General features: G+C 40.9%; 1 protein-coding gene across 1 annotated transcript; it reads right to left on the reverse strand.

Annotated features, from left to right (window-relative positions):
• Positions 1-11,243: 11,243 nt before the first annotated feature.
• Positions 11,244-51,874, reverse strand: CYP3A5 (cytochrome P450 family 3 subfamily A member 5). The gene is made up of 13 exons (XM_012759054.3): positions 51,702-51,874; positions 39,450-39,543; positions 37,233-37,285; positions 35,582-35,681; positions 32,728-32,841; positions 32,377-32,465; positions 30,911-31,059; positions 22,371-22,498; positions 21,306-21,372; positions 19,015-19,175; positions 17,432-17,658; positions 14,758-14,920; positions 11,244-12,154 (listed from the first exon to the last, which is right to left on the reverse strand). The coding sequence occupies exons 1-13, from the start codon at positions 51,770-51,772 to the stop codon at positions 12,059-12,061; spliced, it is 1,512 nt and encodes a 503-aa protein (XP_012614508.2). The 5' UTR covers positions 51,773-51,874; the 3' UTR covers positions 11,244-12,058.
• Between the last annotated feature and the right edge of the window lie 13,148 nt (positions 51,875-65,022).

Here is a 65,022-nt window from a genome sequence, read left to right on the forward strand (position 1 = left end):
CAAAATGCTTCACACACAGTGGGCATCCAGAAATGTTGATTGAGTTGAGGTAGGTGAGACTGCTGGCCCCTGTGTGTCCTTTCCATCTGATACTGTGGTGGCCACACCATCTTCCTGAATTATTAATCCAGCAAAAGGGTTTTGGCTGTTCCTTAGCTGCCATATCCACATGTTCAGCCTGATCTACTGTGGTTCTATAGGCAAGAGGGCTCCTACAGAAAGGACGGAGTTTGGACAAGATGGAGCTGATGGCTGTGCCAAGCAGTATCATTCCTGTTGTTTCCTGTGATCAATGAGTGTGAAAGGAGAGAGGAAGAGAACAGCAGCCTGGATGGCCAGGTGGACTCCAACCACCATAGACACCAGTGATGGGGCAGAGGTCACTACAGGCACACACAGCACCCAGGACTCCAGAAAGATGATCTGAGCCTGTTATGTGGGCAGTGGTATTCAAAGCAGATGTTTATTTTTGCTTTTTGATGAGTGGAGGATTTTCTAATGGAGAAGAGCAGGTCTCAGGACCTGGTAAGGAAGGCTGTTGCTGCTCAGGAACAATTTGGTAATAGATTCAAATTTCACAGGTGAAAATTTTGAGGATGTGAAAAAATGAAAGGAAAATTATTTGTCTGTTACTCAGCTCTTGAGTCCCCCAGTCTTCTCAGCAGGGAAAAACTTGAGTTTGCTGAATGTATAACCAGGTGGTATCTGTTTGGCGGCTGCAGGAGAGAGGAGTAGCCAGCTCTTATGGGCCTCATGGTTGGGGGTGTGGTGGGGGGTGTGGCGAGGACAGTGGCAGGTCTGTGGATGTTCTTTCTTGGCATTGGAGGACATGGGCATCTCAGGGGAATGTCATTGCATGTTGGTTGGGCTGTATGCCTGCTGTGTTGAGTGCATATGGCAAGCACTAGCTATAAAACAGAATCCTTATTCTCAGGAAGCTTATACTCTAACGGGAGAAAGGGAAACTGAAAAAAATACACAAATAAATATTGGACTACAAATTGGGATAAAATCTATGAAGTAAAAGAACCTTTTAGTTAAACTTTCAGCAGCATTAAACACAATTAACATTTCTTTCCTTAAACTTTATTCTCATTTGAAAAATATAAGACAACAGAATTAACAGGACTTAGAGGATGGGAAGTGTGAGACCTTGGGCCTGTCTGGGCCTGTTTCCTCATCTTTCCATGAGAGAAATTGACCAGACTTGACTCAGGAGTACCAAAGTCCTCCTTATCCCAGTCAGAAGACCCCTGTAGGACTTCCTGCCTCTCTTAACTCTGTGTCACGAGGATTTTCTAAGATATCCATTCCTATTTATTCTCCTTTTCTTATTTATGTCATTTATGGTCCCCCATGTCTTTCAGCCAAGCCAAAAACCAAGAATTCCTCTGGGCAGAAGGAAGAGCAAAGATGAAATAGAATGGACCTGGAAGAAGACAAGCATCCATTTAAGTTGGGAGCTCTAAATTCTGGAGTGGTTTTTCCACTGGAATTGCAGAAAGAAAGTCACACACACACACACACACACACACACCCATACACACTCGCACACACTCACACATGGACCTTACCCCAGTCAATGATAGTCAATATATATCATTTTAAGTACTTTCCATGCATTATCTTATTCAATCTAAGAACCCTATAACATTGGTATTGTTATGATCCCTATTTTATAGAGAAGCAAACTAAGGCAAAGAAAGATTAACTGAACCATCCAAGGTTACATAACTAATTACTTACAGAGCTAGGATTAAAAGTTAGATCCTCTAACTTTAGAACCCAAGATCTTACTCTTAGCCCAGGCTCAGCCTTGCCCAAGGCCACACAGAATTCCTGATAGAGCAGCTCTGCCCCCTGCACAGGGTCAAGGTGTGGCCCCCTAGGAAACTGTCAATGAAGGTTAGGGTGAGACAGGGGAAGGTCCTTTTTGCCCTCCTGGCCCTGAAGTATATGTACTTTGGTAGATTTTATGGCACAGAGAGGAGGAGGAGGACTTAATCATAGCTGTTTACTCTCTAGTCCATTCCAGAGCGTTTCTTTTTTTTTTTTTTTTTTTTTTTTGAGACAGAGTCTCGCTTTGTTGCCCAGGCTAGAGTGAGTGCCGTGGCGTCAGCCTAGCTCACAGCAACCTCAAACTCCTGGGCTTGAGTGATCCTTCTGCCTCAGCCTCCCGAGTAGCTGGGACTACAGGCATGCGCCACCATGCCCGGCTAATTTTTTTTTATATATATATCAGTTGGCCAATTAATTTCTTTCTATTTATAGTAGAGACGGGGTCTCGCTCTTGCTCAGGCTGGTTTTGAACTCCTGACCTTGAGCAATCCGCCCGCCTCGGCCTCCCAAGAGCTAGGATTACAGGCGTGAGCCACAGCGCCCGGCCCAGAGCGTTTCTTTCTTGCTAAACTAACCACTAACATCTCCATGGCACTTCACAGTTTATAGAATTCTTTCCCATCTCACTTAATTGATCTTCACGACAACTTGGTGAGATACGTAGTGCTGGGATAATTTTAATTCCCACTTTATAGATGTGGAAGCAGACAGGTGGGAAAAAGACTTGCTTAAGCATTTATTATACCACCAAGCCAAGGCATGGAGTCCAGATCTTGTGATTTCATTGTGCCAGTTACAGGCTTGCTTGGATTCCAAGGGGCTTTCTGAAACAACTTGGCAGGTTGTGTCAGCCTCACATATGATATATATTTCCTTCCATACCTCCCAGAATACTGCCAATGTAGTTAGAAGTACTGCAGAGCCAGTTGTGACTACAGGAATCACATGCACATCATCCTACCTATTACTAAATTGCATATTAATTGAACTTGTGGTTTAAGCAGAAAGGGTGATACTGCAAATAGTTCTGACATGTTGCAGTCAGCATCATTTGAGGTACAATGAAAGCAGAAAGTAAAAGGTCATGAACCCAATGAGCAAAAGAGAAATCAGAAATGCCCATCAAATTTCAGAAGACCATGTGGAAGGAAATTAATGGAACAGGAAATTAATGAAAGAAAAGATGAGGATGGAGATGAGTGTGTTGCAAAAGGACAGCAAAGTCTGTGCCATCTCTCATTCTCATTGTTGCAGTAACCTCCAAACTTGTGTTCCCTGGCCTTGGGCAGCTCTTTTCCAGGAAATCCTCTCCCCAGCCACTAGAGAGAGCTTCATAAAGCATGAACCTTGTGACATTCCTCCTTTGCTTAAGTCCCTCCCACTGCTTCCATCACTCATAGGATAATATCTTAACACCTCTGGTAGCAACACAAGACCCTTCCTCATCTGGCCACAGCTGGTTTCTTCAGTCCTGCCTCAGTCCACTTCTCCACATGTACATAAAGGAAAAGGTATGATTGGCCACTCTACAGGCATCCCAAATGTGACGTGTCCATTTCTCCATTTCTTTGCATAGACTGTTCTTTAGCCTAGAGAAGGCCCAACCTATCTTCCATCTGGTGAATTCCTGACTGTCCTTCAGAAGTCAACCAGGGCATCATCTTACCTAGTGATCCTCTTCCATGGCCTCTGCAGGCAGGTGGTTGGGGGGTCCCACTTGCGCACACTCACAGTTCCTACGGATGACTGTCACCCAGGATGCACATTACAATCCATGTGCCTGGGGAGCTGTTAAACAATATGGATGCTTGGGACTGTCAGAAAGGAGAAGGGGTTGCTCAGGGGCCTAAGGCAAGTCCCATGGTGACGTGCCTTGTGCTTTTAGTATATATTTCTGAGAATTTAAAATGCATAGCAGTAAAATTTATATAACATAAAATTAACCATTTAAAAATGAACAAATCAATGAGTTTTAGTACATTCACAGTTTTGGGCAATCATCACCTCTGTCTAGTTCCAAAACATTACCGTTATTCCAAAACAAAATCCTCTAGCCCTTAAGCAGTTTCTTCCCACTTTCCACCCTTCCCAGTCCTTGGCAACCACCATCGTGTATTCTGTCTTTGTGGGTTTACTCATTCTGGATATTCCATATAATATGCAGACTTTTGTGCTTGGCTCCTTTCTCTTAGCATGTTTCTAAGATTCACCCATTTTGTAGCATATGTCAGTACTTCATTCCTTTTATGGCTGAATAATATTGCCTTGTATTGATAGACTACAGTGTTTATCCATCCATATGTTGATGGATATTTGGCCTGTTTTCACTTATTGGCTATTGTGAATTGTGCTGTTATGAACATGTGAGCATATGTATTTGTTTAAGTAACTGTTTTCTATTCTCTTAGGTTTATAATTAGGAGTTGAATTGCTGGATCCTATGGTAATTCTATGTTTAATTTTTTGAGGAACCTGCAAACAATTTTCCATAGCAGCTGTCCCATATACATTCTCACCAGCAATCCATGAAGGTTCCAATTTCTCTAGTCCTTGCTAACACTTGTTATTTTCCTTTTTTAAAAAAAAAAAAAAAAACAAAACAGTGATCCTAGTGGGTATAGAGTGGTAAAATTTTGGGCGATTTTGACTTTGTGCAGGTACAAATGGTTCAGAATCTGTTAGAACATGGCAAAACTAGAGAGAGACAAGAAAGGTGGCCCTGGGGCTTTCACTGAACTCCAGGGACACCTCTTCTCTCTGCTCTGTGGACAGCTGGCAGGTAGGGATCCAGATGACTGATGTACAGGCCCTGTGTGAGCTACTTAAGGTCACTGAGCCTCAGTTGCCTAATATATTAAATGAGTGTTAATGATCATGTGTTTCCCTTTGGGGAGTCCCTTGGGGCTCCTTTGGGGAGCCCAGCCCAGCCCAGACCCTGGCCTGTGGCCTTCAGGAGGCTTCAGATCTAGATCTGTGAGTGTGGCTGGTTTCAGCTCTGGCTGGAGGGAACAAGGCACATGGCCAAGCCTGGTACCTGCCCCTTGGCAGTTCTACCATAAATGTTGGTTCAATATGAATAAAGTTCAACTCATGGCTGAGAGAGGACAAGAGTTATAGAGTAACCCCAAAGTACACGGTATGATTTCTTTTATCAAGAATGGGAGATGTGAGTTCAAGTTGTCCTGAAAAAATGATTAACAGGTTGGGACTTTGCTGAGGGTGGACTGTTGAACTCTTTCCTTCTCATCACGCATGTTTACACAGCTCTCATACTGACTGCTGTGTGAGAAGCCACAGATATCACAAATGTTCTGGGACTTAATTTCCTGTTTTCTAATTGGGGCTGGCTGTGTCTGCCCAGCTATGTGGGTGCAGGTTTCGAGTGAGAACAACCATCCCCTCTTACCCCACCCTCTTTGGGTCTGGAAACCCTCCCTGGTTGAAAGTCCTTCCACTCTCCTCCCCCTCATATGGTTCAGAATTTGTCTCTACACATTTCCCTAAATTGAGCACTCTGTAGGCAGGAAAAGCACAAATCCCAATGGGGCCAAAGAAAGGAGCAGGGACAGCTCAGTCCTTGCACACCCACGCAGTGTCTTTATAAAACCCAGTTGAGATTTCAGGACAGCAGAGTGAGGCATTCCACTTGAGCACTCCTTCCAATCTGGAAAACCATTCCACTAACCCTCCCTGGGAATGCAGCCTCAGGAATAATTCAGCTGGAGCAAAACACACCTTGGCCAGCATTTCCTACACTGCAGGAACTATTTGACATGCCTTCTGTGTTGAACTCATTAAATCCCCAAATAACTCTACGAGATAATAATTATTATTATCTCCATTTTATAGATGAGGAAACTAAAGCCTAGAGGGGTGAGGGAACTGCCCTATATCACACAGCTACACTGTGTTGGAGTGTGTTTCAAACCCAGTCCATCAGATTCAAGAGGAAGTGCTCCAGGCCCCAGCATCGTCTGCATAAGATGTTCCTTGGGGCAGTATTTATAGCAGTGAAAATCTGTACACTAGTCTGTTTCTTCCACTCACTTTCAACTGTTGCCAAAAAACCTCTTGAAATGAAGTCCATGGGCTTTTGACTCCTTGAACACTGCCTATCCTTCTCTTGAGTCTGTTCTCAACTCTCTTTCAGAATTCTTTTCCTTCCCCAGGTACATCAAGCCCTGCACTGTCCAATAGAATAGCCACTGGCTATTGAGCTCTCCAAATGTAGCTGCTCGAGATTGATGATTGTTGCAAAGTGTTATATGAACTTCCTGCTAGAATTAAGGTATCAGAGAGCCACAGCTATTGGGGAGAGACTTGCTTGTCATCTCAGGAAGAGCCAGTTTATTGTGAAAGAGCTAAAAAAAGAATAGGAGCAATTGTAGGTGAGGAAAATAGTATGATTCCCAAGTCATATAAGCAAAATAAGAGAAAAAGAGGGAATGGAGGTGTAGGAAATTCCCCGGGAGAGCATGAGAGGCATGAGGCATCAGAGAAGGGAAGAGATCATGCACTCAACAAGCTTTCTAAAGAAGCTACCAACTCTTGCTCACCCCTACCATGAGAACTTTCAGGTTAAATAATCGTAGGAAAAATAGTCTTTCCTTATAAGAATTCAAAATCTAGTTAGAAAAATATGAATCAATAATTCTTATTATTGAAAAGAAAATACATTATGTCATTTGGGGTTACTGTAACTCTTTTCCTCTCTCAGCCATGAGTTGAGCTTTCTTCATATTGAGCCGGCATCTCCAATGAGGCAGCTAAGTGGCAGGTACCAGGCTCAGCCAGAGCAAAAATGAGCCAGATGTACAGATCTAGATCCGAAGCCTACTGCAGCTCATAGCTCATACAACAATAAAATCACCAATTTGGGAGATAGAAAAGATATTTGAAATCAGGTCATTGTCCATATTCCTTCATTCATCAAAAAGAACGCCTTTTTTTTTTTTTTGGAAGTTCCCGTTCTTTGCATTCTCTGTTCTTGGCATTTGAGACACAAAACAATCAACACTCCCTACTGTCAAAGAGATTATATTTTAGAAAGTAGAGGTAGATAATCAAACTAGAAAATATACAGTTTTCCAAAGAGCAATGATGAAAACAAACCAAAGGACAATGACAGGAAATGATGGAGAGTAGCTACCTCAAGCTGATTGGTTGGCAAAGGACTTTCTGAGGAGATAATGATTGAACCAAGGGTGCAGCAGAGGATTAATGCAGCACTCTTGGGCTATCCTAACTTTGCACATTCCGTAGAAGTAACTGGCCCCTGACCACCTAGGAAGATAACCTTTAAGTTCTTGGAACATCCTGCCTAATAAGAATATCTTTGTATATTTAGGAGCCATGGGCCATGCCAGATAGTTTTTGGTAACAATGTGATTTAGGGTGGCTGTCTCAGGCTGTGCTATTTTCAGTATGATCTCTGTAGGGTCTGGAGTCTGAATAACTAAAGTCACCCACACGTGTGCTCCATGACTACATGACTGACCCCCAACCCCCAATAGAAACCCTGGATGTCAAGGTTCAGATGAGCTTCTCTCGTTGACAACACATGTACATATTGTCACATATAATTGCTAGGGAATTAAAGGCTCTCTGTACTACATTACATTGTGTGAGAAAAACTAGAAGCTTGTGCCCTATGTGCCTTTTACCTTTGCTAATTTTAACTTGCATCCTTTTGCTGTAATATTCCATAACCATGAATATAACAGCTTTACTGAGTTCTGTGAATTCTTCTAGAGAAGCATTAAAGCTTAGGGTAGTGTTGGGGACCCGTGATACAGAAAGAAACTGGAGGAAGAACATTCCAGGCTAAGAGAATAGCTGGTGCAAATGTTGCGAGGTAGGAATGCAAATGAGATTTAGACCGAAAACTACTAATGTCACACATGGGTGTGAAGGAAGTATTGACCCCGGGGTTAGGTCTGGGAAGCTCCACACAAGGGTTTTATCTGAAGCAGCCTGAAATGGTAGAAATAAGAGAGGTTTAGAAGCCACACAGGCATGATGTCAAATCCTCATTTGATCCTTATTTGCTGTGTGACACTGAGGAATCTGTTAAACCTCTCTGAGCATCAACATCCCCATGGCAAAAAAGATATGATGGCTTGTGTGGCTTGTGTGACAAGTAACTGACAGAATGGATGTAAGACTCCTGGACATAATAGGGCTCTTAGTTTGCTTCCCCCCACAAAGCAGACTCTGAGACAAAAATTTGGATGTAAATAGTTTTTTTTTGGGAGGTGATCCCAGGAAGCATTTTTTTTTTTTTTTTTTTTTTTTTTTTTGAGACAGAGTCTCGCTTTGTTGCCCAGGCTAGAGTGAGTGCCGTGGCGTCAGCCTAGCTCACAGCAACCTCAAACTCCTGGGCTCGAGTGATCCTTCTGCCTCAGCCTCCTGGGTAGCTGGGACTACAGGCATGTGCCACCATGCCCGGCTAATTTTTTTTTTATATATATATCAGTTGGCCAATTAATTTCTTTCTATTTATAGTAGAGACGGGGTCTCGCTCTTGCTCAGGCTGGTTTCGAACTCCTGACCTTGAGCAATCCACCCGCCTCGGCCTCCCAAGAGCTAGGATTACAGGCGTAAGCCACAGCGCCCGGCCTCCAGGAAGCATTTTTGAGAGGATGGAGATGTGACTCCAGGAGGTCAGGAAAGCAAATACAATGTATGTTAATGAGCCTGTTAGTGCTACAGGCAGCTGGAGCCTTCCTATTGGGGACCGGCTGATTGACTATGTGGAACATGCTTCGGAATTGGCTTGAAGGGGCCAATTCAGCTGTTTTCAACTAATTTTCAGTATTTATCTGTGAAGGATTGTTCCTTTGGACATTTACCACATGGCTCTTTCTGCCTGTCCCTCAATGAGCCAGGTACATGCCAGTGGGCAGACAGTGGCCAAAACATGGAAACCATCTGCAGGGATGTGTGTAGGGCACCACAAACACATGCTACAATAGATGCATAACTGGATGTTAGTTTTCCATGACTTGACCCATTTTGCTTAGAGCATATACCCCCGTGCTCTCAGGAGAATAAACTTACCGATAAGGGTTATAAACTGTGATAGGAGTAAGATCGTTTTTATTTCTTTACCACAAAGCACCATGCCTGGCAAGAGAGTTTAGGAATATGTGCTTCTCCAACTGGATGGCACTGACAGTCTTTCTAAGAACAGCCTTTCTATTCTGTCAGCTGTAATGCTGCCTTCATTGCCTGTTCCAGAGTTTTCTATAAGGTACCCTCAAGAAACTTCAGGTCTCTCTGTGGTGTTCAGCACACTCCTGGGGGCAAAGTCTCTGCAGGGAGATGACGTGTAGGATTATTGGGCTGGAACAGAGAGACATGTCTGGAGGTATGACCAAAGGAGATGGAGGGAGCAGGCAGCAGCTTGAGTGGGCTCTCCAAGGTCAGCTTAGGATCTAATCTGACCTTCTTCTTCAGTTCTTTTAAAGCAGGGTCACCATCAGAAGTGGACAATGGATGTCGGAAGAAGGTGATACCAAGTGTACAAGGCCCAGGCCCTGTTAGCTTCTTCCAGAACAGCTTTGTAAATGGAGACTAAGCATTCATTTAAAGAATGCAGTCAAAGGTCACAGAAGGTCTCTGAGCCACAGTGTGTCCTAAGGAAGGATTCATTGGAGTAGGCAGACAGAGAAGACCAAGCATGAGGTTAGGTGGAAATGAAGGGACAACTAGAACGGTATTGTTGGAATGAAGTCATCACAGGAGCTCAGACCCCTGAGTCCTACACCAAATCTGTCATTCACTCTCTTGATCATGGGCAAGACCCTTTTACTCTTAGCTTCCCCATCTGGCTGTTGAATTACATGTTCTTAGTATGCAGGATTCTATGAGCTAAGTTGAAAACTTCCAAGATTGCAGACTTTGAAGACAGATAAAATGCAGACATGATGGCTGAGATCATTAGCCAGCTATTAATAGAATATGTTGCAATTCAAAAAACTCCACTAATGAGGGCACATATCTGATGTTTTTCTACAGCACCACCTTGCTGGCATAATCCTGTTGAATATTAAACAATGCCCTCAACTGAGCACATGAACCTTAGGAAGTTCAGATTATGACCAGGCTACTTTAGGCAGGTTGAGAATATGTGAAATCAGCTCATCCCAGGGACACAGTGGTAAGGTCAACTCTAGTGCCTGCCACTAAATGTCAAGATTTCTTTGACAGCTTCAACTCTATCAGAATATGTACATTGAATAAGAACCTAAAAGGCAGATAGTTGCATGCCCAGGAATTATATTTGCCAAAGAAAAGTCCTGTGGAAGATGGCTGAAACATAATAGGTCCATACCCATTAAATTATCTGTGGGACTTTACTCAACAAAATCTAATGCTGGTAAACTTACTTTAGCAAAGAGAACAGCTATGATTTTTCAAATATTTTTAGAAAGTTAGCAGGGCCTGTAGCATTCTATTATTATGGTATTCTGAGGGGCTGGAACAGGTGGAATCTTTTTTGTTGTTGTTGTTAGACAGTGGCCAGAAATCATATGAAAATATAGAATTCTTAGGTAATATTAAGTACATAAATGAATCTAAAAACCTGTATTTTTGCTTTTAGGCCCACTTTTTATTCTTTTCTAGGATGTAAAAGACAAAGCACAAAAATAATGATGTCTGTGTTAATGGGTGCATAATATATAAAAATGTAATTTGTGAGATCAATAACAAATGGGGGAAGTGCGGAGCTGTAAAAGAGCAGAGGTTTTTAATGTAATTGATGTTAAGTTGTAATCCATTTATAACAGATTAATTATTATAACTTTAGGATGTTTTATGCAATCCCCAGGCAACCACAGAGAAAATTTCTACAGAATATATGCAATAGAAAATGAGAAGAGAATCAAAACATATTACTATGAAATATCAACCAGACACAGTAGAGATAGAAATTAGGGACAAATAAAATCACAATAGTATGTCCTTTCCTATACTTTAAAAATATATCAATTAACGCCCCCAATCAAAAGACACAGATTGCCAGAATGGGTAAAAAAAACATTTGGTATCTGCGGGGGCAACTCCCATCTGTCTGTAATCACCCTCCAGAGCTGATGTCTTTCCTGGGTAAACCAGGCAGAGGCACTGGCTGAGCCGTCCCAGTCAGCAGACCCTTCTGTCCAGGCTGCCCTGACCTACTCCATCCCCAGCATCAGCACAGGACCAAGGTAGCTAGAGTTGGTGATGAGAGGAAGGGAATCACCTGAGGGCCTCCAAGTTCATCCTCCTAGGGTTCTCCAGCTAGCCAGAGAGGAGGTAGGAGCAGAAAGGAAAAGTAAGAACACTGTGCACTGTCTGATACCAGCTGAAACAGATGAGTGCTTTTAGTCTTGCTGCCAAACCGATCAACCAACTGACAATTTCTTATTCAGTGTTTATTGTGCTTAGACATTTGGAAGTGGAAGATGGACAGGAACATCAGGGGAGATGGGATTAAGATATTAAATCACAACTAATAGTATAATAATCAGTAGCTCCTATGAGTGTTACAAAAATTTGTGCTTTAAAAGGTAAAATTAAACCATGAATATTCATTCTAAGCAATGGACAGAGTCACAATGGCTTAACTCTCACCTATGTTAATAATCAAATTGGAGTTTTGAAATAGGCCCACGGAATCAGTAATTATGATTACAAAAAAATTCTTAGTTGCTGGTTCTCAATCACTCAGTCCTATAGATTCTACCTTAATGTGCATGAAGGAATCATATAATAATTTTGTAAAGAAATGTTTATTGATTTTCTCAGTATAATACTTATTATAGAATAGTAGAAATAGAACAGGCGGTACAAATGCCATGATTATAGCCACCACAATATTTCTTACTTACATCAAACATTTCTTGATAAAATTGTTGAGAAATATTTATTTTCTTTTGAGAGTGGAGAGGGAGTCAATGGTACTAAGTGGGGGTGGCTGGAGATTGTCCTATGAAGACCAGAGAATTGGAATTCATGTATGTGGCTTTGGTTTAGTCACCTCCTTTCTATCACACAAGATACATTCTTCCAAAGACACTGAGAGACCACAATGAATGTACAGAATTCCTAGTCATTCATCAAGTGCCCTACGTTAAGCTCTTCTTCATTTCTGCATTTTATTTACAATGTAAATTGGGATCTCTACTGTTCTTGGATGTTTCTAGAAGAACGAAGCAGAAGTCCTTAGGGAAAGTCAGGCTCCACTCATGGTCCCATCTCTTGGCTCAACCTTGAGAACAATAGGTTTTTCTGGTTGAAGAAGTGGCTTTGGGCTTAATTTCAAGGGGATCTGCAACAGTTAAACAAGCATATTGAGAGGCAATAAATGAAGCAAATGAAGAAATGATAGAAGTAAAGTAGAAAAGATATATTAAGGACAATAATGCTTTGCAAATTTATAAAACCTTCTTTTAGCATCATATATCTTGGATTCTGTATACTTATTCTATAAGGTGTGTGAAGATTGGATAGTGAAAGCATTCTTGCATCCATCGTTTAATACAATATTTATTGGGCACCTATTTTGTGCCAGGTCTGAGACAAACTCGTATTGGCTTGAGTTTTTTAAATTAAATTTTATGTAAAATGAATCTTAAAAATTTATTCCAAATTCTTAGGCATTACAGCAAACTATTTTTGAATAGCCATATAAAGGTCATTTTGTATATGTTGAATCTTGCAATGTTCTTGTGAGTAGGTATACACTTTAATCACATAGGCAGTCTTTGAATTCTAGTCAATCCAGTAACCCCTCTCAAGTGAACCCATGCAGTATAATGATGGGAAATTGCCTTTAGAAAGTTTATGCTTTTGTTTTCTAATATCTACTCCAGTTTTTTCAAATGTAATGCAAATGGGGAACTTCTCATGTTCTACAGTGTTTTGATTAATACTTTGGGCACAATTCTCACTGAGTTACTCCTTCTGTAATCGGGGAGCCACCAACAGAGTAACCTCCTTATCCTAGTTAACTGCAGGGCTAACAAATTGTCATGAGGATTGAGAAATGCCAGCCTGTAGATGGCTGGGACCTTGCCTGGGAGTATCTTGCCATCCCAGGCATGCCAGCAGCCAGCTTTCTCTCGGACCTGAGCCGCCTATCTGCACACACTTATTGGACAGCTACACAGCTGCCCTAAAGCCACAAATAAGGCAGAACTGTTTCCATCCTCATCCTCTCCCATGCTAAAAGCCCACATTAGAGGAGGAGTTGCATATGGAATGCATGAGTCTGGAAGTAAGACTTATAGTGCCTTGGTTCATATGAATTAATGACAGTTGTTCTTAAAGGTCTTCAGATGAAACAACCAAGTATTTCTATAACTGCAACACCTTATTCTTTTTAATTTCAAATGGAATAGATATATTTTCCTTGCAGAAAGACACATGGACACACACAGACACAAATGTCATTTGTTAAATTTTAAAATTGAAAAGCTTAAAGTTTGTATCCATGGGATCTAAATAAATTGCAAATCACTCCTTAACAATTTACTGAATATTCACAATGGATAACGTTTTCATCAAGACACCATTCTTATTTTAAGAAAGCAATAAAGTAAGGTGATATAGTTAAGGGATTGGCAAAGGTATTTTTAGATACAGAGAAAATATAGAGAACAAAACTACATGATTAATGACAAGGTATAAAATTAAGTGGTGATAACATCCTGCTGTAACCAAAAAGAGAGCAAAGAGTGGACCCTGGACTAGGTAGGGAAGATTCTTTGGAGGGACTTGGAGTTTGAACTAATACTTAAAATATGAGTAGAAAGAGGAGGACAGTGGGAAGAATATTTATGGAGTTATTAATTGGTTGAAAAGGAGCCAGCCTGGTATGGAGGAGGGCACCTAAAGGGTGAATTCAAACATTCAGGATGGCTGTAGTGTGTGGGACCCTTCATATCTGGCAGAAGTGCCTTAAATCAGTGATTTTCCAACTTGGCTTCAAATGAGAACCAATGGGGGAACTTTTGAAGCCACATTCTGGGTCAGTTATTTTATAATTTCTGAGATGACCCAAGGCAGATTGATTTTTAAAGCTCCCTGGTGATTCCAATGTGGTGCCAGGGGTTGAGACGCAGTGTCACAAGGGAGCTTCTTTAAGTTCGGGAGTAGGAAAGCAACCCTTGAAAGTCATTGTGAGATAATCACTGTGTTGTGAAAAATACTTCCTTATCTTTCTAGTTGATTTTTTTTTTTTTTAGACAGAGTCTCACTCTGTTGCCTGGGCTAGAGTGCTGTGGCATCAGCCTAGCTCACAGCAACCTCAAACTCCTGGGATCAAACGATCCTCCTGCCTCAGCCTCCCAAGTAGCTGGGACTACAGGCATGCACCACCATGCCCAGCTAATTTTTTCTATATATTTTTTAGTTGGCCAATTAATTTCTTTCTGTTTATAGTAGAGAACAGTTTCTCGCTCTTGCTCAGGCTGGTTTCAAACTCCTGACCTTGAGTGATCCTCCCGCCTTGGCCTCCCAGGTTGCTAGAATTACAAGCATGAGCCACCATGCCCGGCCTTTCCAGTTGATTTGAAACTGAATTTAACTCTTGCTGAAGGTGAAAAAGACTGGATATAATTCTTTTTAAAAATTTTTTAAATTGTATTTTTCTTGCCATTGCTAACTGACTATCTTATAGAGACTGGACATACTTATGACATGCTAATCTGCATTGACTTTAGATGATCTTTATAGTTTGGTCTTTATAAAGCCATGTTTTGAACTGCAGAACTGAAGCACCCTTAAAGATCATGGATGGCTCCAAATACAGTATTTGCCCCATAAATAAATTACTAAAAAGATGAACAAGCATATTCTTTTTTAAAAATATTCACTCCACAGTAAAGAAAACTCCCAATAGAACTTTACTTATACAGAAAGTTTACTGACCTGTGTTTCTTTGCAAGGTTTGAAGGAGAAGTTCTGGAGTATTTTGACGAGAGCAAGTTTCATGTTCATGAGAGCAAACCTCATGCCAATGCAGTTTCGGGGCCCATTTCCAAAGGGCAGGTATATGTAAGGATCTATGTTTTCCTTGTTCTTCTTGCTGAACCTGGATCCACAATAGTAGATAAAAAAGTTAATGAGAGAAAAACCGCAAAGGCTATATGTTATGAATTGTGACTTAGACCTTCTGTCCCCACAAAGGGTAGTATACAAAATTCTCCAGTGGGTTAGTCATGGCAATCCTGCTATTGTTATTTTGCTCTGAAAATTGTAAGCTATAGATCCTTTCCATTCTCCTTATCCTACAGGAGCTGTCCATTTTGTTGAGATGAGAAGAGTACTGTTTTAAAAACTTACCTCTAAGTACTAAAATTATATTCCTGGTTGTGGTGTGCTTACACTCTAAAAGGCACATAAGTAATGAGAATTATTAATGGAAAAGTAGTTTCCTGCCTCAAATCGTATTTATGTTGGTCATATTGGTACATTGAGGAAAGAGCAGGAGAAAATATCTAGCACTATTTAAATTGGGCTTCTTTTTCTTTCTCCTCTCCTTTCCTCTGCTTTCTTTTCTTTGTAAATCTCCTTCTCTTCCCTGTCTTCTTTTTCTTCTTTGTTGTCGTCTTCATAGTCCTCCTCCTCCTCTTCACCCTCCTGCTCCTTCTCCTCTTCCTCCTCCTCCTTCTCCACCTCCTCCTCCTCCTCTTGTTTTCCCCCTTATTACCTCTTAATCTTCCCCTCTCTCTCTTTCCACCAAAACAGAATAATATAAGTCAGGTAATTTACATGGGCTTTGATGCTACTCTCCTGTAATATAATCACAGCTTTCCTTGTCTGTCTGTTCCACTAGGCTATAAATTCTTTGAAGGTTAGTCTTGTGTTTTGTTCAAATTGATTCCCCACTTTATGATTATATGAAGAAAAGATGTTGTGGGTTAAGTCATAATGACATTGTGGTGTTGTGTTTCAAAAGGTGTCTTTATATTTTGGAGAGCATTCTGAAAGACTTAAAGGCAATTGCTTTAAAATACCAGGAGTTTGGCAGATGGTTGTGGTGCTGTGTGGATGGGGCAGCTGACACACGTTGATCATTCTTACGTCAGGAGATATGTACATGCAGATGCATTAAAAGCCCTCTATACCCTTGTTTCTATAGAATATACATGCGTATGTGTGCAATGTCCTCCATAATAGATATTGGATATCTCACATCCTGGTCCAGTTCCTCACACTAAGTAAGCACTCACTCTCTATTTGGTGACAGAATGAATCCACGGGGAGTACAGTGAGTGGTCTCCGATTTTTGTGTTTGTGCAGCTAGAGGAGGTTGAATTGTCTGGGGGAAGGTCATGCTGGAGACTCAGACTTGTGGGGGGAGGGGGGAAAGGGCATTTATTGAAACCTTAAAATCTGTACCCCCATCATATGCCGCAATAAAAATAAACAAACAACAACAAAACAACAACAACAACAACAAAGAAACAGAGAATTCTGTAGCTCCAGAAAACAGAGGACTTGGTCAGTTCTGATTACTCTTCCAACACATATGTGCAGACTCCATGCTAGCCCAAGGGATACCACGGCCAACAAGACAAGCTCCCTGCCATCATCAGACTTGTAGTGATGGGTCAATAAAAGTCTAGTTCCCAGGCCTCCTGACTCACTAGCCAGTGCCCTGAAAACTGTATTCCTAAGTTTGCTTACCAATAGAATAGTGAAAAGGCATCAACTGTTTGCCGAGTTCCCAAGCGCAGTCTTGGCGCGGTATTCCCTGAGCAGCCTGCTGGAATGTCTGAGATGTCTAGAGAGCTATGACTGTGCTTTGGAAGAGTCACTGACCACTGACAGTACAAGGGACCTGGCACAGGACTGCAGCCACAGACAGGACCAGGAAGACCTGTGCTGTCCTCTGTCCTCAATGGAGTGGCTCACACCAACATAGGTGAGGACTTCTTAGGTCCTCAGCCTGCACTTTTACAATTACCCTTGAAGAAACAGCAACCAATGTTGGACACAAAGGAATGTAGAAACATTTGTTAATGTTGGTGGTAAATTCAGAGAGATATAGGGAACAGCACTGAAAAGCTGAAAGGACTAAAAAGCCTATACTAACATAAAATAGGAGGGAAATGAATTATGGCAAATCCTACCAAAAATACCATACAGTTAAAAACAATAGTGGATAGTTTATAGTTTACTCTTAAATAAAGTAACAAGCAGTTCAAACCTAAATAAAACATGTTTTGAAATATGTATGCATTATGGAGTGGCTAAATAAAGCAAATTACCATATGCATAAAAACCTAAATAAAACATGATAACACTCTAGTTTTTAAAAAGTTATGTATGCACAGAACAATGTCCATCAGGGTATACATCACATAATTACTGAGTCTTATCTTATGGTGTTTTGACTGTGTGTGGCTATAGTTTTCCTTTTACTAATCTATGGTTTATAAACTTTCACAATTAATACTTTTTTCATACAAAATTTATACAAATAAAAAGACGAGAAAATGACTGTACAACACATGATTATTATGTACACTAAGAGATGTCAGAATGTGCTAGAACCAGCCTGGTTCAGGGTGGGCTCCCTTTCCCAGGGGCCTTGTACCTTTCAGGGCGGAACTCCTCAGGCTCTGGCCAGTACTTTGAGTCTCGGTGAAGGGCATACGTTGGTACCATCACGACTACCCCCTTGGGAATGAACACTCCCTTGATTTCAACGTCTTTCTTACAGACTCTCTCAATTCTTCCGGCAATGGGGAATAATCTGAGAGTTTCATTCACCACCATGTCAAGATACTCCATCTGTACCAGGGCATCATAGGTGGCAGGTGTCTGGGAAGACAAAAAGCCCATATTTTAATAAATTGAGACTTGGAATTAACTGTCAGCACAGTCTATTAAGCATTATTGAAGTGTTAGGGGATCCAAAGAAGCATATTGGCAAAGGAGCTTCACATCCATAAGGCATTTTAGTAAGTATCAAGTGCTTGATCTGCTCTCTGTCCCACGAGACATGTGGAGATGTTACAGATGTGAGAGACCTGTGGTGACATCCCCTACCGAGTGCCTGAAATCCTGAGCATCACCACATAGTGCCTCTTCTTCTCTGATGAGCAAATGTGAAGAAAGGAGGGTGAACATTACATTTCACTACAATATGTCAAAGTCAAAGTCACCTTGCACAAATGAGGCCACATGTGTACCCAGGAGAGGAAAAGAGCATGTAATGAGCAAATCCCCCTCTTCCACGTAAGGCTTTTTAGTTGGAAATCCTGCTTGGTATCTCTTCTGTTTACATATATAAAATGTGGTTAGAAACACTGTAAGAAACTTTATAAATAATTTGAGGATAAATTAGTCTATTTCTAACCCAAACAGGATGAAAGAAGGTGAAGATTGGGAGCTATCAGCATACACAATTTCAATTCTAGTAAAAGTTATAAAGGGGATAGAAATCCCACATTCAGCCCCATCCTCTCTTGCTCAAACAGTCTACTACTTGCTGCTCAAGGGCTTGACTATCAGCTCTAAGAAGGATCCCTTTGCATTCACCTCACTGCCCGACCAGCCCTGACAGCCCCAGGTCTCTTTACAACACAAAGATTCCCAGTGGGGCAGAGATCTGAAAAGAGTGTGGGTGATATGTCACTAACACTTCATCTTGTGTTTGGAGGCAATAGTGTAGAGGTTAAGAGATTCCAAAGGAGCCAGAAACCGTGATTCCTACTTGGCTTCTGCACCACGAGCTCCATGACTGCAGCATGAGACAGGTGTTGGGCACAGCTGGGTCCACCTGCCCAGTGCACCTGAGGCCAGGCACGATCAGACAATAGCCAGACAAGAGCCTGCTAAGCTATCTATGCAGACATGTGAGCAACAAATGCTTATTGTTAGATGCCTAAGGTTTTCTGTTTTTTTTTTTTTTTCCTTATTGTGGTAATAGATGCACGATAATCTGATAATAGATGCACGAGGACCAGCAATGTTTTACAAATGTCTTGTATTTCTGGGAGCAGCATCCATTACCTATATTTCTTCCTTTCTTTTCCTCTTTAGAGCCTTCCTAAATAGTGTCTGTGAAAAAATCAAAGCTGACACATTTGGAAAAACTCCTCCTAGGAAGTGGCGAGCAGGCATTCTTGCAAAGGCTTCACCTCCTCCCTCCCTCTCCATGTACCATCCACTCACCTTATTTGGCAAAGTCCCATCAATCTCCTCCTGCAGTTTCTGCTGGATGTCAGGGTGAGTGGCCAGTTCATACATAATGAAGGAAAGAACACTGCTAGTGGTCTCATAGCCAGCAAAAATGAAGATAATTGACTGGGCTACGAGCTCCAGATCAGACAGAACTGAAAGGAGAGAAAGGATATGTTAGGGTAAAGCAGAACAATGTAGAAGATCACAATTTACAGGAGGAAAAATCCAAGTGAGCCCTCAAATCTCTAGTGAAAAAAGTGGAAAAGTAACTCAGAGTCACACTGGGAGTGGTTTTCATCTGATATCTGTGTTATAGAGCCAGAGCAAGGCTACATTGTATTAACCCAGTTTATCTCAAGATGCATATAATCGTGGCCCATCCTCTCCTCATTATGCCGTCCTCACCAGCAAGACATCTGGGCTATTTCCTGAGAGCATTTCTGTCTAACATACTCAGTGTTGTGAATGTGTCCCTCGGATAAAAGTACTTCAGCTATAAGTAAAATATAGGGTAGCCTTGTGCATCAGGGAAAATTTAAAGTATTTTAGTTACACTAGAGCTTGAACATTTTTCAGAATTTGCAATACTGAGGCTTCAGGGAAAATTGAAGGATCTTTTCTCTGCACATGGTTGAGGGAACTTAAGGGAACAACACTGGGCTACAGATAAGCTGTTGCCACTCCAAGTGTGGTCTGTGGAGCAGTAGCATCAACAGGATCTGGCAGCTTATTAGAAATGTGGATGCTAAAGCCCCACCTAGACCTACAGAATCAGTACCTGAACTTTCAGGAGCTGTGATGTGTGTACTTGAGAAGCATGGCTTTTGCCTTTAAGAGGCATCCGGTACTAGAAGATCTAGGGTGCAGTTTTTCAAAATGGACTATCTTGGGATATACAGAAACTACAGAAAGAGACAAAAAGGTCAAAAGGGTGGTGATTGACCATAGTCTGATTAATGGCACTAAAATAAGCAGAAGTCTTTATGATAACAGGTTGGCCTCCTCCTTGATTGTTTCTCTGGAGAGAAGCAGAGCACAGTCAGGGTTTGGACTGTTTAACTGGGACTGAATTAGGACCTTTATATACCCAAACTACTGAAATTCATACAATGCCCACCACAACCATGTAATTCATTACTACAAATAATACAAAATCAGTGTGAGACGTGTCTGCACAGTTGTGATTTTCCATTGATAGTTCTGTGATGGGGTAAATTCAACTATCAAATTTTAATGCAGATTTTAATACATTTTTAGCATCAACCCCATGAAACTGAATTGAATTTGTTATAATCTCAATGTTTAGAGCTCTGCTGCTCAATGAGATGAGATAATCACTACATACATGTACCTGTTTAAACTTAAATTTGAATTAATTAAAATTAAATACATGTTAAAATTCTTCTTGAATGCCTGTAGCCACATGTTCAGTGCCCGGTAGCCCCATGAGTTCCATGGCTACTGTATAGAACAGGGGAATGATAGATTATTTCCCTCATCACAGAAAGTTGTATTGGGATAGATAGATTGAAGATAGATAGGTAGATAATGGATAGACAGATGATAGAATAAATGTACACATAGACACATGTACAGTAGTGTGCTGGAGCAAGTCCCTCCTTGCTCTAAAGAACAATTGTTAAATATTCAGGACTTTTGTGAGATGGTTGTTAAAGTTTTGAAGCTTCAAACTGACTATGATCCTTATTTTGCCATCATCATAGTTATTATAATTTGAGTCAGAACCATCCATGGATGGTGAAACTAGTTGGTGAAGGGTCAGGAGGAATAGGACATTTACATAGTCTAAAATGTTTCTCCATAGGTTACTTACTCATTATGAAGGGAAAAATAAACCTCTACAGTAGATTGAGCTTGTGAACACACTTTCATCAAGTATTCCTAGTTAAAATCACCCTTGCTTGGCCAGTGTGGCTCCTGATTTACATGTCAGATGTAAATTTCTTGGCAGATGTTCTGACTCAGTGGATCTGGAGGAGGCTGAGAACCTGCATTTGTTCTGGTGTAGGTGATCCACAGACCCCTGCTCGACTTTGAGGCATGAGAGGAATGTTCAGGGCTGCCCTTCTTGCTGTCAACATGGCTATTCTTTTGTGCTTCTAGAAGGTTCATCAAGCCACCCTGTCTAATATTTGAATGAGTGTCATTGTGCAGTATGGCAGAAATTCTCCTCTTCCTGAAAAGCTTTCTGTACATTTTCAGAACAAGCCCCTCCCTCTGGGTTTCCTCATCAGGAGTTCCCAGAAGTCCTCCTTGCTTACCTTTATGGGACTGAGTTTCTTTTGAATTCTGGGAGTCGATCATCAGCTGAAGGAAATCTACTCGGTGCTGGAAGCAGAAAGAGAAATTTCAGTGACAGAAAGTGACCCGTGAGGTCAGAAATACATTAGGAGTGCAGTCTTTAACCTCCCTTCTGAGAATATGGGCCCCTGAAGTCCAGAGTCTGTTTCCCTGGGAGAATTCCAGCTATTACGTGCAACTGCTTTTTGGTCTTTGCCCTCCCTTATCCTTTGCTTCTCTGGCTTTTGGACACTGTTTCCTGGCCAAAGAGTGGCCTGATCCTTTTCCCATCACACCTACTTTCTCAGAACTTAAGTTCTTTTTGTTCTGAGGCCTTCATTCTGAACTAATGGTCTCATAGATTAATTTTCTGACATTTTCAGAGCTCCTTTGCAGTTTTTTTGTGGTAGCATCTTCAACTGCCCCACCTTCCCGGGACTCTATACAATCTTAAGTGAAATCTATGTACAGAGTTCCGCCTCTGTGACCTGCAGACATCCTTGGTCTGGTCTGGAGCCCTCATGATGGCAAAGCTGGGTTAGGCAGGTTGCATCCCCAAAGCCCAGAGAAGACCTCAGCTCACCTCAGCCATTGAGCATGCTCATATTTAACATATGCTACACTAAACAGGTATCCAGAGAGGGCTTTCCATGGGAGAATGTCTAAAATAACTTGAAATGATTCTTTACCAGTCTATGATGGTGGGCAATTAAAATAGCACTAAAATCATTGTTAAAGACTAATCGTTTTCCTCTGACAATTCATTGAAGTCAAGGAAAGTGGTTAAGTTTTTTCTCACCAACATTTATACTATGACATACTAATCACTGTGCCTGGTATTAAATTTTAAAAGCAGTCTTCCTCACTCATTCTTATATCTGCATCCCGTCCCCCACCGTCTTCATTCCTGCAAAATGAATTCTTTTGTTCTTTCCTTAAGTTTTCTGTTCTCCTTTAAAAATACACTTAAATGCTCAAACTATAAAAATATGATTTCCCAAATTATCAAAAAGTGAACATCTTCTGTAACCACCACCAGATTTTACCTTTTGTTTATCTTGGAGGCGACTTTCTTTCATCCTTTTTACAGAGTTTTTAAAAAAGTTTGTAACATCTTTTGGAAACACAGAAACATTCAATGCTTCAAAAATTGGGGTAAAAAATGGAAAGAGTGCTGTAGGGGATAAAAAAGAAAACCATCATGAAAACATAAAATTTATCTGGAGGAATTATAATTTTCCCTACTACGAGTGTGTAAAGTAATAGACTTCAGAATTCTCAGGCAGGAACCATTCCCTTACGACCTTTGCTCATCTTCTAGGCCAATGGCTGATCAATGGAACATCCACACTTATGGGCCACCATTATCGCTGTGAGATCAGTGACCTCTTCTGTATTTTGGGTAGCAGGATTAAGTTAACAGGATTAAAATCCCTGACCTCTTGGTCCTTATACAAGATTATGGTCTGCTGCTTTAATTAATTGTGCTTTTCATGAAATAGTAGTTGTGAGAGAAATAATATATCCTATGTCCTTCATCTACTGTGGGATGAAAGTAGAAATCAGTAACTAAAAGAAATTTGGGAATCTCAGAAGTATGTGGAAAGTAAATAATGCACTTCTAAATAACCAATGGATCAAAGTAGAATCAAAAGGGCAATTAGAAATTGTTTTGTGATGATTCAAAATGGTGACATGATATGCCCAAACTTATGGGATATAAGGAAAGCAGTGCTCACTGGAAAATTTATAGCTTAACATGTCTAAAGTTATGAAGAAAGATCTGAAATCAATAATCTAAATTTGCACCATAAAGTAGTAAAAAAGGAAGAATAAAAAAATAAATATAATTTGAGCAGTCAGAAAAACTATAAGAATAACTGAAGGATATAGTAATGACACAGACACTTAAAACAATAGAGAAGAGAAAAATAGATAAAACCAAAAATGGTACTTTGAATTATGTCATCAAAATGAGCAAACCTTTAGCTAGATTGACCAAAAAAAAGGAGAGACAACTCATCTTAATAGTCTCAGAAATGAAAGAATGGAATTGACTACTCACATGAACAAAATTATATAAAGAGGAAAGAAATGAAAACTAGAATAAAAAATAGAGAAATATCGTTGAAATCATTTGTAGGAAGTGTCCAGAGCAGGCACATCTAGATACACAAAAAATAAATTAGTGATTGTGTACAGCAATGGGGTTGAGGGCTTGCTGATAGCTAAAATTACAAGAATCTATAATTCAACAAGAAGACATAATAATTTTAAATATTTACACATCCAATGCAGTTGTCCCCAGATTCCTGAAGCAAATCCTACTTGATCTAAACAAAATGATATACAACAATACTATAATAGCAGTGGACTTCAACACCCCACCAAAAACAGAACAGATCATTGAAACAGGAAGTAAACAAAAAACAATGGACTGAAATAGAATTCTAGATTAAATGGGCCTCACAGACATTTACAGAACTTTCTACCTAAAGACCACTGAACATACATTCTTCTTATCAGCTCATGGGACATTCCCTAAGATTGACCACAACCTAGGCCAGAAAACACTTTTCAACAGATTTAAAAACTAGAAATTATATGGTATATCTTCTCAGACCACAGTGGAATAAAATTAGAAATCAATTTTAATAGAGACACTCATCTCTACACAAAGTCATGGAAACAAAGCAACCTAGTGCTGAAAGATTATTGGGTCAAGAAGGAAATTAAGATGGAAATCAAAATATTCTTTGAACTAAATGATAAAGGGAACACATGTTGTTGAAATCTGTGGGACATGGCTAAAGGAGCCCTGAGAAGAAAATTGACAGCCTTAAATGCCTACACCCAAAATATAGAAAGATCATGAAACAAAAATCTAATGAATTTACTCAAAGAACTGGAAAAAGAAGAAAAAAACAATCTCATACCAAGCAGAAGAAAAGAAACAACCATGATCAGAACTAATTAAAATTGATATCAAAACAACTATGTGAAAGATTAATGAAAGAAGCTGGTTCTTTGAAAAGATAAATATAATTGACATGCCTCTTGCTAGATTAAGCAGAAGCAGAAAAGAAATGACTCTAGTAAACTCAATTAGGAATGAAAAAGGAGAAATTACAACTGATATCACAGAAATATAAGATATCATCCCTGAATACTATAAAAATCTCTATGCACATAAACTTGAAAATGTAGAAGAAATAGACAAATTCTTAGAAAGGCACAGCCTCCCTAGGCTTAATCAGGAAGAAATAGAACTCCTGAACAGACCAATATCAAGTACTGAAATTAAAGCAGCAATAAAATCCTTTCTAAAAAAAGTAGTCCTGGACCAGATGGTTTCACACCCAAATTCTACCAGACTTACAAAGAAGAACTGGTGCCTAGCCTACATAAATTATTCCACAATGTTGAGAGAGAAGGAATCCTCCCCAACATGTTTTACAAAGGCAAGATCACTGTGACCCCAAAACCAGAAAAGGAGTCAACAAAAAAAGAAAACTACAGACCAATATTCCTTATAAACAGAGATGCAAAATCCTCCATAAAATCCTATCAAATTGAATTTAGCTGTTCAACAGAAAAATAATCCATCATGACCAAATGGGCTTCAAATCAGAGTTGCAGGTATGGCTCAATATATACAAATCTATAAATGTAATTCACCACATATACATTAGTAAAAGTAAAGATGATATGATCTTCTCAATAGATGCAGAAAAAGCATTCTACAAAATTCACCACCCTTTTATGATAAGAAAACTTAAAATAGGCATAGGCAGGACTTACCTCAAAATGATAAAAGCCATATATGACAAACCCACCACCAACATCATACTGAATTGGGGAAAAATGAAAGCATTCCTGCTCAGAACTTGAACCAGACCAGGCTGTTCTCTGTCACCACTTCTATTCAACATTGTGCTGGAAATCTTAGCCAGACAAGAGGAGGAAATCAAGGCCATCCAAATGGAAGCAGAAGAGGTCAAACTAGTCATCTTTGCTGATGATATAATCTTATATTTAGAAAGCCCCAAAGATTCTGCCAAAAGACTACTGGAATTGATAAAGAAGTTCAACAAAGTGTCAGATTAGAAAAGAAATGTAAGCAAATTAGTAGCATTTATATACACTAACGACACTCAAACTGAGTAACAAATCAAAGACTCAATACCTTTCACAATACTAACAAAGAAAATAAAATACACAGGAATATATTTAACTAGGGAGGTGACAGACCTGTACAGGGAAAGCTACGAAACACTAGGGAAGGAAATAGGAGAGAATGTAAAGAGATGGAAAACCATACCATGCTCATGGATTGGCAGAATCAACATTGTTAAAATGTCTATACTACCCCAAGTGATCTGTGGTTTTGATGCAATCCCTATTAAACTACCAACATCATTTTTCAGAGATCTAGAAAAAATAATTATATGCTTTGTATGAAACCAGAGAAGACCCCATATCACTAAAGCAACCTTAAACAAAAAGAAAAAAATTAGAGGCATCAATTTACCAGGCTATAGTAATCAAAACAGTATGGCACTTGCACAAGAACAGAGACAAAGACCTATTGGAACAGGGCTGAACACTGAGACATAAAACCATGCTCATTATAGCCATCTAATCTTTGACAAATAAAACAACAACTTACATTGGGGAAAAGAATGCCTATTCAATAAATGGTCCTGAGAAAATTGGATAGCCACATATAGAACACTGAAACAGGATCCACACCTCTCACCACTCACAAAAATCAACTCATGATGGATAACAGACTTAAACCTAAGGCATGAAACTATATGAATTCTAGAAGAAAATATTATGATAACTCTTAGACACATTGGCCTAGGGAAAGAATTTATGAGGAAAATCCCAAATCAATCAGAGCATCAACAAAAACCAATCAATGGGACCTGATGAAATTAGAAATTTCTGCACAGCCATAGAAGCTATCAGTAGAGTGAACAGATAACCTACGAGGGAAAATATCTGCATGCTATCCATATGATAAAGTGTTGAAAACTAGAATCTCTATAGAACTTAGGTAAATCAGCAAGTAAAACTAAAACAATCCCATTAAAAAGTGGGCAAAGGGTTTCATCTCTGGAATCTCAGTCCTGTTCCAAAGATTGATGCCTCTGTTCTTGTGCCAGTACCAGGCTAATTTAATTATTATTGTCTTATGGTACAGCTTGAAGTCAGGAAGATGGATGCCTACCAATTTGTTCTTTTTACTTAAGATTGCTTTGGCTATACTAGGTCTTTTCTGGTTCCATACAAAGTGAAGAATTATTTTTTCTAGATCTGTAAAGAATGATGATGGTACTTTGATGGGGATTGCATTAATTCTGTAGATCACTTTAGGTAACACATTTTAATGATATTGATCCTACCAATCCATGAACAAGGTAGATTTTTCTATCTGTTTACATCTTCTACAATTTCTTTTTTTAGTGTTTCATAGTTTTCCTTATATAAGTCTTTCATATCTTTCATTAAATATATTCTTAGATATTTAATTTTCTTTGGGGCTATAGTAAAAGGTATTGCATTTTTGATTTGAGTTTCGGCTTGACTGTTATTGGCGTTTTGAATGGCTCTAATTTGTGTATATTGATTTTGTAACCTGAGACTTTACCGAATTCATTTATTAAATCTAAGAGTTTCATGGATGAACCCATGGGGTTTTCTAGACATAATATCATATTATTGGCGAAGAGCGAGAGTTTGATCTCATCTGCCCCCACTTGGATGCCCTTAATACCCCTCTCTTGCCTGATTGCTATAGCTAGGACTTCGAGTTCTATGTTGAAAAGAAGAGGAGATAGTGGGCATCCTTGCCTAGTTCCAGTTTGAAGTGGAAATGGTTTCAATTTTTCCCCATTCAGTATGATATTGGCTGTGGGTTTGTCATAAATGGACTTGATAATTTTTTTTTTTTTTGAGACAGAGTCTCACTGTGTTGCTCAGGCTAGAGTGCTGTGGCATCAGTCTAGCTCACAGCAACCTCAAAGTCCTGGGCTCAAGCAATCCTTCTGTCTCAGCCTCCCGAGTAGCTGGGACTACAGGCATGTGCCACTATGTCCAGCTAATTTTTTCTATATATATATATTTTTAGTTGGCCAATAAATTTCTTTCTATTTTTTTTAGTAGAGACAGGGTCTCACTCTTGCTCAGAGCTGGTTTCAAACTCCTGACCTTCAGTGATCCTCCTGCCTCGGCCTCCCAGAGTGCTAGGATTACAGTCATAAGACACCATGCCTGGCCTGGGCTTGATAATTTTAAGGTATGAGCCACCTATGCCTATTTTGTTGAGAGTTTTTATCATAAAGGTGTGTTGGACTTTGTCAAATGCTTTTTCTGCATCTATTGAGAGAATCATACATTGGGGAAAAGAATATCTTTTCAATAAATGGTGCTGGGAAAACTGGATAGCTATATGCAGATGAATAAATCATGATCCCTACCTCTCAACTCTCACAAAAATCCACTCAAGATGGATAACAGACTTAAACCTAAGGCATGGAACCTTAAGAATCCTAGAGAAAGATGATCAGAAGACCCTTTCAGACATCGGCCTAGGCAAAGAATTTTTGAAGAAGACCCCCAAAGCAATCACCGCAGCAACAAAAATAAACAAATGCGATTTGATAAAATTAAAAAGCTTCTGCACAGCCAAGGATACTATCATTAGAACAAATAGGATACTATCACAGCCAAGGATACTATCATTAGAGCAAAACCTACATAATGGGAGAAAATATTTGCTGTCTACACTTCCGATAAAGGTCTGATAACTAGAATCTATCTAGAACGTGAAAGAATTAACAAGAAAAAGTCAAACAACCCCATCAAGAAATGAGCAATGGAAATGCACAGAAACTTTTCCAAAGAAGATAGAATAATGGCCAGCAAACATATAAAAAATGCTCAACATCTCTAATCATTAGAGAAATGCAAATCAAAACCACAATGAGATATTACCTAACCACAGTGAGATTGGCCTGTATCAAATAATTCTAAAACAACCAATGCTGGCGAGGATATGGAGAGACAGGAACACTCTTACACTGTTAGTGGGACTGCAAATTAGTGCAATCTTTGTGGAAAAGAATTTGGAGATACCTCAAAGAGCTAAAAACAGAAATACCATTCAACCCAGCAAGAGCTTTATTAGGCATCTACCCAAAAGAGCATAAAACATTCTATCATAAAGACATCTGCACCCGAATGTTTATGGCAGCACAATTCACTATTGCAAGGATGTGGAAACAACCCAGGTGGCCATTAATTCATTAGTAGATTATTAAAATTTGGTATATGTTTATAATAGAATATTACTCAATTTAAAGAAATGACAGTGAGCTAGCAGAGCTAGCACCGCTCATATTATCCTGGATTAAGCTTAAGCCCATTATCCAAAGTGAGGCGACACAAGATTGGAAGAATGGGCTCCACATGTACTTGCCATCAAATTGGTACTGACTGATTAACACTATGATGCTCAAATGGTGGTGGTGTTCACCAAGGATTCAGGGTTTGGGGGAGTAGACCAATAAATATCTGAGGGATGTGGTGAGCCTTGTGGAAGGGAAGGGCATACCTTTAACCCTTGATAGGGAGAGGCAAAGATATAAAATGCAACCAAAATGTTTGTACTTTCATTTTCTTTAAATAAATAAACCAAACCAAACCAAACCAAAACAAACCAAAACAAAACAAAACAAAACAAAAATGGGCAAAGATCATGAACAGAAACTTTTCAAAAGAAGATAGACTAATGGGCAAGGAACATAGGAAAACATGCTCAATATCTCTACTCATCAGGGAAATGTAAATAAAAACCACAATGAGGTATCACTTAACTCAAGTGAGAATGGCTTTTAGCAAAAATTCTGAAAACAGGCTAGGCGCAGTGGCTCACGCCTTTAATCCTAGCACTCTGGGAGGCCAAGGTTGGGGGATTCCTTGAGGTCAGGAGTTCAAGATCAACCTGAGCAAGAGCGAGACCCCGTCTCTACCATAAATAGAAAGAAATTAGCCAGGTACGGTGGCATGTGCCTATAGTCTTAGCTACCCGGGAGGCTGAGGCAGGAGGATCACTTGAGACCAGGAGTTTGAGGTTGCTGTGAGCTAGGCTGACGCCATGGCACTCACTCTAGCCCAGGCAAGAGAGTGACACTCTGTCACAAAAAAAGAGAAAAGAAAAAAAGTCCGAAAACAACAAATGTTGATATGGATGTGGAGAGATAAGAACACTCATACAGTGCTGGTGGGACTGCAAACTAGTACTACTTCTATTGAAAGTAATATAGGCCGGGCATGGTGGCTCACACCTGTAATCCTAGCACTCTGGGAGGCTGAGGTGTGAGGATCGCTCAAGGTCAGGACTTGAAGACCAGCCTGAGCAAGAGTGAGACCCAGTCGCTACTAAAAATAGAAATAAATAGGCTGGAAAACTAAAACTATGTAGAAAAATTAGCCAGGCATAGTGGCACATGTCTGTAGTCGCAGGCATTCAGGAGGCTAAGGCAGAAGGATTGCTTGAGCCCAGAAGTTTGAGGTTGCTCTGAGCTAGCCTGACGTCATGGCACTCTATCCCAGGCGACAGAACAAGACTCTGTCTAACAAAGAAAGAAAGAAAGAAAGAAAGAAAGAAAGAAAGAAAGAAAGAAAGAAAGAAAGAAAGAAAGAAAGAAAGAAAGAAAGAAAGAAAGAAAGAAAGAAAGAAAGAAAGGAAGGAAGAAAGGAAGAAAGAAGAAAAATATAGAGATACCTCAAAGAACTAAAAGACTAAAAGTAGAACTAGTATTTGATCCAGGAATCCCACTACTGGGCATCTAACCTAAGGAAACAAAGACATTATATAAGAATGACATCTGCATTCAAATGTTTACAGCAGCTCAATTGACAATTGCAAATATGTATAAACAACCCACGTGCCCATTAATACATGAGTGGATTAATAAAATGCGGTATATGTATATCATGGGTTCTACCCAGCCCCCCAAAACAAAGGTGAACTAACACCTCTTTTATTATCCTGGATGGAGCTGGAGCCCATTCTCTGAAGTGAAGTGTTACAAGAATGGAAAAACAAACACCACATATACTCACCACAAAATTGGTACTAATTGATCAACACTTATGTGCACTTATTGAAGTAATATTCATTGGGTGTCAGGCAGGTGGGAAGGGGAGGTGGAGATGGGCATATTCACACTAATGGGTAAGGTACACACTGTCTGGGTGATGGACATATGTGTAGCTCTGACTTGGGTGGTACCAAGGCAATATATGTAACCTAAATTTTATAGCCCCATAATATTCCAAAATAAAGAGAAGAAAGATAAAAAAACAGTGTAATGTTAAGAAAGTAAAAAAAAATACAGGTACCTGAGTTGATGAAAATATTCTAAAGTTGACAATGGTGATGATTATACATATGTTTGAATGTATTATCAAACATCGAAATGTCCATTTTAAGCGTGTAGATTATATGGTATTTGAATTATGTCTCAATAAAGTAGTTATTTTAAAAAGGAGGGAGAAATAATAGTCCACATACTTATTATGAGAAAGAATGGATCTAAGAAATCAAATTTTAAAAGCTTCTTGGTCTTTTCCACAAAGGGATCTTGTGGGTTGTTGAGGGAATCGATGTTCACTCCAAATGATGTGCCCGTGATGACATCCATGCTGTAGGCCCCAAAGATGCTGAGTAGAAAAAGACATGGAAGATTGAAATGAGCACTGCTTCACCATTCTCCTAGTGCACATGCAGCAAGATGTGTGTGTCAATCCGTGTGAACTGTCAGCAGATGTCAAGAACCATATCCTTGAAGAAGTAGCTGCTGGATCATCTCCGATCCCACTCACTCCTGATGTGATTATCAAGTGCCAGTGATGCAGCTGCCCTGTGCTGGGTGTGATGGAGACACTAAGTCAAGATAGACCTACCTCTGAGCTCAAGGAGCTCAGGCACAGGGGGACAGAGACCCAAAGTCAGACAAACTACAGGAGAGTGTGTTGAGTGTGGATGACAACAGGGGTGTAAGCACCATGCTTCACCAGGACAAGAGTGGAATAACAAACTCTTCCTAGGGACTCAAGAAAGGAGACATTGCCTCAGTAGAGAGTCTATACCAAGATCTGATTGATCTTTAGCACATTACAGAACAGCAAGACGCTGTTCTGAGTCACCATGAACATCTTCTCTCCTCTACACTCTCTACTAAGGCTCCTGACAGGCCCATTTACCCCAACTCCTATGATCGGGGATTGGCCTGTGGGTAGGAGCATTTCTGTAAAAGGTGAGAACTGAGAATGTTCCTAGGTAAAAACATATTAGATAGCAAAATAGTAGATCCCACTAAAATTGATTGAGTGGGCGTCCTATTATTGAGTGAGCACATGTCCCCGATCTGTGTAGGACAGGCTCAGCGTACACCTCTCTTTCTGCATAATTCAGAAATATGTCAGTTTAGACATTAAATGACAGGATTGCTCTAAACTTATCCTTTACAGGGCCCTCTCTCTTTTGAGATTGAAGAAAAGAGAAGTGGTGGGAAAGTTTAATATTTAGTATTTCATGGTTTCCTCAGTAAAATATGAAGGGATTGAAGTTCTCCCAAGTTTTCCATTGTTAACCTTCTGCTCTGTCCCTGCCAGCCCTCAGGTACCAAGCCACGTGACCTCCCTGCATTCCATATCCTCTGTGCCCAAAACTTTGGTACAATCATGTTTCTTCTTTCTAAGCTATGTATTTTTGTCTTCTAGAATATCTAAAGAACAATTCATCAGATTAATTACTCATGGCTGTTTTGCACATTGGAGAAGACCCTTCCCCATTTCTGCTGCCCTGCCTTCTCATGCAATCTGCCCCACTCCTGAAGGGCCCATTGGAGCTGTAACACCACACTCCTGCTTCTGTATGCTCACAGGAATAACTTAACAGTGGGAACATCAGCTCTGAGGCAGGCAGCTAGACAGTTTCATGACAGCTCAGAACCCTGAGACTGTGCTCCTACTTACTCTTTCAAGGTGACCATCTTGCCTTTCTCTGCTTCCTGCTTCAGGTTTCTCACCAACACATCTGCATACTGGCTTATGATGGGGAACATCTAAACACAAAACACAACACCAAAAATAGTTAAATCTGTACACTCAAGTCCCAGAAGGACATGGCTTTCCCTAGCATGGAGTAGTTAGTGATATTTTATAATGAATTTTACAATGTCTCTTCTGGACATAAAGATAAAAGGCCAGTTTTAGGAAGTTCAAACTTAGTGGACTACCTCCTGGAAAGGGACCATAATGTTACTTTCTCTTTGTTCCCAGATTCATACTTTCAGTTTCTAAGTAGAAGTCCTTGTATTTTCTTACCTCCTTCAGTTTTCCGCTGGTGAAGGTTGGAGACAGCAGCGCTCGTATTCTCTTCCATTCTTCATCTTCAGATATAGAGATGGCACTTTTCATAAATCCCACTGGACCAAAAGCCTGGAGTTCAAATCAAAAACTTTATAAATTTTAAAGATCTCCACAGATGTAAAAATGTGTTATATAGACCATCACTTATTTAACAAATGTTAATTGACTGTCTCCCTGATGGCAGAACGCATGCTAGGTGCTCAATGTATTATAGATTTATTTCAAATGCCTACCCTCTTTTGAGTCTGTGTGTGTGTGTGTGTGTGTGTGTGTGTGTGTGTGTGTCTGAGGTCACCCAGCCGCCTGGTGTGGTTTCCAGTCTCTACTTCTGAGTCTCCTTTTAAATGCAAATGACCCCCTAGTGGGTAACCTTTTCTTACAGAATAATAGAAGGAAACAAGATCTGTGCCTCCTCCAGGGCTGTGCAGAGAAAAGAGTGACTGGTTACAGTTCACCAGGTGGCCTTGGCAGACTGTGGGTTGCTTGAGACTACTTGTATCTTTACTTACAGCATAGCATGAACTACTTGAAAAAGGAATACCTTGGGGGTAGTAATTTTTTTTAAATTGTAGATAATACATAAAAGATTATGAATCTATTTTGAAGAAATAATACAATTAGCTGAAAATCCTTTTTTTTTTTTTTTTTTTTTTTTTTTTGAGACAGAGTCTCGCTTTGTTGTCCAGGCTAGAGTGAGTGCCGTGGCGTCAGCCTAGCTCACAGCAACCTCAGACTCCTGGGCTTGAGTGATCCTTCTGCCTCAGCCTCCCGAGTAGCTGGGACTACAGGCATGCGCCACCATGCCCGGCTAATTTTTTATATATATATCAGTTGGCCAATTAATTTCTTTCTATTTATAGTAGAGACGGGGTCTCGCTCTTGCTCAGGCTGGTTTTGAACTCCTGACCTTGAGCAATCCGCCCGCCTCGGCCTCCCAAGAGCTAGGATTACAGGCGTGAGCCACAGCGCCCGGCCTGAAAATCCTTTTATCTTAACTTTTTTCACAGGGGTACAGGAAAAAGAAGGAGATAATTTTATTTCCTAATTTGGGAATTGCTAGAAGTCCTCTTGAAAAATAAATAAAGTGGTAGGTGTGAATCTACATACTGTTCAGACTTACTGTACAGCTACTGTAGCCAAGACAGTGTGGTACTGGATGAGGGAGGCACAGCGATCAACGGAACAGAATAGAGAATGAGAAATAGACACACACAAAGAGGCCCAACTGATTTTTGACAAATGTGCAAAAAGCAATTCAATGGAGTGAGGACAGCCTTTCCAAAATGGTGTTGGAACAGTTGGACAGCCACAGGCCACAATAAATGGACCTTGACCTAAACCTCATGCTTTACACAAAAATTTGCAGAAAAATGGATCATAGATATAACTGTAAAGCATGCAACTATAAAACCTTTAGAAAAGACAACAACAATATAGGAGGGCTGATGAAGAACTTTCAGACTTGACATGAAAAGCACAATGCATAAACAGAAAAATTGATGAACTGGCCTACTCAAGGTTAAAAAATGTTTACTCTGATACTGGCCCTGTTAAGAGAAAGAGACAAGTGACACATCATGACTGTAGAAGAGGAGCAGCAGTGAGCGTCATGGGGATGGAGGAGTTCTGTGTCATCATCGTGCTGGTGGTTACACAAATCTACCGTGTTTCCCCAAAAATAAGACAGGGTCTTATATTTATTTTCCTCAATAAGATACCCTAGGGCTTATTTTTGGGGGATGTGTTATTTTTTTTTTAAGTATGGTACAACAATCTACATTTATTCAAGTATAGTTAAGTCATCTTCTTCTGGAACATCATCATAACTTTCCAAACCCCGAATTCCATCCTGAATTTCTTGCGCCTCTATTTCCTTTAGAACCATTGGCTCCAATCTCTCATGTCGAGGAATAGAGCTCTCATTAAATGAGCAGGGCTGGCTTATTTATCAGCGATCCAGTGAGCACTGGGTCCAATCTGCACAGTGAGGCAGAAATGACCTCTCTGGGCTCAGTAGGAGACTGCCTGCTGAAGCTTTTCCCCTATCCCCTGGTGTTTGTGGGGGTGAGAGAGGCCCACATTGCTGAGTAAAATGGCAGCCACAGCTTTCCTTCTTCCCCCTGGGGACACACAATACCTAAAGGAGAGCGTCCTGCTCCTCACTTCACTGAGGAGACTTTCCCCTCAAAGCCTCAGCTTGCAGCACGCACAGAATGGCCGGGACCTGACCGGGGAGCCGACCTTGTTGTTGGGGCTGCCCACACCTTTCTGGTCACCTCTGGGATAGTAGCTGTCACAATGGGACAGATGAGAAAGGCTGCTTGTCTTCTTTACCACTCTGCAAGGAAATGCATGGGTTGTGCAGATACGCTGCGTAGCCACGCCCATCACTAGGTCTTATTTTCGGGGTAGGGCTTATATTGTGCAAATGCTTAGAAATCCTGCTAGGGCTTATTTTATGGGTAGGTCTTATTTTTGGGGAAACATGGTACGAATGTGATAAAGTTGCATAGAGCTACACACACATACACATCTACAAAAATGAGGACACATAACACTAAGGAAATCTGAAAGAGCTCTGTGGATAATATCAATGTCAATTTCTTGTAACTATAGTGATAGGAATATACTAGATTTATACCGATGCAAAATGTTACCACTGGGGCAAACAGGATGAAGTGTACATGGAAACTCCCTGTACCTTTTTTTTTTTTTTTTTTTACAACTTCCTCTAAATATATCAGTATCTCAAAATAAAAATTTAATAAATAAAAAAATAAAGATATAAAGTTAAAACATGGATGCCTACCCGCCGGTTTGTGAAGACAGAATAACACTCTTTCACTAGCACTGTTTTGATCATGTCGGGATCCGTGATAGCTAAAACAGGCCTTCGACCATCATACAACCTGTGTCAGGAAAACAGAGCTGATTAGACTCTACAAGCCTAATTCTGCAGCTGCAGCCACACCCAGGAATCCAGACTCTGATCCTGACATTACATAATCTATGCCCCTGTTGTATGATACACAGCAACATTAGGTCCTAGTTCAAGTTAGGGTAGGACACACAGCAGGGTTTTGACCACAGAAGCCCCTGGAGTCTTCACGGAATGAAGGGAAATGTGGCTCAAGTGGGGAAGACACATTTAAATAGCTCCTTTACTAGATTATGGTTAGAAATAACAGGAAATCTTTTGTTCTGAGGTACGAAGGAAGAAGCAAATCCTTCTTCCACCTGCTTGTAGTGTACACAAGATTGCACATCTTCTGTGCCTCCTACCAAGCCCCCAGCAGCTCTGAAAAGGGAACAGCTGCTGCAGTTGGATGAGGCCACCCTCAAAATCATAAAGTCCATTAGCCCACTGGAGAGCACGGTGGTTAAATATATTTCGTATGTCTTCTTCAAAGTCAATAGAATGGAGTAGACAAAAAAAAACTTGAACATACTTCTCTTGAAAGTCTTCACTTAAATTTAAGAAACAACACAAAAGAAAGCTCCACATGTGCAGAGAAAGGAAAAAATAAAACAGATTATAAATGATTTCCCAATCTCTTCATCTCTGTCTCCCAGCTGTTCTTTCAAAAGCACATATTAATTCCAAAAATTTAATTTAAGAATTTGGCTTTATTGAAAAATGAATCACCGTGGGAGGAATTTAATGCCATGCATTTATGGGCACATATTGGAACAGTATGAAATGCTGCATTTCATGCAATTGAAAGTAACCTAAGGTAGGAAAAAAGGAGAAGAGAAGAAAAGCCAGTCACTGGACAGAAAATGATGCTGGGAGTTCCTGGTCAATCAAACCTGGAGAAAAGTGGCCACCTGCAACATTCTCAGCCTCATTGAGACTGCAGAAATCAACACCTGGTGGCCTATGGAATTCTTGGTGGGATAAGCCTCCAAAAGGTTTTCAATAGAGAGTGTCAAAGTTGTCCGAACCAAAATGGCATCACATTGATGTTATAAAAATAAATAAAACCAGACAGATCCTGGGAAGGTTATGAAGAGAGCATTCTTATGCTTGCATGCCTTAAAACAAAACTGTCACTAAATACTCTGGAGAAAGCACACCTTGCACGCAGATCACAGTGTTCTTGGAGTAAAAGTACTTCAGGGAGCATGTCCAACCTTGGACTGGTGTCCCCTTGTTATTGATCTTTGTAGCTACGGATAATTATTTCAAAATAGTTACGTTATCCTGCTCATTTTTCTCTTTAACAACCTTTTTCTTCCTTTACGTCCCTGAGTAGGCACATAGTTTGCTTTAACGTGCACATTTCCATTGCAATGCTTTACTCCCAAATAAATATCTTTTCCTTTCAGAGAGCCTCTCTCTGTTATTTTGGTTGATAGCAGCTTTATTCTAAGAGGCTCTAGGCTGAGATTGTCCTTCGTATGTGGGGTACATCATCATAGCAGTAAGTCTATCCAATGGAAGTTTCCAGAATACTCACCCCCACATGTCCCCATACTTTTTGTAACATTCGTCATCAAATTTCCAAAATCCCTGGGAGGAGAAACAAAATAAAATTCAATTGTTATTTTAAATATCCTCAACCCTGCCTCTAATTGGGGCAGAAAAGAGTGGAACCTGAAGAAATCGGGCTCACTATGTTTCACTGGAAGTTAGAGGAAACCTTTTGTTCAGAGATGTTCAGGGGAATGGGGGGATATAGAGGAAATAATTGCAAAGGATGATTTAATGTCACCCTTGAATTTTCTCCAAATATTGTAGATACAGAATGACTTACCCTTGTTTATAAGTACTAAATAACTCCCCGTATTTCTGAAGTTTTTTTGCACATGAATGTATCCTTTCTAACATCTCATAACTTTCTGAATGATTACCTCCATGGGCATGTGAAGAAACTGTGGCTGAGGGAGAGTGAGCAAGTGTCTAGGAGGATGCACATCCTTTCATCTCATTCAGCATCCTTTTCATTTATCTCAGGAGCTTTCTCTAGAATTCTAGTGGAATCTAGAAGCCAAAGGCATCAGGGACCTCTTTGATCTACAGGTTTATCTCAGTCTAAGGCATGTTGCTGAGTGAGAAAATGAGTAACGAGTGACTGAGGAAATGGCAAAAAGGGCTCGCCTCCTGTTGTCCAATTCAAAATGGAAAAGATCAGGAAACGCAACTTCCTCACATAGGACAAATTACCACACTTGCTGCAAGTTCTCACTTCTGCAGCTTCAAAACAAATCTGCCTGTTGCTGTGTTTCAGTTGTGATATTTTCACTATGCAAAATAAGGTCCCATCAATATGGATTTTGGGATACACCTAGTAAAGCGCTGATATGAACATGGTGAACAAGGTATTATTGCTTTTGTAGATGGAAAAATATGGAATCTTAGGTGGTAGTTAAGCAAGAAATGCCTGAGTAAGAAGAATTAGAATCTGAGCAAGAAGCCTGAGGTGTGTGGAAAGGAAACCGGGGCCAGAGAGCAGCCTGCACACAGGCTTTGCTGGTCACCTCATGGATGTGAGCTGATGACTTTATGTTCAGGGGCCAGGCCCTGGGTGAAGAATTAGCCACAATGGCTTGGCCAAAATTCACAGTCCCATGACACTTATAGTACAATTAATTTAAATTCTTAGTAATATTTGTTATGTTTTGTTTGAGACAGAGCCTTGCTCTATTGCCCTGGCTGAGTGCAGTGGTGTCAGCCTCAAACACTTGGACTCAAGAAATCCTATTGCCTCAGCCTCCTGAGTAGCTGGGACTACAGGTGCACACCTCCATGCCTGGATAATATTTTTCTATTTTTCATAGAGATAGGGGTCTCGCTTTTGCTCAGGCTGGTCTCTAACTCCTACCATCAAGTGATCCTCCCACGTCTGCCTCCCTCAGTGCTTGGAATATGAGTGTGAGCTGCCACTCCTGGCCAATTCTTGGTAATTTTGTCAAATCCTTTCCTTTCTAGACATTTTGCAGAAGCAAGTCTGCTTTTGTTAAAACAAAACAAAATTAATTTCATGGCTAAGTATCTGAAGTCAATGGACAACCAACACCTTGTCTCAGTTATATCCACTCCCTGCTCAGACTCACCCAGAGGGTGCCGCCTTGCAAAGAAAAGAAACAAAGCAGAACTCTCTTGTTCTACCTGATAAAGTTCCAAAATATACCATGGACAGCAAAAGCTGGGGTACAACTATGAAGTACCTAGAGGGAATTTAGCAGTTCTTGAGATAATTCAAGTAGGTGCAAATTACCCCATGAATACAAGGGCTGCATAATTAAGTGAAGTTTCCAACCTGTGCAGAAGGAAGGGAAACAAGGCTATTCAATTGCTCTTGCTAAACAAGAAAGATTGAATCTGGTGCACATAGCCACTACTGGGGGTCCCCCTTCCTGCATGTCTCCTAATATTAAGTATGACTGTACCTTCCTGTGAATACGCACTAGGCAAAAAGACTTTGCTCGCAAAGTCTGAACATCAAGCCCTGAACATTAAGTCCGGATCTGCCAGAGATCTGGGCGGTTCAGCTGAGCCAAATCTGAGAATCCTGAGAATAGACAACAGAGCCCCGGGGTGAACGTGGGGTCTACCCATCATTTCTGAAGTGTAAAACCTCAGAACTTCCTCCTCAGGAGGGGTATTTTTACCTATGGAATAAGCTGGCATTTGCAACTATAAGAAGGAAATGAGAGAGTTCAAAAAAACTCACCTTGCCGTAAGACAGAACATTTCCCACAATAGGCAAAGGTGTGGGCCCAGGAATCCCCAGCTTCTTAAAAAGTCCATGTGAATGTGTCCCATATCTATAAAGTGAAAGAGAAAGGCAAGTAATAGGGATTGTGGTTTTATAGATACGGGAGCTGTCCAGTCACTGACTAAGGAACTGCCGTAGCCGATAGAGACAAGTCCTGCCTAGGCAACACCTAACAGCTGCAACGCCAACAGCAATAGCTACATTCTCCCATCATCTTCTCTCCTGCCTCCTTTGTGAAACCCACCCAAAGTCAAAATGATCAGCTAAAAGGAGCTGAGATCTTCACAGTTGAAATCCTGGAATGAATACTTTATAAATTTCCCCCAAATTGAATGCTCCTTGAGTGGTTCAGCCTGGAATTCTTTCAGGGCCATTCTCTTATGTCCATTTAGTAAATTAACTCTTCCATGATTTGGAAATTCTTGTTCTCAGGAGAAAATTTGTAAATTTTTTTCTTCTGTTCCAATGATGTGATTTTGTGTAAGTGCATGTGCTCAATCACACAGGGTTACCAATAGCCTATGGTGACACTGCTCTTACGGTTTGCTCTGAGGCTTATGCTTTCCCTTCCCTATAAAATCTGACCCCGTTTTAAGATCTGGCCCTTCATAAAACCAGCTTCACAAGAAGGTCTTAGAGGAATCACAGGGTTCCCTATTTTTATATAATGACAATGCTGTTCAAGGCTTCCATGGACTTGTAGAAAAGTGAGCACATTGTATCTATACCCAAGTATCGGTGGTCAGATGATCTGGTTAATTTGAGCTGTAGGGAAGGATGGTTGACCTGTATGTTCCCAGAATGACACTCCGCAGAGGAACCAATGACTGCAGGATCCATTCCAGGCCCTTCCTCCCCTTATGGAATGTGGTCCTCCAACAGGTGATCCCTGAGAAGCACAGGGCCAGGCACACTCGTTTTTCCCAGGTGGCCAATTACAAAGCAGTCATTTTACTGCCTCTGCACATCAACTCCTCTGTAGGAAAATCCATTGACGTTGGTGTAAACATCATTGTTGTGTCATGTATGGCCTCCTCCAACTGGGGCTTCTGGATCCCTGCAGACCTTCCCACTCTGGTGCTACTGAGTCATTGCAGATGGGAGGAAGTAGAGAAGGTGAGGAAAATGCCTCCCAGGCACTGGGCTAACCTTGAAGCTTCTAGGCCCACAAGGTTGGCCCTATAGAGGCAAATGAGGAAAGTATGGCTGAAAAGTATGATGTGTACAAATGGTTCTAAATTTCTAACAAGCACTTTTAGCTGAAAGAGAAAGGCCTTTCAAATTTTAGCTTTCTTCTTCTTTTTTTTTTTTTTCTGAGACAGAGTCTCGTTTTGTTGCCTAGGCTAGAGTGAGTGCTGTGGCGTCAGCCTAGCTCACAGCAACCTCAAACTCCTGGGCTCAAGCAATCCTGCTGCCTCAGCCTCCTGAGTAGCTGGGACTACAGGCATGTGCCACCATGCCCAGCTAATTTTTTCTATATATATTAGTTGGCCAGTTAATTTCTTTCTATTTATAGTAGAGACGGGGTCTTGGTCTTGCTCAGGCTGGTTTCCAACTCCTGACCTCGAGCAATCCGCCCGCTTCGGCCTCCCAGAGAGCTAGGATTATAGGCATGAGCCACCGCGCCTGGCCTGATTTCTTCTTTTTTTTTTTTTTTTTGAGACAGAGTCTCGCTTTGTTGTCCAGGCTAGAGTGAGTGCCGTGGTGTCAGCCTAGCTCACAGCAACCTCAAACTCCTGGGCTCGAGTGATCCTTCTGCCTCAGCCTCCCGAGTAGCTGGGACTACAGGCATGCGCCACCATGCCCGGCTAATTTTTTATATATATACCAGTTGGCCAATTAATTTCTTTCTATTTATAGTAGAGACGGGGTCTTGCTCTTGCTCAGGCTGGTTTTGAACTCCTGACCTTGAGCAATCCGCCCGCCTAGGCCTCCCAAGAGCTAGGATTACAGGCGTGAGCCACAGCGCCCGGCCTGATTTCTTCTTTTTTAAAAAAATCTTTTTTAATTTCAGCATATTACCAACGTACAAATGTTTAGGTTACGTATACTGCCTTTGCCCCACCCAAGTCAGAACTTCAAGCGTGTCCATCCCCCAGACGGTGTGGACTGCACCCATTAGGTGTGTATATGCCCATCCCCTCCTTCTCCCTGCCATGTGCCTGACACCCCATGAATGTTAAGTGCACTTAAGTGTTGATCAGTTAGTACCAATTTGATAGTGACTACATGTTATGCTTGTTTTTCCATTCTTGTGATACTTCACTTAGTAGAATGGGTTCTAGCTCTATCAAGGATAATACAAGAGATGCTAGACCACCATTGTTTTTTGTGGCTGAGTAGAACTCCATGGTATACATATACCACATTTTATTAATCCACTCATGTATTGATGGGAAATTGAATTGTTTCCATCTCTTCGCAATTGTGAATTGTGCTGCTATAAACATTCTATTGCAGATGTCCTTTTTATGGAATGTCTTTTGTTCTTTTGGGTAGATGCCCAATGATGGGATTGCTGGATAAATGGTAGTTCTACCTGTAGCTCTTTGAGGTATCTCTATATTACTTTAGACAGAGGTTGTACTAGCTTGCAGTCCTAGCAGCAATGTACGAGTGTTCCTATCTATCCTCTTTCATGCCAACATTTATAGTTTTGGGACTTTTTGATAAAGGCCATTGTCACTGGAGATAAGTGAAATCTCATTGTGGTTTTGATTTGCATTTCCCTGATGATTAGAGATGTTGAGGATTTTTTCATATGTTTGTTGGCCATTAATCTGTTTTCTTTTGAAAAGTTTCTGTTCATGTCCTTTGCCCAAGTTTTGGTAGGGTTGTTTGAATTTTTTCTTGCTGATTTCCCTGAGTTCTATATAGATTCTGGTTACCAGCCCTTTATTGGATGTGTAGCATACAAATATTTTCTCCCATTCTGCAGCTTGTCTGTTTGCTTTTGTGATAGTTTCCTTAGCTGTGCAGAAGCTTTTTAATTTGATCAGGTCCATTTATTTATTTTTGTTGCTGCTGTGATTGCCTTTGGGGTCTTCTTCATAATTTCTTTGCCTAGGCCAATGTCTACAACAACTTCTTTCTTCTTGATAGCATAAGATGCATTATGTTACATGACATAAATAACCCTAAAACATCCCACATAATTGAATTAAGATCTTATTTCCTCTTCTTTACAGGTTAGCCTTTAGGTTAGTATAATTTCCAAATATTCTGTACAAATCCAGTAAATCTTTTTTTTTTTTTTTTTTTTTTTATTTTGGCATATTATGGGGGTACAGATTTTAAGGTTTCAATAAATGCCCATTTCCCCCCCTCCCCCCAAAAGTCTGAGTCTCCATCATGACCATCCCCCAGATGGTGCACATCTCACTCATTATGTATGTATATACCCGCCCCCCTCCCCCCTCCCACCTCCCCAATACCCTATTACTGTAGCACCTGTGTGTCCACTTAGATGCTACTCAGTTAATACCAGTTTGCTGGAGAATATATCTGGTGCTTGTTTTTCCATTCTTGGGATACTTCACTTAGTAGTATGGGTTCCAGCTCTAACCATGAAAATATAAGATGTGCTATATCACCGTTGTTTCTTAGAGCTGAATAGTACTCCATGGTATACATATACCACATTTTATTAATCCATTCTTGGATTGATGGGCACTTGGGCTGTTTCCATAGCCTTGCGATTATGAATTGTGCTGCTATAAACATTCGAGTGCAGGTGTCTTTTTTGAAGAGTGTCACTGGATCATTTGGGTAGATGCCCAGCAATGGGATTGCTGGATCAAATGGTATATTCACTTGTATCGCTTTAAGGTATCTCCATATTGCTTTCCACAGAGGTTGAACTAGTTTGCAGTTCCACCAGCAGTGTAGGAGTGTTCCTCTCTCTCCACAACCACGCCAGCATTTGTTATTTGGAGACTTTTTGATAAAGGCCATTCTCACTGGAGTTAAGTGATATCTCATTGTAGTTTTGATTTGCATTTCCCTGATGATTAGGGATGGTGAGCATTTTTTCATATGTTTGTTGGCCATTCTTCTGTCTTCTTTAGAAAAGTTTCTGTTCATGTCCTTTGCCCACTTTTTAATAGGGTTATTTGATTTTTTCTTGCTGATTTTCGTGAGTTCTAAGTATATTCTAGTTATCAGTCCTTTATCGGATACATAGGATGCAAAAATTTTCTCCCATTCTGTAGGTTGTCTGTTTACTTTCATGACTGTTTCTTTGGCTGTGCAGAAGCTTTGTAGTTTCATCATGTCCCATTTATTTATTTTTGTTGCTGCTTTGATTGCCTTTGGGGATTTCTTCATAAACTCTTTGCCTAGGCCGATGTCTAGGAGAGTGTTTCCAACATTTTCCTCTAGAATTCTAATGGTTTCATACCTGAGATTTAAGTCTGTTATCCAGCGTGAGTTGATTTTTGTGAGAGGTGAAAGGTGTGGGTCCTGTTTTAACCTTCTACAAGTGGCTATCCAGTTTTCCCAGCACCATTTATTGAAGAGGGATTCTTTTCCCCAGCGTATGTTTTTGTCTGCTTTGTCAAAGATGAGATGGCTATATGAGGATGGTTTTATATCAGGATTCTCACATCTGTTCCACTGGTCAATAATCCTATTTTTGTGCCAATACCAGATTGTTTTAATTACTACAGCTTTGTAGTATAGTTTGATATCTGGCATATTAATGCCTCCCAATTTGTTTTTGTTGCCTAGAATTGCTCTTGATATTCGGGGTCTTCTTTGGTTCCATACAAAGCGTAAAATTATTTTTTCTATATCTGTGAAGAATGCTGATGGGATTTTAATAGGTATTGCATTGAATCTGTAGATCAGTTTGGGTAGTATAGACATTTTAATGATGTTGAGTCTGCCGATCCACGAGCATGGAATGGATTTCCATCTGTTTACATCCTCTGCTATTTCCTTCCTCAGTGTTTCATAGTTCTCCCTGTAGAGGTCTTTTACCTCCTTGGTTAAGTATACTCCTAGGTACTTTAATTTCTTTGTTGCTATTGTGAAGGGTATTGAGTCTTTAATTTGGTTTTCGATTTGATTGTTGTTGGCATATACGAATGCCTCTGATTTCTGTGTATTGATTTTGTATCCTGAGACTTTGCTAAATTCATTGATCAGTTCCAGAAGTTTCCTGGTTGAATCTTTGGGGTTTTCTAGATATAATATCATATCATCAGCAAACAGTGAAAGTTTGATCTCTTCTGCCCCTATTTGGATACCTTTAATTCCACTTTCCTGTCTGATTGCTGTAGCCAGGACTTCCAGTACTATGTTGAATAGAAGTGGAGATAGTGGGCAGCCTTGTCTGGTTCCGGTTCTAAGTGGGAATGCTTTCAGTTTTTCCCCATTCAGTATGATGTTAGCTATGGGTCTGTCATAAATGGCTTGTATCATTTTTAGATATGTCCCTTCTATGCCTATTTTCTTGAGTGTTCGTATCATGAAAGGGTGTTGAATTTTGTCAAAAGCTTTTTCTGCATCTATTGAGAGAATCATGTGGTCTTTGTTTTTGCTTCTGTTTATGTGGTGAATTGCATTTATAGATTTGCGTATGTTGAACCATCCCTGCATTCCTGGGATGAAGCCCACTTGGTCATGATGGATTATTTTTTTGATAAGCGTCTGGATTCGGTTAGCTAAGATTTTGTTGAAAATTTTTGCATCTATATTCATTAGGGATATTGGTCTGTAGTTTTCTTTTTTTGTTGGATTCTTTCCGGGTTTTGGTATCAGAGTAATATTCGCTTCATAAAAGGTGTCAGGGAGGTTTCCATTCTTCTCGATGTCATGGAATAGTTTCTGCAAGATAGGTATTAGTTCTTCTTTGTAAGTGTGGTAAAATTCGGGTGTGAAGCCATCTGGACCGGGACTTTTCTTTTTAGGGAGATTTTTAATTGCTGTTTCTATTTCAGCTGTTGAGATTGGTCTGTTCAGGGAATCTATTTCTTCCTGGTTGAGCCTAGGGAGGCTGTGTGTTTCTAGAAATTTGTCCATTTCCTCCACATTTTCCAGTTTGTGTGAATAAATATCTTTGTAGTACTCATAAATTATATCTTGTATCTCTTTGGGATCGGTTGTGATATCTCCTTTTTTATTCCTGATGGAGCTTATTAGAGATTTCTCTTTTCTGCTTTTCGTTAGCTTAGCCAGTGGCGTGTCAATTTTGTTTATTTTTTCAAAGAACCAACTTTTTGTTTTGTTAATCTCCTGAATAGCTTTCCTGTTTTCAATTTCATTTAGTTCTGATTTGATCTTGTTGATTTCACTCCTTCTGCTGGGTTTGGGGCTGGTCTGTTCTTCTTTTTCCAGCTCTTTGAGTCGTTTCATTAGATTGTCTATTTGTGATCTTTTTGACTTTTGATTATAGGCATTTATGGAGATAAACTTTCCTCTCAGAACAGCTTTAGCTGTGTCCCAGAGGAGTTGATAACTTGTCTCTCCATTGTCGTTTTCTTCATAGAAGTTTTTTATTTCCGTCTTGATTTCTTCATTTACGAAGTAATCATTTAGTAGGAGGTTGTTTAATTTCCACGTTTTTGTGTAGAAATGTGAGTTTCTGTTAGGGTTGATTTCTAGTTTTATTCCATTGTGATCTGAGAAGATACATGGTATGATTTCTATTTTTTTAAATTTCTTGAGATTTACTTTGTGTCCTAGGATATGGTCAATCTTAGAGAATGTCCCGTGAGCTGATGAGAAGAACGTGTATTCAGTGGATTTGGGGTAGAATGTCCTGTAGATGTCAGTCAGACCCAATTGTTCTAGAGTTTTGTTTAAGTCCATTATTTCTTTATTAATTTTCTGTTTGGAGGATCTGTCTTGAGCCGTCAGTGGGGTATTGAAATCTCCAGTGATTATGGAGTTGGTATTAATCCATTTGCTTAGATCTAGTAAGGTTTGCTTTATGAAACTGGGTGCACCCAAGTTGGGTGCATAAATATTTAAAATTGTTATCTCTTCTTGTTGAACTGTGCCCTTCACCATTATGTAATGACCCTCTTTGTCTTTCACTACTTTTGTTGGTTTAAAAACTAAATCGTCTGAAATTAGAACAGCCACACCAGCCTTCTTTTGGCTTCCACTTGCCTGGAATACTGATCTCCACCCTTTTACTTTTAGTCTATATGCATCCTTGCAGGTTAGATGTGTTTCCTGAAGACAGCATATACTTGGCCTGTATTTTCTTATCCATTCAGCCAGCCTATGTCTCTTGAGTGGAGAGTTTAAGCCATTCACATTTATTGAGAGAACTGATAGGTAAGGTAAATTACTGTTCATTCTCTTGGGTTGGATGTTGTTGCTTTGATTTCTCTGTTGAGCCATAGAGATATCTGGCCTTTAATCATTGGGTGTTGGTTTTTTTTGTTGTTGTTTGTTTGTTTTATTTTTTTTATATTCGTGAGTTTCTATTATGGTGTTCGATGTGTAACACTGTTTTGAGAACTTCTTGTAGGGCTGGTCTTGTCTTGGTGAATTCTCTGAGGCTTTGCTTGTCTGGGAATGTCTTTATTTCTCCTTCATATATGAAGCTTAGTTTTGCAGGGAATAGGATTCTAGGCTGGGCATTGTTTTGTTTCAGAAGAGTGAGAATGGGGCCCCAGTCTCTCCTTGCTTGTAAAGTCTCATTAGAGAAGTCTGATGTTATTCGAATTGGCTTTCCTTTATATGTTACTTGCTTCTTTTGTCTTACAGCTTTTAGAAGGGCCTCTTTAGTTGATACTTTGGTCAGTCTGATGACTGCATGACGAGACGTCCTCCTGTTTGCATTGAATCTCCCAGGGGTCCTCTGGGCTTCTTGAACTTGTATATCGAGATTTTGAGCAAGGCCTGGGAAATTTTCCTCTATTATATCTTCAAAAAGCTTGTCCAGCCCCTGAGTGTTGTCTTCCTCCCCTTCGGCCAACCCAATGACCCTCACGTTAGGTTTTTTCACATAATCCCACAGCTCTTGTAGACTTTGCTCTTTTGTCTTGTTTCTCTGCTGTATTTCTGTGACTGATTTATTTAATTGGAAGGTGTTATCTTCAAGCTCTGAGATTCTTTCTTCTGCTTGATCCACCCTGTTCTTGAGACTTTCCACAGTATTTTGTAGTTCCCTGAGTTGATTCTTCATCTCCAGGACTTCGGTTAAAGTTTTCTTCACTATGTCAATCTCTTTGTTGTACCTTTGTTCCATTTCCTGGAGGTTTTTTCTGTTTTCTTGGTGTTGGTTATTGAGTTGTTGTTGCAGGTCAGTGAGTGTTCTTATGATCCACATTCGAAATTCCTCTTCTGTCATTTTAGTTGCCAGGTTTTGGTTGTTGTCTGTTTCTAAGGGGCTGGTGCTCCTCTTTGGGGGTGTGTTTTCCGTTTGTTTCTTCATATTTCCGGAGTTCCTTCGCTGATTTCTTCCCATTTTGCTCAGTTGTTGTTTCTTTCCTTTAGGTTTTCGTTTGGGTATTCACACGTCTAATTTATTTTCTGAGCCGGTAGGTGGAGTTGCTCTCTGTCAGCAGCCTTCGCTGGGGTGGTGTCTGCAGGTCTCTCAACCCGCTGGGGATCCAGCAGTCCGAGATGTAGAGGAGGGGAAACAGCTAATTACCCTACCCCTCCTGCTGGTCTCCTTAATTACACAGGTGGGAATAGATGGCAGGAACTGGAGCAGTTCCTCTCTCAGCTCCACCCCCAAGGTGGGGCTAGAGACTTTGGAACCGAAGGCCCAGCTCCAAGTCACCAGAGTGTGTGGGTAGTAATGTCTCTCTGTCTTGTATTCGCTGAAGCCTGCTTCCTACAAGGCTCGGCTCTGCTCAGGCAAACTCCAGGGCCTGGACACCGAGCACAGAAGACCTGTGCAGACAGAGATTGGCCAGAAGCCGGCAGGCCCGTAGCCAAACCCTGGGAACCCCGTCTTCTGTCTCTTTAATTGCACGGGTGGAGATAAGCGGTAGGAATGGGAACAGTTCCTATCTCAGCTTTGCCCCCAAGGCAGGGACAGAAACTTTAGAGCCAAGGCTCAGCCACAAGAAACAGGACGGTGGTAGATGTAAAGACGCTCTGCCTTATAGCAGCTAAGGGTAACTTCCTTCGTGGGTGTCTCCTGCCAGGCAGGTTCTGCACTCTGGACACAGAGCGCAGGAGACCTGTGCAGTGAGAGATTGTCCTGAAGCCAGACCCACCAGGCCCCTTGTTCTGTCTCTTTAATTCCACAGGTGGAGATAAGCGGCAGGAATGGGAGCAGTTTCTATCTCGGCTCCACCCCCAAGGCGGGGATACAAACTTTGGAGCCAAAGGCCTAGCCCCAAATCCCCGGGTGTGGGGGTCCGTAAAATATCTCTGCCTTATAGCCACTGACGGCTGCCTCCTGCAAGGCCCAGCGCTCCACACTCTGGGCGCAGCGTGCAGGAGACCTGTGCAGGGTGAGACTGACCAAAAGCTGGCAGGCAGTCAATGGGACCCACCTGTCCCTGCCTTTTGTCTCTTGAATTACCCAGGTGGAGATAAGCGGCAGGAATGAGAACAGTTTCTATCTCAGCTCCGCCCCCAAGGCTGGGGCAGAGACTTTGGAGCCCAGGGCGGGGCACCGGGTCGCAGGAGAGTGTGGAAGGCACCCTTTCTCTGCCTTAAATTCGCCGAGGGCAATCAATCTCCCCTGTAGCTCTGCCCCATCCAGGCAGGGTCTACTCTCTGAGCACAGAGTCAGTGCCGCTTGTGCAGCAAGTGACGGTCCAATATCAAATTGGTGGAGCAGCGGCGCGTACCGGCGCTTTCTCTGCGCAGCCTCTCCAAACCCCGAGCGCAAGACCGCGCTGGAATGCCGAGTCAGCGCCGGAATGCAGGGGCGGAGCGGTGGTGCCGGAGGGGCAGAGGGAGGGGGGTCCTAATGGATCAAGGAGTCTAACTTTGTGCACTCTGACCTCTCAGTGCTATCCCAAACCTCCTCCAAATCCAGAGTCAAAGCCTCCTGCTGTGTAAACTCCCCTTACTCTTGACCTGGGAGTGTTCGGCAGGGAAATGCCCGAGCAGGCTCTGGTTCCTGCTGCGCGGAGAGCGGCTGCTGCGCGCGGACCCTCCCCCGCCTTAAACCGCGGCCGGCCGTTGTGTGCTCTGGCGAACTCAGCGCGTTCCCTACTCTAGTCTCTTCTCCACACAGCTTAATCCCGCGCTGCCACTTCTCACCAGCTTCAGGCACCTCCCGGCCTACGTGGGAGTGGAGCTCGGTGTGGGAAGGGGTGTGTCTCAGCGCCGGTTAGAGGCTGGCGCCACTGCCCGCCGGCAGCGGCTTAAGCCGCGCCTCGCTCCCTCCCTGATGTGTGCCTCCGAAACCCCGAGTTTTGCGGGAGAATGATCGGTTCACCTTTGCTTTAGGCTGTAGATGATCTTATCCTTCTATTTCCTGTTGAGTGTCTTCAGTCTGGCAAAGCTGGTCTCGTGGAAGTGTGGATCGCTGGAGTGTGGCTATCCGCTTTCTTCACTATTTGCTCTGGGAGCAGAGAGCCAGGAGGGCACCCCTACTCCGCCATTTTCTCCTCAAAATCAGTAAATCTTATAATATGTGAAAAAATAAAACTGAAAATTGGTGTGAAAGTACGTGCATTTGAAGGACCAGCAGAGGCAGCTCACCTAGGCCCACATGGATCCTTCCCCCAGAAGAATTAGTGGAAGTCTGTGCACCAACTGCTAAAACCAAGATGGCTTTGGTTATTCCCACTCTAGTTCTTTCCTTTTTTATTTTAACCATGGCAAACCCATTAGACTCTCTGTTTCTGAACTTCTACATGATACATGAGCTATCACGTTAGGCCATGCAATAATAGTTTGTCAAAAGCATTGTCCCCCAAAGAAAGATAGAGGCTAGTTTCTAAACTCGCATGGGACCATATAAAGCAGAGGATGGGCTGGGTGAATTTCTTAGCTTCTTTCCAGCTCTCCTCCTTTTAGTAATGTTCCTTTGGTATAATGAAGGCTAAAATCCAAGGATTTCTCTTGTGCTTAATTGTGTTGCCATAAATAGGGCATTGTCTATGCTACAGCTACTGACTCCTGGGTGCACCAGTGTCTTCTAGAGCTAAGGTATTGTTTGCCAAGCTGCCTTAATGTCTACGATAAGTTCACTACCAGAGACACCACACACAGAGTGACACGGATGGTGTCCTTGTGCCTAGGCTTTAAGCAGGTGATATGCCAATCCATCTGCCATGAAGTATCTCTAATGGGGGCCAGGAACCACAAGGATCCCTGGGGGTGGGGCACTGAGAGATGAGGAATATTCTCTCAGTTCATCCTGCCTGCTCCCTGGGTGCCTTTTATATCCTCACTGGCTCGCAGTCTCACAGTCTCACATAGTCCTTTAGACTGACAGATTAAGATAACCTAAATTAGATTTTGTGGCTCCTGCATTTCAGGCCTCTTGCAGATTAATATCAGGGGAGAAACAAAACTCTATCCTAATGCTAACCTCCCAGACACTAGAAAAAAATGGTGAAAAAAAGAATAAAACTTCAAGATTTCCTCTAGATCTCCTCTGCTCTAAGTATCCACCATTTAGAGGTAAATAATTCTGAATATTACTGAGTGGAGGAGTTGAATTATAGGAGCAAGAGGAGTTCTGGGTTATAGCACAGAAATGAGGTATAAGCAAGGGAGAGCCTCCCATGAAGTCTGGGGCACCCCATGGTGTCTGTGTAAATCGTGATGGGGTGGAAGGCAGGGGAGAAGGATCCACTCAGGTTTACAGGGAACAATCCCTATATACATATCTTGCAGTGGACACAGAACCCAGAAGGGAAATTTAAAGAGACAATCACCAAGCCAACTCCTCCTGTACCTACAATCCCCTGAGCTTGGGAAGTGGGTGAGGATGTCAAGCACACAGTGCCCTGTTGTTTGTAATCTGCTTCTGCTGAATTCTGGTTGATTAGTCTAGGTCCAAACTCATGGTCAATTAGAAATCAGCCCCAGGACCAAATGCTGTCACTAAAGACTCCTAGTTAGAGAACTTGGTTGATGGATGGTGTAGGGGGAGTTTTATTTATTCCTTCCACAGATCTACATAAGATCAACAACCGTATATTTTTGTAACATCCAACATTTAAGCAATATCCTTTCAATTATCTCCTTTTATCTTCAAAACAGAAAGAGGGGCCATATTGTACCTCATGTCTAAAGTTACAGAATAGTAGGGCCTGGACAGATACTCACAGATAGAGGAGCACCAGGCTGGTAGCCAGGAGAAACCAGGTTTCCAGGGCAAAGTCTGGGATGAGGTCCATCTCCGCTTTCTTTCTTCAGTTGTCTTCTCTTGAGTTGTTTTCTGAGCTGTGTGCTGCTCTTTACTGGGCTTCGTGGGCGGAGGTTCCCTTCCCAGCACAGAGGTGATTCAGTGGGGCTGGCTGAATGTTTATGTGCTGGAAAAGGAGGCAGGGCCAGAGCTGCAGCCAATAGCAGGGCCACCTGTGCTCCAGCTGAGTCATAGGAGCCCTCTCCACCTTGGCAGTTGGCAAAGAATCACAGACACACCCACGTTGATCTCCTTAGAGTTCATAGTCCATAGGAAACCATAGAAACTCAATCAGAGTTATCACTAAGTCCAAAGATTATGGGTTCATATTATAAACTCAATAAAGCCAATGACATTAAATCTCCTCTAATATGCCCTTATTTTCAAGGCGGCCCTCATTTTTAAATATGAGGAATGCATCCAAAGAAGCTACACCTACAGATCTTTACCCATGCATTTTCCTCTGCCTAGACTGCCCCTGAGTTCCCTGGAAGACTCCTACTCATCCTTCAAACCCAGGAATACAGACCCTTCTCTTAGAGGCTTCCCTCCCCATCCTTCCCACACAGCTATCACCATTTCCTCCTCTGGGCAACTCCGATCTTCTATTGTCCACTCTACTCTCTACCGCCATTGTGGGTTTCTGCATCTGTGACCCTTAGCAGATGGTGAGCTTCTCCAGGGCACAGTTCTGGCCCAGTCTCTTACTTTTCACAACTATGTCCCCAGAACCTAATAGAATGCTTCACACAGTGGGCATCCAAAAAGGCTATTGGAGTTGAGCTCGTGAGATGGCTGGGCCCCTGTGTGTCCTTTCCTTCTGACTGTCATTAACCCACCACCCTCCTCAATTATTAATCCAGTAAAAGCGCTTGGCTGTGCCTCAGTCCCCATATCTGCATGTGCAGGCTGATCAACTGTAGTTCTGAAGGCAAGAGGGCTCCTAAGGGAAGGACAGGGGGTGGACAAGATCGAGCTGATGGCTGCACCCAACACTATCATTCCTGCTGCTTCCTATGCACCTACAGGGGTCCTGCAGTAGACAACAAGGTAGGCATATTCTTGAACATAAATAGCCCACTCCTTCAGGGAAGACTGCAGGTGAGGGAACAATGAGTGTGAAAGGAGAGAGGAAGAGAACAGCAGCCCGGATGTCCAGGTGGACCCTAACCACCATAGCCACCAATGATGGGGCAGAGGTTGCTATAGTCACACACGGCATTCAGGACTTCAGAAAGATGATCTGAGCCTTGTTATGTGGGCAGTGGTGTTCAAAGCAGATGGTTTTCTGCATTTTTGAGGAGTGGAGGATTTTCTAATGGAGAAGAGTAGGTCTCGGGAGGTGGTAAGGAGGATGGCTGTTATTGTGACAGTTCCTCCCCTGTGAACTCTCAGATACATTCCTGATGGGAGAGGGCAGGAGTGAGCATGTGAAAACTATATCAGCTCATTATCATCACGTTACATGTGATGTTACATGTCTGCTTGGCCTGAAGAATCATGAATTACATGACAAATAAAACCTCAAAGTTCTTAAAATCAAAATAAACAGAAGACATTTAAGCTGAGGTTGTGCACTTGCTTTGCTCGTTATACTTTCTCTCAGCCCTACTAAAAAATTGTTAATTAGCCCTCACAAACTCTTTCCATCCTTCTGGCCTGCATGTCTCCAGATCAGCTTGACATTGGCCTCACTAGGTGGACGTCTGATTGATAAAATGTATTAAGTCACAACTATGTCCCCAGACTTTTTTTTCTTTTCCTGGGGGCTCGTTGAATAGCCTCAAATGTCTATCATTATAGTTTTTCATCTTTACATAAAGGATTTCACTGGGAAACACCTGTCACCATCCATAGCTGTCCCTGGAAAGTTTATGCAAGAATTCTTCTATTCGTCTATGTATTGATTCAAGGCAAAGGGGATGTATATGATGTGCCAGTGTTGTGTCAGGCCTGCGCTGGAAGCCACACAGTTGCTGTCTTGGGAGCAGCCTCCCAGTAGAGGAAGAGAGACTCATAAATGCTCTCAGTGGTGGTGTCCACATGGCATACCTCAGGAACCTCTGGGCTAATGGAGCCCTACAGAGAGGTAATTAAAAGAAGAAGTGGTGCAAAGCTTGAATATCAACAAGTAACAGACATGGGAGGCTGGCACAAAAATCCCCAGGACAAGTAAGATAAAAATCAAGAGAATTCTGATAAATTTCTGTCTCCTTTCAGTGGCTCCTGTGGCCTCTGTTATGTAGCATTATGCTGCTATACCTGGTTTACAGATGTAGAAACTGAGGCTCAGTGATTGCAAATGATTTCCCAGAAGGTATTGATCAGAAGGTAATATTATATATAAAGCTAACACAAAGGGAGGTGAAAAGTCCTCTGCTGGTCTTGTACATCAGTATGAAACACCTACCGCTCCCTGATAAGGTTCACTGTGGGACAGTATGAGACTCAGGACTGAAACAGCAAATTGTTTGAGATTCTTGTTCATATCTCCATGGTTATTCCCACCGCAGCTCCCAGGTGGGTCTATCAGTGCAAAGGACTCTATCTCATTCCCGCAGGGAGAATGAAAGATGTAAAATCTGACCATAGTAATGGTGCTGTTGAGAGTATCTCCCTCTTCATGCTTCCAAACAGGGAGGTCCACAGAATACATTCACACTAGGAAAGGTTATAGGGTCATTTGATAACTATCAACAACTTAACCAGCTCACCTAAACTTAAATCTTTTCTTACTCTTTTTGAAACAAAACCGCCATAAAAACTAATTTGTTTATCTTCCCCCCAAACACATACTCACCTATGAGTATTTTGTAGCTAAGCCTGACATGACTGTTCACTGGTCCTGTGGACCCCTGGAACTGAATTGATTGGTTGGAATCCACACCAACACTATAGACTAGTCATTGGTTGGAACTAAAATGTAGCTGGCACCGTGCCCCAACCATTGTCAATGCACGTGCTCTGCAAGGGTAAGCAATAGAAGGCATATTCTTTATGCTAATTGTTCTAGAGAAGCTAATACCTTCAAATATGAAGAGATTTGCATAGTGAGAGTTATGTTGAATGAGTAAGGGAAGACATTGCGTGTCAGAGAAAACCTCAACCACCCTGTGTCTGTCATGTGCTCACTCCTGTATCAAAGCATTCGTCATGTACTTTTAAACCTCTGCTTGAAGTGATTAGGGTACAAATGTGGCTAAGACCCAGACATCATTCAGTTTGAAAATAAAGACAAACAAATAATTACTACATAGCCAAGGGTTAGTAATTATAGATATTAGAGAAACACAGTGTCTTGTCTTCATCAACATCGAGTGACTTATCTTCTTTCTTGGTGTCATTATCATTGAATCAAAGTTCAGTGTCAAAGAGCATACAGAGAAGCATGAAGCTCAGATTACCAGTATCAATGCACAGGTTGCCCAGGGACTTAGTGATGTCAGGAGCATCATCACTGTAATATTTCTGTTCTTTTATATTGTTTGCCCAAGTGCTTACTCTTCTGGGAGGCCAGTCCAGATTTCTCACTGACCAAGTAATTGCTTGCTGTATAGGGTGTCAATATTGTTCAGGAACAATTTGGTAATAGATTCAAATTTCCAGGTCACAATCTTGAGAATGTAAATAAATGAAAGCAAGAGTATTTTCCTGTACATCTGCATCCAAATCCCCATTCTTCTCAGCTGGGCAAAACTTGGTTTTGCCAAATGTGTGGCATCTAAATTTGTTGGCTGGAAGAGAGAAGTAGCCAATACTTCTTGCCCTCATTGTTGGAGGTGGTGGTGAGGACAGTGGCAGGTCCATGGATGTTCTCTCTTGGCATTGGAGAAGGTGAGGATATCACCTCAATGTCATTGTGTATTGTTTGGGCTGTGTGTCTGCTGTGTTCAGGGCATGTGTCAAGCACTAAATATGAAACAGGGAGAATTGTTGCCCTCGTGAAGCTTATATTGTAACAGGAGAAAGACAAACTGAACAAATAAACACAAATACATATTGGATTAAAAATTGGGAGAAAATATATGAAGTAAAATTATCTTTTACTGAAGCTTCTAGCAGCATTAAGCAGTTTATCTTTGTTTCTTTCCTTAAACTCTATCTATCCTCCTTTGAAAGATAGAAAGACAACAGAAGCAACAGGAATTGGAGGATGGGAAGTTTCAGACCCTGGGCTTGCCTGGGCCTGTTTCCTCATCTATCTAGGAGAAAAACTGACCAGACTTGACCCAAGAGGACCAAGGACTTCCTCATCCCAATGAGAAGACCGCCACAGGACTGCACGCCTCTCTTGACTCTGTGTCCCTGTATGATTTTCTCAGACATCCATCTCCTTTATTCACCTTCACTTCTTTATATCATTTAGGGTCTCCCAGGTGTTCCAGCCCAGTTTAAGAGCAAGAGCTCCTCTGGTCAAGAAGCAGAACAAAGACGGAATAGGATGGACCTGAGAGATGACAACTGCCCATTTAAGCCAGAAGTTCTAAATTCTGGAGTGGTTTTTCAACTGGGACTGCCAAAACTACTCTCACACACACAACCTGCCACTAACACCCTCACACTTGCTCACACATAGGCCTTAGCTCAGTCAGCAATAGCTTATATGTGTCACTCTAAGTGCTTTCCCTGATTAACTTACTCAGTCTGTCCAACAGCCCTATGACATTGGTATTGTTAGAAACACTATTCTACAGATGAGCAAACTAAAACACAGAGAGGTTAACTGACATCCCAGGTTACATCTCTAGTTACTAGCAGAGCTAGGATGGAAGTTTATGTCCTCTAGCTTTAGATCCCAAGGTCTTACTCTTCATCACAGGCTCAGCCTTGCCCAAGCCCCACACAGAATTCCTGGGGGAGCAGCACTGCAGCCCAGGCCTTCTGAATGGGGAGAAAACCCACTGATGAGTGCTTGGGTCAGGCAGGGGACGTTTGTTCTGCTCTCTGGGTGTTGGTGTACAAGCACCTCACTGAACTTTATGGCAAAGAAAAGAGGAGGAGGAGGAAGAGGACTTAATCACAACTGCTCACTTTCTACTCCATCCCAGAGGATCTATTTCCTGAATAAAATAACCACTAACATGGCACCTCACATTTCTTAAAGTTCTTCCTGTCTCTCTTCATTGATCCTCATGACAACTCTGTGAGATCAATAGTGCTGGGATGATTATTAATTCCCAGTGTATAGATGTGAATGCAGACACATGGGAATGAGTCTTGCTCACATGATTAAACCACCAAGCCAGGGCAGAGAGGCAGATCTTATGATTCCAGATTGTGCCAGTGGCAGGCTTGCTAGGATTTCAAGGGGCCTCCTGAAACAACTTGGCAGGTTGTGTCAGCCTCACCTAACGCAAATATTTCCTCCACACCCCCTGGCATATTGCCAATGTAATTAGAAATGCTACAGAACTGGTTGTGACTACAAAAATGAGATGCACCTCCTTCTGCACATTACATAATTGTGTACTTTCTAAACTCATTGTTTCAGCAGAAGGTGAGATGTTGCAAATAGTTCTGACATGTTGCAATCAAAATCATTTGCGTTTCCCAGAAAGCAGGAGGTAAAAGATTACAAAACCACTCAGAAAAAGGGAAATTAGAAAATGTCCTCAAATTTTAGAAGACCATGTGGAAGGAAATTCATGAAACAGGATATTAATGCAGGAAATGTCAAGGATGGAGATAAGTGTGTTGCAAAAGACAACAAAGCCTGTACCATCTCATTCTCATTGTTGCAGTAACATCCTAACTTGTTTTGCCTGACCTTGGGCAGGACTTTTCCAAGGAATGTACTCATCAGCTACCAAAGCCTCAGAGAACATGGATAACATAACATTCCTGCTTTGCTGAAATTCCTCCAACTGCTCCTGTCACCTGTGGAGTAACATATAAACACCTCTGGGTAGCAGCACAAGACTCTCTTCATCTGACCTCAGCTGCCTGCTTCAGTCTTGACTCAGTCTAGTTCTTCACATGTGCATAATATTTTACACAAATTATGATTGGGTACTCCCTAAGATTCCCCAATGTGACACGTCTGTGCCTCCTTGTATCTGCCCAGGTTGTTCTTCAGATCCTAAACAAAATAGTAGCAAACTAAATACAGCCATGATCAAAAGATGATATGCCATGATCAAGTGGAATATTAACCTGAGACTCTAGGGTAGTTAACAGAGAAAAAGTGTAAATACCAATGATCTCATCAGCAGCTTAAAGGGGAAAGGTAATATAGCCTCTCAATACTTTTAGGGAAAGCATTTTATAATATTCATCTCCCATTACTGATATAAAAAATCTTAAATTACTGATAGCAGGACAGTTTATTATTCTAGTAAATGTATCCAAAGAATTAAAAATTCATCCTTAATAGCTTTAAATCATTATCCTCTATACCTTTTTTTGAGACACAATCTCACTCTGTTGCCTGGGCTGGAGTGGCATCATTATGGTTCATGGCAACCTTAAACTCCTGGGCTCAAGTGATCGTCCTGCCTCAGCCTCCCCAGTAGCTAGGATTACAGGTGGGCACTATCAGAGCTGGCTAGTTTTTGTATTTTTTGTAAAGATAGGGTCTTCTTTTTATTTCTCACCAGGATTATTATCTTTTTTATTTTTTGTTCTTTTATTTTTTTTAATTTCATGATATTATGGGGATACAAACATTTTAGTTACATGTTATGACTTTGCCACACCCAAGCCATGATTTTCCCCCCTACAAGGAAGACCTCATCCATTAGTTGTGAGTTTACCCACCCTCAACTCCCGAACTCCCAATGAATGTTACTACCATATGAGCACCTTAGTGTTGATCAGTTAGTGCCAATTTGACGGCGAGTACATGTGGTGCTTATTATTCCATTCTTGTGATACCTCAATTCAGAGGATGGGCTCAAGCGCCATCCAGGAAAATATAAGATGTGTTAGATCACCATCGTTTTTTGTAATTGAGTAGTATTCAATTGTATACATATACCATATTTTATTAATCCACTCATGGATTGACAAGCACTTGGGTTGTTTCCACAACCTTGCAATAGTGAATTGTGCTGCCATAAACATTCAAGTGCAGATGTCTTTATTATAGGATGTCTTTTGTTCCTTTGCATATATGCTTAATCGTGCTATTGCTGGATCAAATGGTATTTCTATTTTTAGCTCTTTGAGGTATCTCCAAATTCTTCCCCACAGAGGTTGTACTAATTTGCAGTCCCACAAGCAGTGTAAGAGTGTTCCTATCTCTCTACATCCTTGCCAGAATTTGTTGTTTTGGAATTTTTTTTTTTTTGAGACAGAGTCTTGCTTTGTTGCCCAGGCTAGAGTGAATGCCATGGCGTCAGCCTAGCTCACAGCAACCTCAAACTCCTGGGCTCAAGGAATCCTGGTGCCTCAGCCTCCCGAGTAGCTGGGACTACAGGCATGCGCCACTATGCCCGGCTAATTTTTTATATATATATTAGTTGTCCAATTAATTTCTTTCTATTTATAGTAGAGACGGGGTCTCGCTCTTGCTCAGGCTGGTTTTGAACTCCTGACCTCGAGAAATCCACCTGCCTTGGCCTCCCAGAATGCTAGGATTACAGGCTTGAGCCACCGTGCCTGGCCTGGAATTTTCCGATAAAGGCAAATCTCACAGGGGTTAGCTGATATCTCTTTGCAGTTTTGATTTGTGTTTCCTTAATGATTAAAGATGTTGAGCATTTTTTAATATGTTTGCTGGCCATTATTCTGTCTTCTTTTGGAAAGTTTCTGTTCATCTCCTTTGCCATTTATTGATGGGATTGTTTGATTTTTTCTTTTTGATTTTTTTGAGTTCTAGATAGATTCTTGTTATCAGCCTTTCATCAGATGTGTAGGACGCAAAGATTTTCTCCCATTCTGTAGGCTGTCTATTTGCTCTAATTATAGTTTCCTTGGCTGTGGAAAACCTTTTTAATTTGATCAGGTCCCATTTATTTTGATTGCTGCCCTGATTGCTTTGGGTGTCTTCCTCATAAATTCTTTACCTAGGCTGATGTCTGAAAGAGTTTTCTCTATATTTTCTTCTAGGATTCTTAAGGTTTCATGCCTTAGGTTTAAGTCTGTTATCCATCATGAATTGATTTTTGTAAGAGGTGAGAGGTGGGGATCCAGATTCAATCTTCTGCATGTAGTTATCCAGTTTTCCAAGCACCATTTATTGAAAAGAGATTCTTTTTCCCAGTGTGTATTTTTGTCTGCTTTGTCAAAGATTAGATGACAATATGCTGATGGTTTCATCTCTGGATTCTCAGTCCTGTTCCAAAGGTCTGTATCTCTGTTCTTGTGCAAGTACCATGCAGTTTTAGTTACTACAGCCTTGTAGTACAGCTTGAAGTCTGTTAGATTCATACCACCCCCTTTGTTCTTTTTGCTTAAGATTGCTTTGGCTATAGGAGGTCTTCTCTGGTTCCATACAAAGTGTCAAATGATTTTTTCTAGATCTGTAAAGAATGATGATGATAGGGATTGCATTAATTCTGTAGATCACATTGGGTAATATGGACATTTTAACAAAGTTGATTTTGCCAATCCATGAGCAAGGTAGATTTTTTCCATCTGTTTACATCTTCTATAATTTCTTTCTTAGTGTTTCATAGTTCTCCCTGTATATGTCTCTCACCTCTTTTTTTTTTGGAAGGGCTGTTATAGATTTTATTTTATTTATTTTTTATTTCAGCATAATATGGGGGTACAAATGTTAAGGTTACATACATTGCTCTTGGATTCCCTGCCCCTTCAAGTCAGAGCTTCAAGTGTGTCAATCCCCCTGACAATGCACATTGCACTTATAATATATATATATATATATATATATATATATATATATACCCATCCCCTCATCCTCCCTCCCACCTGCCTGACACCTGATAAATTTCTTTTTTTAATATTTTGCTGAGATTTCATAACTTTACCTTTACCTAGCAAGGGTTAGAGATATGCCTTCCCCTCCACACTGTTCACCACATCCCTCAGATGTGGGTCTACCCCTCCACCCCCAGAATCTCTGGTTAACACAATCACCCTTTGAGCACCATATTGATAATCAGTCAGTACCAATTTGATGGCCAGTACATGTGAAACCCATTTTTCTGATCTGTGTCACTTCACTTTGGATAATGGGCTTAAGCTCAATCCAGGATAATATAAGCGTTGTAAGCTCGCTGTTGTTTCTTAGAATTGAGTAATATTCCATTGTAAGCATATACCAAATATTAATAATCCACTCATGAATTGACGGACATCTGGGTTGTTTCCACATCCTTGCAATAGTGAATTGTGTTGCCATAAACATTCGGGTGCAGATGTCTTTATGATAGAATGTCTTATGCTCTTTTGGGTAGATGCCTAATAATGCTATTGTTGGGTCTAATAGTATTTCTATTTTTAGCTGTTTGAGGTATCTCCAAATTCTTTTCCACAAAGGTTGCACTTATTTGCAGTCCCACCAGCAGTGTAAAAGTATTCCTGTCTTTCCACATCCTTGCCAGCGTTGGTTGTTTTGGAATTGTTTGATATAGGCCAATCTCACTGGGGTTAGGTGATATCTCATTGTGATTTTGATTTGCATTTATCTAATGATTAGTGATGTTGAACATTCTTAAAATATGTTTGCAGGCCATTATTCTGTCTTCTTTGGAAAAGTTTCTGTTCATTTCCATTGCCCATTTCTTGATGGGGTTGGTTGATTTTTTTCTTGTTAATTCTTTTGAGTTCTACATATATTCTTGTTATCAGGCCTTTATTGGAGTGTAGAGAGAAAATATTTCTCTCATTCTGCAGGTTGTCTATTTGCTCTAATGAATGTTTCTTTGGCTGAGCAGAAGCTTTTTAATTTGATCAGATCTCATTTGTTTATTTTTGTTGCTGTGGTGATTGCTTTGGGGGTCTTCTTTAAGAATTCTTTGCCTAGGCCAATGTCATAAAGGGTTTTCCCAACATCTTCTTCTAGGATGCTTAGGGTTTCATGCCTTAGGTTTAAGTCTGTTATCCATCTTGAGTGGATTTTTGTGAGAAGTGAGAGGTAGGGATCCTGATTCATTCTTCTGCACATAGATATCCAGTTTTCCCAGCACCATTTATTGAAGATAGATTCTTTTCCCCAATGTATATTTTTATCTACTTTATCAAAGATTATGTTCCCATATGCAGATGATTTCATCTCTGGAATCTCAGACCTATTCCAAATATCAATGTTTCTGTTCTTGTGCCAGTAACAGGATGATTTAATTATTATTGCTTTATAGTACAGCTTAAAGCAGGGGTCCTCAAACATTTTAAATAGGGGGGGTCAGTTCACTGTCCTTCACACCATTGGAGGGCCAGACTATAGTTTAATAAAAACTATGAACAGGCCGGGCGCGGTGGCTCACGCCTGTAATCCTAGCACTTTGGGAGGCCGAGGCGGGCGGATCGCTCAAGGTCAGGAGTTCGAAACCAGCCTGAGCGAGACCCCGTCTCTACCAAAAATAGAAATAAATTAATTGACCAACTAAAAATATATATACAAAAAAAATTAGCCGGGCATGGTGGCGCATGCCTGTAGTCCCAGCTAGTCGGGAGGCTGAGGCAGTAGGATTGCTGAGCCCAGGAGATTGAGGTTGCTGTGAGCCAGGCTGACGCCACGGCACTCACTCTAGCCTGGGCAACAAAGTGAGACTCTGTCTCAAAAAAAAAAAAAAAAAAAAACTATGAACAAATTCCTATGTACACTGCACATATCTTATTTTGAAGTAAACAAACAAACAAACAAAAAATGAGCAAAACCACCCGCATGTGGCCTGTGGGTCATAGTTGAGGATACCTGGCTTGAAGTCAGGAAGACTAATGCCTCCCAGTTTGTTCTTTTTACTTAAGATTGCTTTGGCTATATGTGGTTTTTTCCAGTTCCATACAAAACAAAGAATTGTGCTTTCTAGATCTGTGAGGAATGGTGGTGGTACTTTGATGGGGATTGCATTAATTCTGTAGATGACTTTAGGTAATATTGACATTTTAATGATATTGATTCTACCAATCCATGAACAAGGTAGATTTTTCTGTCTGTTTACATCTTCTACAATTTCTTTTTTTAGAGTTTCGTAGTTCTTCTTGTATAAGTCTTTTGTATCTTTTGTTTGATATATTCCTAGATATTTAGTATTCTTTGGGGCTATAGTAAAAGGAATTACGTTTTTTATTTGAGCTTAGGCTTGACAGTTCTTGGCATATATGAATGCTTGTGATTTGTGTATATTGATTTTGTAACCTTAGACTTTACTGAATTCATTTATCGAGTCTAGGAGTCTCTTGGAGGAATCCACGAGGTTTTCTAGGTATAATATCATATGACTGGTGAAAAGCAAGATATTGATCTCACCTGCATCCACTTAGATTCCCTTAATATCCCTCTTTTGCCTGATTGCTATACCTAGGACTTTGAGCACTATGTTGAATAGAAGGAGAGATAGCATCCTTGTCTAGTTCTGGTTCGAAGTGTGAATGGTTTCAGTTTCTTTCCATTCAGCATGATATTGGCTATGGGTTTGTCATGTACGGATTTGATCATTTTAAAGTAAGAGCCACCTATGCCTATTTTGTTCAGAGTTTTTATTATAAAGGTGTGTTGGACTTTGTCAAATGCTTTTTCTGCATCTATTGAGAGAATCATATGTTCTTTGTTCTTGTTTTTGTTTATTTGGTGAATTACATTTATAGACTTGCGTATGTTGAACCAGCCTATTTCCTGGAATAAAGCCCACCTGGTCATGGTGAATTATTTTTTTGATGTGCTGCTGAATTCTGTTTGCTAGAATTTTGTTGAGGATTTTTGCATCTATATTCATGAAGGATATTGGTCTGTAATTTTCTTTTTTTGTTGTATCCTTTCCTGACTTTGGTATCGAGGTAATATTGGCTTTGTAGAATGAGTTGGGAAGGATACCATCCTTCTGAACATTGTGGAATAATTTCTGTATATAGGTATGTGTTCATCTTTGTATGTTTGGTAAAACTCTGAAGTGTAGCCATTTGGTCTGGGACTTTTACATTTGGGGAGGTTATTAATTACTGCTCCAATTTCTGCACTTGAGATTGGTCTATTCAGGAATTCTGTTACCTCCTGAGTGAACTTACGGAGGTTGTATGAATCCAAGAATTTGTCCATTTCTTCCTTGTTATGTAGTTTTGGGAAATAACAGATTATAGATTTTTATAATAGTCAAATGTAATGTTTTGTATTTCTGTGGTGTCTGTTGTGACCTCTCCTTTTCCATTTCTTATTGAGTTTATCAGAGTCCTTTCCCTTTGAGTTCTTGTCAGTCTAGCCAGAGGGCTATCAATTTTTTTTATCATTTAAAAAACCAGCTTCTGCTTTTGTTGATCTTCCATATAATTCTCTTGTTCTTCATTTTGTTTAGTTCTGCTTTGATCTTAGTTATTTCTTTTCTTATACTAGGATTGGGATTGGTTTGCTCTTCTTTTTCCAACTCCTTGAGCCTATTCATTAGGTTGTTGGTATCTAATATTTCTGTTTTTTGGATGTGAGCTTTTATTGATATTAGTTTTATTCTCAGATATATTTTTGCTGTATCCCAAAGGTTTTGGTAACATGTGTCTCCATTATCATTTTGTTCAAGGAATCCCTTTATTTCCCTCTGAATTTCCTCCTTGACCCAATAATTCTTCAATAATAGATTGTTCAGTTTCCATGACTTTGTGAGGAGTTGAGTGTTTCTAAAGGAATTGAACTCTAATTTTATATCACTATGGTCAGAGAAGACACATGGTATAATTTCTATTTTCTTGAATTCTTGAGATATGATTTGCAGCCTAGTATGTGATCAATTTTGGAGAAGGATTCATGGGAAGCTGAGAAGAATGTAAATTCAACTTTATTTGGGTGGAATGTTCTTTAGAGATCTGTCAGACCTTTTTGATCAAGAGCTTTGTTTAAGCCCTTTACTTAATTTCTTTACTTAATTTCTGTTTGGAGGATCTATCCAGTTCATTCAGTGGAGTGTTGAAGCCCCCTGCTACTGTGGCAGTATTGTTCAGCATGGTATTTAGATCAAACAAGGTTTGCTTTATGTAATTGGGTGCTCCTGCATTGGGTGCTTAAATATTAAGAATTGTTAAATCTTCTTGTTGGATTTTCACTTTCACCATTATAAAGTGACTACAACCTTTTAAAAAATAGTAACTTTTTTAAATGAATAAAATTCCATCAATTAACTTACTTTTTGC

The sequence above is a fragment of the Microcebus murinus genome, chromosome 19 (assembly GCF_040939455.1).
Source record: "Microcebus murinus isolate Inina chromosome 19, M.murinus_Inina_mat1.0, whole genome shotgun sequence".
In the NCBI taxonomy this organism is placed as follows: Eukaryota; Metazoa; Chordata; class Mammalia; order Primates; family Cheirogaleidae; genus Microcebus; species Microcebus murinus.

Excerpts from the sequence above, each read along its gene's own strand:
- CYP3A5 (XM_012759054.3), bottom strand. The coding sequence starts at position 51,772 with ATGGACCTCATCCCAGACTTTGCCCTGGAAACCTGGTTTCTCCTGGCT. Across the intron at positions 32,842-35,581 it reads CTGTCTTCACAAACCGGCGG|GCTTTTGGTCCAGTGGGATT; the intron begins GTAGGCATCCAT and ends TTTGAACTCCAG. Across the intron at positions 31,060-32,376 it reads AAGATGGTCACCTTGAAAGA|CATCTTTGGGGCCTACAGCA; the intron begins GTAAGTAGGAGC and ends TTTTCTACTCAG.